At 40.5% G+C, this 72,089-nt stretch overlaps 1 protein-coding gene and 1 long non-coding RNA gene across 3 annotated transcripts; one reads left to right on the top strand and one right to left on the bottom strand.

Annotated features, from left to right (window-relative positions):
* Window positions 1–34,607: 34,607 nt before the first annotated feature.
* Window positions 34,608–44,439, top strand: LOC127536007 (uncharacterized). The gene is made up of 3 exons (XR_007944988.1): window positions 34,608–34,719; window positions 40,599–41,350; window positions 43,681–44,439. It is a non-coding gene; the product is annotated as an uncharacterized LOC127536007 (long non-coding RNA).
* On the bottom strand, window positions 37,217–40,462 carry LOC110946075 (E3 SUMO-protein ligase ZBED1-like). Of its 2 annotated transcripts, XM_022187650.2 has the most exons (3): window positions 40,035–40,462; window positions 39,559–39,817; window positions 37,217–39,150 (listed from the first exon to the last, which is right to left on the bottom strand). In XM_022187650.2, exons 1-3 carry the CDS (start codon window positions 40,220–40,222, stop codon window positions 37,732–37,734), a joined length of 1,866 nt encoding a protein of 621 aa, XP_022043342.1. In that variant the 5' UTR covers window positions 40,223–40,462; the 3' UTR covers window positions 37,217–37,731. The 2 variants fall into 2 exon arrangements, with proteins under 2 accessions (XP_022043342.1, XP_051811090.1); XM_051955130.1 differs by lacking the exon at window positions 40,035–40,462 and having other exon boundaries at window positions 39,559–39,851.
* Window positions 44,440–72,089: the final 27,650 nt, after the last annotated feature.

The raw sequence follows: 72,089 nt of genomic DNA on the forward strand, positions 1-72,089 counted from the left end.
GTGGTCTTAAATTGTCGGGTCTGTTTTTTCTTTACTCAGGGGAACTTTGAGTGACGTAAAAGTTGCGCCGAAAGTTTAATTTTAGTCGCGCGCAGACTCCTTCTTTCCTTTCTTCCTCGCGTCACCGGTCAGTCAGGATGGGTAAGTGCAAGTTTAAGAAGTGTTGGCTGGAGGACAGTCGGTTTCAAAGCTGGTTGAAACCTGTTGCCAATCTCAAGGAGGCCAGGTCAGGGCTTAAAGTTTTCCGGCGCCGCGCCGGAAGTGTACCATTTAAAAAATTTCATTCATCTCCATCCGGAAGGCTCCAAGCATGTGCGTCATTGTGCATTCAGTTGCTCCGCTTTAATCAACTCAATCAAACTCCAAATCCTACATTAAAAATATACACCTTCTGTCCAGGCATGCGACTTTCTGATAGAACTTTTATCCAATTACAGTTTTCTAACTGCGAGTGCGCATCGACTGCTGGGCAGCACGATATGCTGCGCCCTCTTGGTTCGGTATCATCAGTGCTGCTGAGCCACTGATAAGAAATAACAGTATCCCACAAACAAAAATCCAAATTTGCAATATTTGTTGGTGTTTTTTGTAATTATATTTAAAGGGAATTACTGGAAACACATTGATATATATTGCAAATTATTTTATTTCTGCTTGGACTGTATACCCATTCCACATGTGTCCCAGCCCTGTGGCTGCCTGGTCTCTCCAGAGCACACGGAGTTCCAATCTGTGAGTGGTGCGGTGAAGAATTGAGCAGCTGATCACTGGTCAGTAGCGTTGGAGCTTGTGTTTAGCCCAAAGACGCAGATACTAAAGTTTGCTCAGACTTTGTGTGACAGAGGAGAGAGGATGTGTCTCTGCTGATTAACAAAGAGAACAGCCGCTGCCGCGATCCCTGAGCCGCGGTGTGTTGACTCGCCCCATTGGCGTAAGTGCGTGCCGTGGAGAACTGCAGGTAGTGGCGATGCGTGTGCACGCCCACAGTCCCCATGGTTTCGTCACAAAATAAAAACAAACGGGCTTAGGTATTGAATTAAAAAAAAAGTAACAAAATCAGAAGGTGTTGATTTTGTTTGATTTCTTAATCTTTAAACATTTTCTATGTTTTACAACGGCAAAAGGAAAAAAGGAAACAGCTATTTAGTTTGCTGGATTTTATTTTGAAGGAAAAAAAATCAAAGATCAAGCCATACGATTTGTCCCATTATTCTACTCAGAACATCTGTTTAGTTAAATATGCACAAACTGAATATAGCTTAGGTGATATGAACTTTTTTATTTGAGGACATATAGGATGTTTGTAATAATGAGTTAAATAGCTCTCAGCAGATTTTGTGACCTTATGCATCTGAATGATGTCTAGCCACAAACAAAAAATCTCCAGTCTTCAGCAAATATTATTAGTAAGAACAGAACGAACGTATGGGTTGTGTGAAATGAATAATGGATAGATAGTTAAATAAGAATGTTCTTAGCCTGCTTTTCACCGTTTTTTCTTCCCAAATATAGACATTTAATATAGACATTTATATTGAATATATAAATTAAAATTAAAATATAGACATTTATATAAACATTTAAATTGAGTTAGTTTGTAGCAGTTTTGTTGTGGTTGGTGTTGTTTTGAGTTCTTGTTAAATCTACTGAAGAGATAAAAATTATTAAAAGGTATAATAATACATGTACTTGATTTTCATGATTTTTTCCCCTTTACACTAAAATAAATCTTTGCAATTATAGTGATGTGGTATTGAAACATCAGCACAAAAAAATCTGACTTGGGGCACTTTCTAAAATGCCTTAAGTTTTGGCCAAGTAAGGTTTTACATTGAGCAACAATAAAATAGTGGGATCATAATGGGCATTATTTTCACCAGATGACCTCATATTTGCTCTGAATTAATAGAATCTCAATATATATGCATTTTAGTGAGTTTTAAAACACATTTAAATACGTTTATTGACACTATAAATTGGATCTTAGAAGTTCAGGCTCAGGATTTTTTCTCACTTTAAGCCCCTGGGCCAGGTGCATTCTTTGCAAGAAGGATTTCAAACTCGGCACCATGGGAATTAAAGCGGTCGAATCGCACATGCAGGGTGCTAAGCATAAAATGGCGACAGAGAGCCAAAAACAACGCCAGGCATCTCTCATTTTGTGTGGGTCCAGCGCCCCAGCTAACAACAACCGCCGCTGCTACCGGTGCTGCTTCCGCCGGTGCTAGCAGCACTGACCTGACGGTTATCTTTGTGGGACAGCAAACACTCAAATCCGAGGTGTTATGGATCTTGAACACTGAGTGTGTGTTCAGTGTTTTGTCGTTGACATATAGTACTGTTATTGCACTTGTAATTTTATGTGTTTGACCAAATGCAATGTGCTTTTACTCACGCCAAGTCTCGTTGGCAAAGCAGTGTTTTGTATTGATCAGTATTGTATCAGTTTGTTTAATAAACTGACAATAAGTAAACTTGAATGATTGTCATTGAGGTTCTAGTACAGCGGGATCCCTAACCATCGCTTGTATTTATAGGATTTTTTTTTAAAATGCAGTCTTAAATTTCATTCAAGACGGCATTAAAAAGGTCTTAAAAAGTCTTAAATTTGACTTGCTGAAACCTGCAGATACCCTGCTAAATTTACCAATTTTCCCTGTGAAGGCTAGCTGCCACTTGGTATCTGTGGTGTGAGAGGATGTACGAGAGGGGTTTAATACCAGCACAGTCAAAGATGACCAAGAACCTGTCTTTTCCAAGAGTGGCCATTATCTTTGGAAAACAACAATTACAACAGCTTGGTTTATACACAAGCAGGGAAAGTACTACTTTTCTCCAATGTATTGTAGCTAAAAACAGTAGCTGCCCACATCAGTTAGAGCTACCACAATACATCTTTATGATTTACTTGCCTCAAATGCGCCCATTTGAAATTTTTTTTCAAACACATTTTATTGTTTCAAACATACAAAACACAGAAAACACAGAAATAAGACCCCACACAAACCCATCAGACAGCACGTATCAGAGTTACAGACTCATAAAAAATGAAGACAACAAAGAATAAATAAAAGAGAAAATAAATTAATAAAGAAAACAAAACTCCAGTTACCCACCTCCTACTATGCTCTATATCTTACAATTTAAGGGTTGCAAGCAGGGGAGCCACCAGGGAGTTTGGACCCCATGAAAAGAAATTTTTACTGGGCCCCTGTAGCGCCGGACATAGGCCGGCGAAAATATTTTGTGCTGTTTACATAAAACTGTGCATTTTAATGATTTTTTTTTGACTATTATTTCCCATATTTGTGAAAGGATATGTGACAGTTACTTGGTAAGGGAAGCATTGAACACTCTGAATACTCTGAATACAATGTTTCATTTATTTACTGCAAGATTGATTCTCATTCTTTAGCATAAAATTTCCCCAAATTAAATTACATGCCTGAATAATACAAAACTTGAACATAAAATAATCTCTTCCATTAAATAAATTGCAATTATTATCTGTGAAGAAACAGATAAAAAAAATAAAAAATAAAAATAAATAAATAAATAAAATACAAAAAGGCAACTGCCTTTTATGATTTCTCATCACCATATATAGAATCATACATCAAGCACAATAATAAAATCAGCTGGAGATGTTAAACTAAGTAAACAAAGTAGGTCCATTCATAAAGAAAAAACATAACAGGCCAGATACAACCTTGCTTAGCCAAGCTTCCTCTTGCGCACACATTTACAATACATATGTACAAACTGGCCCTTGCTCAACCTTTCTAACCAGAGCCCAACGCCGAGCCTTCTCAGTAGCAAAATCATTGATCAGGTCTTTGAAGTCTAGCTTTCTAGCCAACTGACTTTGATGGACAGCATGGCAAGAGGCTTTCCTGTGACATTTTGGACCTTAAGTAGTTTTTTTTAAAATCATTTTTAGCTTGCTGAAAGCTCTCTCACCACCTGCAAACACTAACTGGCAGTGTGCAAAAATATACGCAAAAGCAATACACACTTCTCCAAACATGCTTTGCAGCGCAGCTTACAAATAGCATCCAGGAGTTCAAGAGGGGACAAGTTAGGGAGGAAATTGGAAGGTATACACTGTTAAGGTGTCTTACTTCATTTTCAAATCAGGTGTAAGGATCACCAGAATACTTTGTGATCAATGGTTTGGCACAGAGAAGAGATTTTGTCCTCACTAATTCTGCCCAACTTTCAGAACAGCACTCCCTGTCTTTTTATGAAAATCCTTGAATCAAGGAACCTTTCAGTAATTTCCCAGTCGTCTGTTTCTTTGTCATATTTCACATATCGTAGAGCAGCACAACATTTTGCTCAGTATGAGAAATGTCCTGTTGTAGCATCACAGATGGACTCAAATAAATATATCGCATCCTCCCGTTCCTGCAGAATTCTTTTCAGAACTCGACTGCCCAACCCAGGTCTCACAAGGATTCGTGAAACTGTCACGTAAATTAATCTATGGTTTCGTGCGCACCAACACGGTTTCTCATGTTTTTCGTGTTGCTTCACAAACGACATTCAACCAATGTTTTTCGTGGTTGCTCACAACTAAATTTCACACCAATGTATTTCAAGCGGAGGACTTTTCGTGCCACTCAGAACGTATTTCAAACGAATATTTTTAATGTAAAAGTGTTGCGAATCCAACGCTATATTATTGCATTACATCGTCCCATATTTATAATGTAACGCATGGGGCCGGCAATTTAGATGTGGCTTCCGGCCAAAATTTGTGTAAACATTATTCGGCTGTTGACCGAAGGACCGGTGCGCTTGGTATTTATTAAATAATTTTGTTAAGTTGATACCAGATACCTATATAGCTCAGCAAGTTAAGCAGGTGACTCAGACGCGGGTTCAATTCCTGCCCGCTTTATATATTAGGGAAATTTTTCATACACAATGCAGATTTCTAAAATGTAAACTATTTTAATATGTTTCATAAAGAAATGTCTCTATTCTTCTCATCACTGAAACATATGAAAAAACGGACTGCTGTAAAACTGTTTAACATGATTGAAGATATCAAACTCATGGACAACCCCTAACCCAGTGGTCGGCAACTGGCGGCTCGCGGGCCAAAACTGGCCCGTCAGGAATAATATCTGGCCCGCCAGATGATTTTGAAAATTTGATTTGGCACGGAACCAAGCCAGTCCGTTCACGCAACACGAAACTTCTCGTGGTCGCTGCTGCCAGGCATTTCCGCGTTCGCGCTACACGGTTGTACCAGCCACATTTCACTGAGCAACAGTGTGTGCAAAACGTGTGGTGTCTCGGGAGTGTTTTCTAATGGCATCTGTGATCAGAATTGAGACGCGTTTCCCAAGCAGCAGCGATCAGCTGTAGAAGCTCCGCTGCTTCGCGGTATCGCCCCCCCCGCTCCCGGAATCGGAGCGCACCCCCCCGCAGGTTGGCCCCGCTGTTCGATTGTTTACAAACTTTTTGGCCCGAAGCCACATCGACTTGCCGACCCCCTGCCCTAACCCATTGGACATTCATGCGGACAGACTCCTGCTTCAATTTAACAAAACAAAACAAAACAAAACGTGCAGCACTTAGCACCTTTCTTCTTCGGTGGTGTCTGTGTAAAACAATGTCCAACATGCAAACAGCACACCAAGCGCCATGAAGCACAAAAATGCAGGTGTAAATCAATGGGTGCTGAACCATAGTAATTAATATTCATAGCGAAAATAATAGATAATAATAATAATAATACGTAATAGAAATATTCTGAAATTAAGCTCGACTGTAGACAGGTATTGCAAACACTGTAAACACACACACACTAATATATGTTAAAGAAGCAGATAATAGCGGTAAAGTCAATTATTTTAATAATTGAAGAGACAATATATGATATATATATATAAAACAATATATATATATATATATATAGATAGATAGATAGGATATAATATCATTTTCTGACATATCTTTTTTAATATATATGTCATGAATTATATTGATAGGCTAATGTGATTTATTATAATAATTTGATAATAATAATAATAATAAATGTTGATACTCCATCTATGATTTATATCACTTTTATCTATTGTTTTCTATAAAAATATGTGTTCATTAGTCAGTATTTCGTTTATATATGTGTATATAGCGTAATCATATATTGTCTCTTCAAATTATAAAAATAGATGGAGAGTATCAACATCATTCACACACATATATATATATAATAGATAAGTTATATATCAGAGAAAATTATTATATAAATCACATATAGACTATCAATATAATTCATACATATATATTAAAAAAGATATGTCAGAAAATGATATTATATCTATCTATCTATCTAATCTATCTATAAGTATATATATATATATATATATATATAATATATATATCATATATTGTCCTCTTCAAATTATTAAAATAATTGACTTTACCGCTATTATCTGCTTCTTTAACATATATTAGTGTGTGTGTGTGTTTACAGTGTTTGCAAAATACCTGTCTACAGTCGAGCTTAATTTCAGATATTTCCATTACCTACTATTATTATTATATATCTATTATTTTCGCTATGAATATTAATTACTATGTCAGCACCCCATTGATTTACACCTGCATTTTGTGGCTTCATGGCGCTAGGTGTGCTGTTTGGCATGTTGGACATTGTTTTACACAGACACCACCGAAGAAGAAAGGCTGCCGAAAGTGCTGCACGTTTTGTTTTGTTTTGTTAAATTGAAGCAGAAGTCTGTCCGCATTGAATGCTCCAATGCGGTTAGGGCCAAGGGGTCGGCAACGTCGAATGCTGGCTTCGGGCCAAAAAGCTTTGTAAACAATCGAACAGCCGGCCAACCTGCGGCGGGGGTGCGCCTCCGATTCCGGGAGCGGGGGGGCGCATACCCCGGAGCTAGCGGAGCTTTCTACTTGCTGATGCGCTGCTGCTTGGGGAAACGGCGTCTCCAAATTCATGATCCACAGATCCCTTAGAAAACACTCCCGAGACACACACGTTTTGCACAACTGTTTGCTCAGTGCAAATGTGGCTGGTACTAACCGGTAGCGCGACGCGGAAATGCCTAGGCAGCAGCCGCACCCACGAGAGTTTCGTGGTTGGCGTGTGGACGGACTTGGCTTGGTTCCGCTGCCAAATCAAATTTCAAAATTCATTGGCGGGCCAGATATTATTCCTGACGGGCCAGTTTTGGCCCGCGAGCGCCAGTTGCCGACCACTGGGTAGGGGTTGTCCATGAGTTTGATATCTTCAATCATGTTAAACAGTTTTACAGCAGTCCGTTTTTTCATATGTTTCAGTGATGAGAAGAATAGAGACATTTCTTTATGAAACATATTAAAATAGGTTTACATTTTAGAAATCTGCATTTGTGTATGAAAAATTTCCCTAATATAATAAAGCGGGCAGGAATCGAACCCGCGTCTGAGTCACCTGCTTAACTGCTGCGGCTATATAGGTATCTGGTATCAACTTAACAAAATTATTTAATAAAATACCAGCGCACCCGGTCCTTCGGTCAAACAGCCGAATAATGTTTACACAAATTTTGGCCGGAAGCCACATCTAATTGCCGGCCCCTGCGTTACATTTATAATATGGGACGATGTAATGCAAAAATATAGCGTTGGATTCACAACGCTTTTACATTAAAAATATTCGTTTGAAATACGTTCTGAGTGGCACGAAAAGTCCTCCGCTTGAAATACATTGGTGTGAATTTAGTTGTGAGCAACACGAAAAACATTGGTTTGAATGTCGTTGTGAGCAACACGAAAAACATGAGAAACCGTGTTGGTGCGCACGAAACCATAGATTAATTTACGTGACAGTTTCACGAATCCTTGTGAGACCGGGTTGGAACTGCCACATAATTCGATAAACTCATTTTGACTGTCAGAGCTAAGATAATGTGTCAGCCTGGTTCCTTTTCCTTCTTTTTGTTTTTGTTTGTTGTCCCTGATTTTTTTTTTAAACGTGCTCTTTCAACAGAGGACCATAATGAGACAAGAGCTCTAGTGTGTCTAGGAAATTGCCATTATGAATGTCATCTAGGTCTTTGCTTTTGCCCCTGAAAGGCAAGTTTCTTGATGCCAAGTGTAGGGTTACATCAAGAGTCTTTCCAAGATGGCCCTATTTTTCTCTATTTCTGTTTGGAACTGCTTGTTTAACAGAGAATCAACACCACTCTCTTCATTACAGATCCCTGCAGATTCTTCCATCTTAAATAGCAGTTCTCTATGGCCTAACTCCTCTCATGGATTGGGAATTTGTCATACATTCGAAGCCACTTCACATCACACATTTTATACCATTTGACTGGTCAGTGCACCAGTGTACATGGGAGAAAAGCACACATGGTATGCAATAAAGTGAATTATTACTTTGACTAAAAGTCAAACCAGTCTCTCTTTAGCTTTTCTCTTTTATTGGCTGTTTTGTATAATTCAAGTAGTCAAGGAATGGCTTTCCCCTCTGAATCACATGGCATTTCTACTTCTTTTTCTCTCCTGGCTAATTTCCTCACCACCATCTCCCTGTCCTGATCAGTAAAAATTGCTGGCCACAAACCAGGGTCATTTGTCAGAAGATTATTTTCTTCCCTTTCAAATACCTCAACATCATCTTGATTTCGATGTCCTCACTCTCTGTCGTCTCTCCGTGCCTTTCTGTGTCCTCACTTGCTGGATTCTCATCTTCTGAATCTGTACTGTACTCTTTCATCTCTTCCTGTTGCACTTCCACTCTCCTCCCAAACAAACTTGAAGAGGATCTCAGACCTTGCTCTGTAGAGTATACATTATTTCCTGTAATACTAATAACACTAATACCGCACAATTCCTCTTCAGGCTGTATGCTTTTTTAACCATTTAAATCATTCTCAAATAAATACAGACCACATGTTGTTTTATTTCAGAATGATCCTTAATTCATTCATTTCAATTAATCTTTTTCCATAATAAATTAATTCTACACACAGTTGCTCACCTCCTTCCTCAGTTGTGGGTACTGGGGCTTGTTCAGGGGTACCAGAGGAAAAGAAAGTTCAAAAAGAGATATAAAAAATGTCTCATTTACTTCTCCTAGACAACTTTGAGATCTGTGTGATACCAAACTGAGACTAAGGTTTATTTCTCCTGTGTCTCATTTTTTTCTCCTGAGCAATAAGATGCACTAAATCTCAGTTTAGTCTCCTTTAAAGTTTCAGAAGAGATCTCAACAAGCTCTCATATAATTCTCAGAGTTTCTCAATTTTTGTGTCTCTTTGTGATCTCAGGCAGAGAAATCAGAGAGCTCTCTCTAAGAACTCAATCTATTCTCATCCCAGCTTCAGTTCATGCATCTCATACTAAGCTCAGAGAGAACAAATGAAGAGATCTCCACAAGCGTTCACTAAATTCTCAGACTCAGATCAATGTTTTGGTTGTTTTTAATCATCTATCATGTTGACTTTATTGTAATCCACATGATATTTTTTAAAATTAATTAATAAAGATTCAGATCACTTTATTCATCCCAAAAGGGAAATTCATTTGTCTGTCAGCTCATCTGCTATTGCTATAGAATTATAAAGCCTGATCGCTGTGGGTAAAAAAGATCTTCTATATCTTTCCGTCCTGCAGTCAAGAGAGAGGCCCATCACGATATTATGAGTGGATGATCCATGTTGTTTAGAATGATAAATCCAGTCAAGTGGGAGGAGAGGGTGACATGATTGAAGTCACCATATATTATTATAAGTGCCTCAAGATGTTTAGGCTGTATCCTGGCAACTTCTTATTTGTTGCAGCTTTTGTAAGGTGTGTGTGTGCATGATGGTGTATGCATAGAGTGGCGTAGCTCAGTGGGTAGAGTGGCCATCTTGCACCCGGAAGGTTGGGGTTCAATCACAGGTGCTCATGTTGAGGAGTGAGTGAGTGAGTCTCACATAGGAGCTCCATGGTACCTATCATTGAGACATAAAACAGATTCTCAAATAGGTCTCACAGTCTGGTCTCATCTTGTTGCTCCTAAAGCATTTTAGGAGCAACAAGGGGAGACATAGGAACTATGTCTCATTGATGTCTCAACTGTAGTCTCACTCAGGTCTCAAGTATGTCTCTCTTATGTCTCAAACTGATCTCACCTTGTTGCTCCTAAAATGTTTTAGGAGCAACAAGGTGAGAATCACATTGTAGTCTCCTTAAGACATGATTGAGCAGTAAAATTTTCCTCTGGGTAGGGGGCTCACAGGCCTCATAAACAGCAGCTGCTGTTGCTGCACTTGACGTGTCTGTTCAAACATGCATCATTTTGACACGGGGGGAGGGGGGGCTGATTAAATATGGGCAGCTAATGTGAACAGTGAAATATAAAATTCCAGAGTTTTCTTCAAAAATATGAGCTAATATGGGGAGAAAAGTGAGCTAGCTTAAAAATCACAAAGTTAAGATAGAGTAGAAACAACAACAGGCTAATGTTCCAGAACTTTCCACCACATGAACCAAACCCACCTTGTTTTTTGAAAAACTGGGTAACATATTGCCGGCCCTTGGCCTCTCTCTCCAGCCCGATCTCACGAGGATTCGTGAAACTGTCACGTAAATTTTTGTTTCGGCTTCGTGCGCACCAACACGATTTCGTCATGTTTTTCGTGCCGCTCACCACGAAATGCACACCAATGTATTTTAAACGGCGGACTTTTCGTGCCACTCAGAACGTATTTCAAAAGAATGTGTATATTATATTTTAAATGTAAAACCGCGGCGAATCCAACGCTATATTTTGCATGACATCGTCCCTAAACATAACCCTAACCATAATCCTAACCATAACCTAACCATAACCTAACCATAAGCCGGTGGTACACTTACCAATTTGCATAGGAATTTCAAGAATGTCCGGCGGCCGGCGGCCGCAAACGCGATCACACAAGCAGTATACGCCGATGGACAGCTTAGATCGTCATGAATCCGCCGGTATAAACCACTTTCAGATGTGATTACCACAGCGAAAAACATTTCGTGGTGAGCGGCACGAAAAACATGACGAAATCGTGTTGGTGCGCACGAAACCGAAACTAAAACTTACGTGACAGTTTCACGAATCCCCGTGAGACCGGGTTGCTCTCTCCTGCCTTATCTTTTTTTCTTTTCATTTCTGATTACCTGACTTCTGAGGCATACTGTCGTCACCCTACTCAGTCTGACTGAAGCACCGCAGTGCGCAGCAGTTCAGTTGATTCAGTAGGACTGAACCATTTTAAGTAAAAGGGGGAGGGGGGCTTGAGAAATGTTTCCAAAACAAATAAACTTAGTGTTACCAGTGCATTGTAAATAATATTTATTTGTGATTATAAATTAACAAGATAGGGCCATATTCATTTTGTCAGTATTATAATTTTATCAGGGGCCTTTCTGGGCCCCTGTTAATGATGGGCCCCTAGAATCCCCCCCCCCCCCCCCCCCCTTTCGGCGCCCCTGGTTGCAAGGGGAAGCCCTATTCCAATCAGGAAACTGTCTGCCCTTCAACAAGAGATTTTTCAGATCGACCGGTATATAGTCAAAGAAGGGTGCCCAAATTTTTTAAAAATAACTCGTTCTTACCCTTAACAACAGCTTGTAACCTTTCATGAGGAAGGATATTAACCCTTTAAGCTTCAGTCAATTCCAGCCGTTTTCAGTACAAAAAATCGCTAATATTCTATTTTTAAATAAAAAAAATGACGAAAAATACAGGGAATATTGGACGCACATCGCGAGGTGCATTTCCTTGAAAACGACCGATTCGTGGATTTTATACCGACTTCAGGACATGTTTTGGACAAAATAGTTTACTGGCTTGTGTTGTCTGGATGTAAAAGGTTGGATTATGGCCGTTTTTTGTGGAATCTTTTTTTCTGTGTGTAATAATGAACCCGGAAATGTGAGTCGCGCTGTGTGCGTTGAAGCCGTGTATAGAGAACGGATGGATGAATATTTGTTTTTGTCGGACAAATGTGTTTTTCTCACCCGCTGTGGTAATCACATCTGAAAGTGGTTTATACCGGCGGATTCATGAGAATCTAAGCTTTCCATCGGCGTATAGTGTTTGTATAATCGGGTTTGCAGCCGTCGGACATTCTTGAAATTCCTATGCAAATTAGTAGGTGTACCGCCGGCGGTACACCTACGACGCACTGAAGCGTAAAGGGTTAAAGATCTACCTGTACCAAAGGGTAGAGCCAGAGTTTTAATCCAGTTTTTCAGTATACATTTCCGAGCAATTAGAAGAAGCTTTTCAAAGTGTTTGTATTGTAATGTGGTGAGATGTAGGTTTCTAGAGGGGAGGCCTAGGAGGAAAACACCAGGGTCTTTCCCAATTTTCCTTTTAAAAATTCCACTAATTACCTTTGAACTAAGTGTCCAAAATCTGGAAATGATGTTACATTCCCAAAAATAATGGTAATACGTCCCCCTTTCTAAGTTGCACTTGGTACATAGAGGAGAAATAGAGTGATCAATTTTATTTAAAATAACAGGGGTAATGTACAGTCTATGAAGTATTTTGTACTGAGTTTCTCTCAATCGGTTACAGGTAGATATAGAACTGATTAGGCATATAGCTGACAAGCAATCATCCACAATATATACATTATTCAAGTTTTTTTCCCATCTATGAGAGAGATCTGGTAAGTGATATGCAGCAGAAGAGACCAAAAGTGAGTAACATGCTGCTATAAAATGTTTTCTGTTTTTGCACTTTAAAAGAAATCTCTCAACCTCACTGTAGGATATGTTAACAAAAGAGAAGGACTGTGAGGACACACAATGCCTAATTTGTAAATACCCCAAAAAATGGTGCCTGGGGATTTTGAATGTCTCCTGCAGCTGCTGAAATGACAGTAGGGTATTATCTCTAAACAAATCACCGAATACATGAATCCCCATGTCTCTCCAAGAGAAGAATGTGGGTGAGCTGATCCCCACGGGAAAGTCAGGGTTTTGGGTTATGGGAGACAATAAAGACTTTACATTTTTCCCACCCAGGTATTTAGAAATATCTTGCCATATCCTAATACTGTTGTAAATAATAGGATTGCGTTTTATTTCCGGATTTAACTTCTTTGCCTCACATGTTATTATGCCTCATGGGGACTGAGGGTGGCAGGCCCCCGAATCGATACAGGTCTCTCTGTTAATATATGAATGTAACCAGAGCCAAAAGTGGCATGCATGGCAGGCCCATAATATATTAGGCATAGGAAGACCTCCCATGTCTGTTGGTAATTGTAGTATCTTGAGCCTCTGTCTAGGTTTTTTGCCTTGCCAAATAAATTTAGAAAACATCTTTTCTAAATCTAGATTGATTTTCTTTGACAGATATAAGGGAAGCATTTGCAAAGGGTATAAAAGTCGAGGAAGCACATTCATCTTAATTAGACTGATACGACCAAACAGAGAAAGGGGTAAGTTCTGCCATCGCTCCAGGTCCCTTTTGACTGAGGTCCAGACTGAGGCAAAATTTAATTTCCGCAGATCCTTTAAGTCTGAAGACACTTTTATCCCCAAATAAGTGAAGCCAGATTTTGACCATTTAAAAGGAAAGCTCTCCAGTATTAAGGGTTCCCAGGGGCATAGCTTCAGATTTATTGAAATTTATTTTATAACCTAATATATTACTAAAATTATTAAAAATATCCATAATTGCAGAAATAGACAGCTGAGAGGAGGACAGGAACACAAGGATATCATCTGCGTACAAAGCAATTTTATGTTCCTTGTGTCCTATTGTTATTCCCTTTACGTCAGTATGCAGGTGGATGGTTTCGGCTAGCGGTTCCAATGCTAAAGCAAAGAGGAGCAGACTGAGAGGGCACCCCTGGCGGACACCCCTTGCGACTGGGAAGGGCTCAGAACATCGGCCATTAGTTATGACAACAGCTGTAGGTGAATGATATATGGTTTGGATCCATTTAAGGAAGTCCCCACCTAGGCCAAATCTCCCCAGAACATCAAACAGATAGCTCCACTCGACCCTATCAAAGGCCTTTTCTGTGTCTAAGGAGACAGCCAGTGCCTTCTGTTTATATTGTGAAGCAAACTGTATAATATTCAGGAGCCTCCTTACATTACTGGATGAATAGTGTCCATAAACAAAGCCTGTCTGATCTGAATTGATGAGAGTGGGGAGTAGTTTCTCCAGCCGCCTGGCCAGGAGTTTTGACAGCAGTTTGGTGTCTACAGAGATTAGACTAATCGGTCTACAGGAACCACACATGTCAGGAGGATTATCCTTCTTCAGAATGACTGATGTATTTGCGGTGCTTAACGTAGGGGGAAGACAACCCCTATTAAAGGAATCTAAATACATATCTGTGAGGGGAGTGATTAGTTCCTGACTGAAAGTCTTGTAAAATTCAGGGCCAAAGCCATCCGGTCCAGGGGCCTTACCTCCCTTAAGAGTACGTATGGCTTGTAAGACTTCCTCTTTACTGATTGGCCTGGATAAATCTGCTTTCTGTACATCTGAAAGAGACGGTAGTTTTATCTTGTTTAGAAATTTTGTCCTGGTCTCGGAGGAGGCTGTAAGTTCAGAGCTATAGAGGTCTTTATAAAACAGTTTCATTACTTTATTTATATCAGATGAAGTAAGATGCCTTGCTCCACTTCTGTTCATCAGAGAAGGGATTACATTGGGCTCAGTTTTACCTCGAGCAAGGCGAGCTAGTAATCGACCTGGCTTATTGCCTGATTTAAATAATCTATGTTTAGCAAAAAAAATTGTGTCTCCGCTTTCCTCGTTAGGAGCTGATTTAATGCAGAGCGAGCTGCATCTAGCTGTTTTGCCAAAGAGCTGCTGTAAGATTTTTTAACTGAGCTTCCAAATCGTGTATTGTCTTTTCTAAGTCCAGCTGCCTTTTAATGGAATCTTTCCTTTGTGCTGATGTATAGGACATAATGGCTCCACATACAGTGGGTACGGAAAGTATTCAGACCCCTTGAAATTTTTCACTCTCTGTGTCATTGCAGGCATTTGCCAAAATCAAAAAAGTTCATTTTATTTCTCATTAATGTACACTCAGCACCCCATCTTGACAGAAAAAAACAGAAATGTAGAAATTTTTGCAAATTTATTAAAAAAGAAAAACTGAAATATCACAAGGACATAAGTATTCAGAACCTGTGCTCAGTATTGAGTAGAAGCACCCTTTTCAGCTAGTACAGCCATAAGTCTTCTTGGGAATGACGCAACAAGTTTTTCACACCTGGATTTGGGGATCCTCTGCCATTCTTCCTTGCAGAAGAACGGTCACAGAGTTGTTCTGAAGCCACTCCTTTGTTATTTTAGCTGTGTGTTTAGGGTCATTGTCCTGTTGAAAGGTGAACCTTCGGCCCAGTCTGAGGTCCTGAGCCCTCTGGAAGAGGTTTTCCTCCACGATATCTCTGTAGTTGGCCGCATTCATCCTTCCTTCAATTGCAACCAGTCGTCCTGTCCCTGCAGCTGAAAAACACCCCCACAACATGATGCTCCCACCACCATGTTTCACTGTAGGGATTGTATTGGGCAGGTGATGAGCAGTGCCTGGTTTTCTCCACACATAGCGCTTAGAATTAACACCAAAAAGTTCAATCTTGGTCTCATCAGACCAGAGAATCTTATTTCTTATAGTCTGGGAGTCCTTGATGTGTTTTTTTGGCAAACTCTATGCGGGCTTTCATGTGTCTTGCACTGAGGAGAGGCTTCCGTCGGGCCACTCTGCCATAAAGCCCCGACTGGTGGAGGGCTGCAGTGATAGTTGACTTTGTGGAACTTTCTCCTATCTCCCGACTGCATCTCTGGAGCTCAGCCACAGTGATCTTTGGGTTCTTCTTTACCTCTCTCACCAAGGCTCTTCTCCCATGATTGCTCAGTTTGGCTGGACGGCCAGGTCTAGGAAGAGTTGTGGTTGTCCCAAACTTCTTCCATTTGAGGATTATGGAGGCCACTGTGCTCTTAGGAACCTTGAGTGCTGCACAAATTCTTTTGTAACCTTGGCCAGATCTGTGCCTTGCCACAATTCTGTCTCTGAGCTCCTTGGGCAGTTCCTTCGACCTCATGATTCTCATTTGCTCTGACATGCACTGTGAGCTGTAAAGTCTTATATCAGTGTGCGCCAATGACGTCGGACCATCGGTCAAATCCGATTTGTGTACCAAAAGTCCGGTAAAACTTACTACATTACTGGTCTCATGTCCGGTGTAATTTTTTTCCTGTAACCCCGAAGTTCCACATAATGCGATCGCGCAGCGCCACGCAACGGAACGAAGCGCCACTGTCTTGCTCCGAAAGTCGAAGCACACAGCAAGCGCAGCACAGCGGCGCGCTGTCCGGATGGGGAGAGCTGCTACTCAGAGAGGCTCTCGTGTGAACAGCGATATCACGCAATAAAAACGCATGATATGAACACAAAATAAATAAACCACACCTCATTTCGCTTCTACAAGGTCGCTCTGCTTGACCCAGCCACATTGCTCTGTGATTTATAGTACTTCTAGCATGGTTGAGTACATGATTTATGTTTTGATCTCAAATGAGTGTTTTTCTTTATCCAATAGTTAATTTTGTATGGTTTATTCTATATAAAAACGGTAATTTCTCTTCGCCCATGGTGTCGTGTTGTATCTGGGACATAATTAATAAAGTAGTAAATTTGTATAACAATTATTAAAATTAAATTATACATCAACTTTTGGTACATTTGTGCATAAAATATTCGGTCCAGTAAAAACTGTTTCGGTCCACTAAAAAATTACTGTTTACTGGTCCACGGTCCAGTAATAAATTGTGCCCATACGCGCAGACTGTTATATAGACAGGTGTGTGCCTTTCCAAATCAAGTTCAATCAGTTTAATTAAACAAAGCTGGACTCCAACAAAAAAGCAGAACCATCTCGAGGAGGATCAGAAGAAATGGACAGCATGTGATAGGAATAGGAATGTCACTGCAAAGGGTCTGAATACTTATGACCATGTGATATTTCAGCTTTTCTTTTTTAATAAATTAGCAAAAAATTCTACATTTCTGTTTTTTTCTGTCAAGATGGGGTGCTGAGTGTACATTAATGAGAAATAAAATGAACTATTTTGATTTTGGCAAATGGCTGCAATGACACAGAGAGTGAAAAATTTCGAGGGGTATGAATATTTTCCGTACTCAGTGTATATATGCTTTGGCAGCTTTCCACAGTGGAGAGGGATTAATATCTGGGGTCTTATTTATAGAAATAAACTGCTGCCACTCAGATTTAATATACTCAGTAAAAGAATGGTTACTTAGTAGGGTAGGGTCAAGCCTCCAGTGCCTGCAGTCTGGGTCTCTGTATGGTGGAGAGACAGTCACACTGATAGCGGAATGATCAGAAAGAAACTTGGTCCCAATTGTACAATGCAGTATTCTGCCCAAGACTGTCCTTGAGGACTAAAAGTGGTCTATTCTGGAAAAAATCTGGTGGGGGATTGAGAAGAATGTATAGTTTTATCTAGTGGGTGTAGCACCCTCCAAGCATCATATGAATCTAAATCTTTACAAAATTCACCCATTTTTACACTTTCCCTGGAGAGAGTACATTGAGGGGGGTGAAGTATCAATATTCAGGTCAAATGCGCAGTTGAAGTCACCTCCTATAAGAAAATATGGAAAGGAAAATGTTGCCAAATCAGAAATAAGTTGTGGAATAAGAGAAGCCTCATAAATTGTTGGGGCATATATACATCCAAAAACCACATATTCCCCATAAAGGAAGCCACACAGAAGTACATAACGTCCCTCCTTATCCGATAGTGTTTTATCAAGAGTAAAAGGCAAGGAGCAATGTAGAAAATTACAACCCCTGTACTCTTCGAGTTATAAGAAGAGTAAAATACCTGGCCCACCCAGCTTCTTCTCAGTTTTATATGTTCCAGATCAGAGAGGTGGGTTTCTTGGAGGAAGGCAATTTGGCATTTCTCTTTTTTAAGGAAGAATTTTCTGGCGTTTTATAACATGGTTAATGCCCTTTACATTAAGTGAAGCAATCTTAAGGTCACTCATGAAAAACTAAGTCGTTCATTTGTATTCTATGCAGCCATTCATGAAGCACAGAAAATAAAGGGCAGTAACTGAACTGGTATACAATAAAGGACTGGAGCTATATACTGTAAAAATGAAAATAATACATTAAATAAGGCTGTCTGTGGAAACCCCTCCCCAAACAATGGCTCAGAACCCTGAACAGAACAGAGCCACCCAAATAAGAGAATAAGAACAAAAAACAACCTTGCAAAGGTACCAAAAGTCTAAGGGTAGGTGAAGCAGAGAGGCATCCTCCTACCTGTGAGAGACAAATTATAGGCCAATATCTTTATTGTCCCAATCTTCAAAAATTTTGGAGAAGCTGTTTGTTAAAAAACTTGATTATTTTATTGAAAAACATTTGTTGTTACATGAAAATCAGTTTGGCTTTCGAAGTCGTCACTCAACAGCTTTGGGATTACTGAAAATCACAGAGGACATTACCACACAATTAGGTAATAGGAATCACATAATTGGAATTTTTATTAATCTTAAAAAAAGCCTTTGATACGCTTGACCATGGAATAATGATATCGACACTACAGAAATATGGAATTAGAGGCATTGCATTAGATTGGGTCGCTAGTTATTTAAAAAATAGACAACAATATGTTGAGTTTGCAGGTTTTGTGTCTGGAAATAACTTAAAAACATTAATTAAAAACGATTGAGAAAGAAATGGTCCTGCTTCAGAAATGGTTTCATCAAAATAAATTATCATTAAATTTAGGCAAAACAAAGTTTATGTTGTTTTCAAATCAAAAAAGTCCAGAAATTGTAAACTTGAATTTAAATGGAAATTGTATAGAAAGAGTGTCTGAATTTAAGTTCTTAGGAGTATTCATCATCGACGAAAAGTTGAAATGGAAGTCGCATATTGGACACGTAAAGAAGAAAATTTGTAGAAATATAAGTGTGATGAGTAAAGTCAAGTATTTGTTAAATTATAATGCATTGAGAATATTATACTGTTCTTTAATTTTACCGTATTTGGTATACTGTTTAGAGGTTTGGGGTAATTCATATCCTACTCATCTATTACCCTCACTTATTATACAAAAGAGGGCTCTTAGAATAATTAATAAAGCCGCATCAAAAGAGCATACAACAAAACTGTTTCTGAAGTCAGGACTATTAAAATTGAAGGATTTAATTGTTTTACAAACATTAATAGTCATGCATAAAGCAAAAAGATGCCTGCTTCCTTGTGGTTTGCAAACACTTTTTACTTTGAATAGTGAAACAAGTAGAAGAAATCTTGACTTTAAATATAATTCTGCAAGAACAACTCTTAAAGGAATGTGTGTATCTGTCGCGAGTGTGGAAAAATGGAATTCTTTGGAAAAAGATGTGAAACAATGTTCAAACATTTTGCAGTTTAAATGTAAGTTTAAAGAAAAAATATTTAACATTTATGCAAAGGAGCAATAACAATGATGTAATTGATCTGTACATTGATTGTGGCCATCTGATGTTGTTTTTTTTTGTTTTTCTGTTTGAGTTTGGAAAAAAGACTGGGGTAGGAGTTAAAAAGACTTATTCTTCATCCTACTCCTGTTCTTGTACATGGGATGTGTGTATTCTGTGTTTTATAAATTGTATCCATTTGTTGATTTTTCATGCATTAACATGGAAAAGAATAAATGAAATGAGTTGAGTTGAACAATACCACACCAGCCGCAGGAACGACTACTCGCATCCCACCCCTGACGCTCGTTCCCCGCAACCCCCCGCCCCCCAGCCAGTATGTGCACTATGATTAAACCATAGACATTAAGCAATCAAAAGACATCAAGAAATAAAAATGCAGGTATATTACCTGAGCATGTGTCTATCACCTTTAAGAGTGTGGAGAAAAGAGAGAGAGATAAAAAAAAAGATTGCTGCGCTGACAGCTGTGACAGATGCCGCTCCCAGTCAGAATGTCAATAAGCATGTAAATTAAGAATATCTTAATTAAGAATAACACTGAGATCAGGAGTAAAATGAAAAATGTTAGCCTTAATACTAAACGACAGATACCTGTTGCAAATCAGGGGAGTGAACCTCACTTATATCTTGAAGCTCTGAGAGTAGAGGCGAAGTCCATTCACCGAGTGGTCCATAAGCATCCAGAGTATAAATCACATACACTATGAAAAATAATCGTCCAGTAATTATCTCTGAATGCTGACCCCGTGTCAATCCTCTATTCCTCATCTTCAGTCATGGTTTGCTGCACAGTGTGATGAAAAACAGAACACTTAAAGTTATCCTTGTTGCTTGTTCGGAATTATCCGTTTTTGCTGAGAAAGTCCTCCACCTCTCCTGGGCTTTTGAAAGAGCATTCCTCCCCGTTGAGGGTAAAGCATAAGCTGGCTGGGTAAGGCATCTGGAACCGAAGTCCTCTCTGAATGAGGCGTTCACATACCCCGTTGAACTGGCGTCGGACTTCCCTCACCTGGATTGATAGGTCCTGGCGGATGTGAATCTTGTCCCCCTGGTAGAAGATTTCGCCTTTCTCCCGGACAGTGGCAAGGATCCATTGCCTGTCGCTGAAGTTGTGCAACTTGATAATAACTGGTCGATTATAATTCTTCTTCGGCGTGCCTAAGGCTCTGTGTGCCCGGTCAATTTTGATCGAGCCCCACTTGGTCTCCAGGCCCAGCGTTTCGGCAAGCCCAGTCCCAAAAAACCTGACAGCCTGATTTCCCTCTGCACCTTCCTTCAGGCCGATGATTTGTATATTGTCTCTACGGCTCCTGTTCTCACCATCCTCAGCTCGGGCGGTTAGAATCTTCCCTCTCTGTTCAAGTTCAGGTAGCTTGTTTTCCAAGGTGGTTGTGCGGTCCTCGCCATCAGATATGCGGTTTTCAGTCTCAGTTATCCGTTTTGTGTTGTCTTCAACGCGGCTGCTTAATTTGTCCAGGGCAGAGTACAGGTCGGCAAACTTCTGCTCCATGAGAGCGCTAACCTTTTCAGTAACAGTCGTGGAAACCGTGTTAGCCACGCTCTCGTCAAACGACACGTTGTTGTCGTCCGCCATGTTAGTCACTGAGTTAGCCGGAAATGTTCTCTAACCGAAAGGGCCAAAATAACTGAGGTTCAGTCCATCAGAAATGAAATTTATTGGCTGGGAAAGCGGGAGGTCGGCAGAGGCGATCCTCTCAGTCCGAATGCATCATGTGACCCCCGCCCACTTGAAATTTAAACTCACATGCTCTCAAACATTTCATCACAGTCTTGAGCCCTGGGTGGCAATGTTGGTGTATTAAGCCCCTAGTTGTGAGGGACTGATAAGCTGATGATCAACTTTACTCTGCCACACTAATTTTAGTTTTATGTATAAGTTAGAAGCCACCTTAAACACAGTCAATGTCACTCTGGTGGTTAGAGACAGATTTGAAGCTGTACAGCAGGTAGTAGACACTGAGAAATCTTGATTTGGGTGCTTGCATTAGAGTTTATGGTTAGTAGAGAGACTGATGGATGCCTGGAGGAGACATAAAGAGGGATGGCTGAATCAGAGACCTTCTGGAGCTGGAGCAGGATTTAGATGGTCAGATCCAGATATTTCTGGAGGAGCTGGAGCCGGTGAAAGAGAAGTAAATCAAAAGTTTGTGTTGATTTGCGTTGCTTGGAGTTTGGATTTGATTGCCAGAAGCACTGGATTTTAAAATTGTCTGATGAGGATGAAGGGATTTTCCTAAGTGATAATTGAAATTGAGGACATGTCATCAACAACATCTGTAAGACAGCCCCGCTTTGAAAATGTTGTCATCTACTTTAAAGACAGGTCATCCTGCCTGACCATGATCACAGTTATACAGTAAGGACAAATGTCCAAACACAAAGTTTCAAAACCTGCACAATTGATATCTGACAAGGAGATGAACAGCAGCAAAGATTTGCAGATCCTTAGAGGCCTCCGTAGCAGCGATGGGGTGAACGTGGAGTGGGCAGAATAAATGTCCACTTCCTCAATTATAAAGCACACTAAGTGGGTGAGTTGGATGCAAGTAGAAAACAACTGGGCAGAAATGGGCCTTGTGACACCCTGACTCCATGCTAGTATGAAGTAGCGCAAAGCTCCATTTATTCACCATTGTTAAATGATGTTTTGAATTTAGTCTGTTTGCCCACATTTTACCTTTCTACCTCTGCTACTGCACTACCTCTGAAATTTGTGTCACATTTAGTCATGTCACATTTCAAGAGACCACGTAATGTAAACTTGACTTTGTAATTTTGAAAAGATTTAAGAAAATTCAATTTAGTTTATTATATGCATTAATGTATTTACCAAATGTCAAGGGAATCTGTCTAATTTGTTTGTACTGCTGGAAGTAGAGAAAAGTTAAAAGGATCACGAAAAGCAATTATACACTATATTGCCAAAAGTATTCGCTCACCCATCCAATTAATCAGAATCAGGTGCTCCAATCACTTCCATGGACACAGGTGTATAAAATCAAGCACCTAGGCATGCAGACTGCTTTTACAAACATTTGTGAAAGAATGGGTCGCTCTCAGGAGCTCAGTGAATTCCAACGTGGACCTGTGATATGATGCCACCTGTGCAACAAATCCAGTCGTGACATTTCCTCACTCCTAAATATTCCACAGCCAACTGTCAGCTATATTATAAGAAAATGGAATTGTGTGGGAACAACAGCAACTCAGCCACCAAGTGGTAGGCGACGTAAACTGACGGAGCAGGGTCAGCGGATGCTGAGGCGCATAGTGCCAAGAGGTCGCCAACTGTCTGTAGAGTCAATTGCTACAGACCTTCAAACTTCATGTGGCCTTCAGATTAGCTCAAGAACAGTGTGCAGAGAGCTTCATGGAATGGGTTTCCATGGCCGAGCAGCTGCATCCAAGCCATACATCACCAAGTGCAATGCAAAGCGTCGGATGTAGTGGTGTGAAGCACGCCGCAACTGGAGTCTAGAGCAGTGCAGACGCATTCTCTGGAGTGACGAATCGTACTTCTCCATTTGGCAATCTAATGGTCGAGTCTGGGTTTGGCAGTTGTCAGGAAAACAATACTTGTCGGACTGCATTGTGCCAAGTGTAAAGTTTGTTGGAAGGGGGATTATGGTGTGGGGTTGTTTTTCAGGAGCTGGGCTTGGCCCCTTAGTTCCAGTGAAAGGAACTCTGAATGCTTCAGCATACCAAGATATTTTGGACAATTCCATGCTCCCAACTTTGTGGGAACAGTTTGGAGCTGGCCCCTTCCTCTTCCAACATGACTGTGCACCAGTGCACAAAGCAAGGTCCATAAAGACATGGATGACAGAGTCTGGTATAGATCAACTTGACTTTCCTGCACAGAGTCCTGACCTCAACCTGATAGAACACCTTTGGGATGAATTAGAGCAGAGACTTAGAGCCAGGCCTTCTCGTCCAACATCGGTGTGTGACCTCACCATCTAATATATGATTAGTTGACTAGAAAGGGCCAATAATGAAAAACAACAATAAAAAGCAACGATGTATGTTGATTAGAAAAGAGTTGTGATACGTCACAGAGAAATGTAATCTGTGAGAAAATGTGTTTCTCTTATAATAAAACTGAGAATCCTGTTTGAGACAGAGTCACTTAAAGCATACAGTATGGCAATAACTGTAAAACTGAGAATCCTGTTTGAGACAGAGTCACTTAAAGCATACAGTATGGCAATATGACCTTTAGTTGTCAAAGTTTTGAACAAACAAGCAGGGAAGTAAAAACTCATTCAGAACTCCCTAAAAGAACTGACCATTTCTGTGGCTCTTAATACATCTGGTTCCATCAAAACATTTCTTTGAACTAAAGTTAACCAAATACATACATTTTCATACATGTAATTGGTTCAATGATCTTCCAAATATTGTGTAATGAGACCTTAGCCTGGGTAGAGAAAGAGTGATCAGTTGAAAGATACTCTTTTCAAGAGGTGAATGTTAAGATTTGTCTTGTTGCTTTTGTTACATTGCTACTTGAAAATCAGGTATGTGCAGTGAAGTTGCTTTCTAAGGGCATAGGAGATCAAGTACTTCAAGCAGAGCTACAAAGCATTGTAGGGGTTTGAACTCTTCTCAGGGGAGGATGGTTGATTTGAAATTATAAAAGTATCGAAGTCTGAAGCTTGAGCATATCAAGGAGAGCAAGGCTTGAACAGGAGTGTAAGTTCTGGGTCACAGCCCTGAACCTTTAAAAGAACAGACATGTCTGCTCTTTATACAAATTCAGTGCAGACATGCAGATTCTGCAGAACCCTACATTATGTGTTGAATAATCCTGAACTAGCCCTGAATGTATTTTGCTGTAAAGCCATTCGGTGCTGGGCTGTAAACAGGTGCTTAGTTTTTTTGTTTTTTTTTCTTAAAAATCACAATGTACACTGGGAAGTGGACTCTGACAGGCAGAATCTCAGTTTGAGTAATCATTTATAGTCATGGAAAAAAAATATTAGACCACCTTTGTTTTCTTAAATTTCTTGTTCATTTTAATACCTGATACCACTAAAGGTATATTACCTGAAGAATACAATGAACATGACAAAAAATGCAGCTGATTACAGAATAATTTATGTCCTGTTATTCCCAGGGTATATAAGAGGCCATTTCATGCCATAAGCAGCATTGCACATGCAAAGGCCTAGAGGGGTTTCCTGCTTACATTCAAGCTGTAGCAAAACTCAGAAGTTGTCAGTTCTCACAGAATGCGTAAAACAAAAATAATTACGTGAAGACACAAAGGCAGACATTTTGACATTTTGCTGGAAATTGGCATGCATGAGAGACAGGTAGCAAATAAACTGAAGATCTCCAAGACAGCCATTCATTACACCAAGAAAAAACAAGCAAAACATGGTACTACCAAATTGCTAGCTGGTCGTGGCAGGAAGCATCATTCTACCCCACCAGATGACCTTGCATTTATCTGTTCCTGTGTCAGGAATTGTTGTCAGACCTCCATGGAAATGTGACTTGTTCAGCAAGGACAGTTCAAAACCAATTTCTTGATGCTGGTCTGAAGTCACACACAGTACGGAGGAAGCCCTCCATTAATGAAAGGCAGAGGAAAACTGGGTTACTCTTTGCTGGGGATCACAAGGATTGGACTGTTAATGATTGGGCTAAGGTTTTCTTCAGTGATGAATCCAATTTTCAGTTGATGCCCTCTCCAGGCAATTTTTTGGCAAGGAGGAAGCCTCGAGAAGCCTACAAGCCAAACTGTCCTGCCCCTACAGTAAAACATGGGGGGGGGGGGGTCAATAACAGTCTGGGGTTGTTTCAGTATGGATGGAACAGGGCAAATGCGATTGTGTGAAGGGCAAATGAACCAGGTCATGTACAGGGCTACTCTTAAAAACAGTCTTCTTCCATCAGCTGGAAAACTCCTTCCTGCCTTGAATGACTGTTTTGATTTTTGAACAAGACAATGCCCCTTCCCACACGGCAAGGTCAGTAAAAGCCTGCATGGAGAACCAGAACATTGGAACCATGCCTTGACTTGCTCATTCACCAAATCTAAATCCAATTGAAAACCTGTGGAAAATCATCAAATGCAAAATGGAGAACCACAAGCCCAAAAACAAAGCTAATTTGTTTGAATTTGTGCAGCAGGAATTGGCTGCTGTAACAGCAGAACAATGTCAGATGCTGGCAGAGAGCATGCTAAGACACATGGCTGCAGTCATCAAAAACAATAGTTACTCGATCAAGTACTAACTCATGTGTGTATCATGTGACTAAAATAGACAGAAAAGAAAACATGGAATGCCTAAAAGCACTGTTTTTGGTAGCACAATGCCATAGCTGTTGACGTAAGAACTTAAGTGATTTAGGTTATTATCAAGAAAACCATGGAAAATGGCTACATGTCAGCTCTTAAATTAAACTTTTATGAGCTATCATTGTTCTTATCAGTATATTTTTCCAAACAAATGTACCTTTACCTTGTACCAGGCACTGGTAACTTTTTTCCATGACTGTATATTGATACTGATACTGAAAAACAATAGTTTGTGGTTGAAGCGAACATGCTTAGATTAAGCTAGATTTATTCAAAACTATGCTCAGCAACTATTTGTCTTGTAATTGCTGTAAGGTACCACAGTACCTCTGCTGATTTGGTTTCAGAGCGCAATTCTGTTCATTTTGTCTGTCTGTTGTTTGATATCTTCTTCTCTCTTTCACTTTCCATTTTCAGAACATTTAGTTATGAAGTTTTATATAAACATTTCTCAGTGTCTATTGGATGTAAAGTTCCAAATTCATCTATGAGCTACAATGGTAACCATGACAATGATGCAGCTTTTATCCTTTCAAATTGTTGATTCGCCTATGCTTACTGACCACTATCTAACAAGGTGTGCTGTAAGGCCAGTTCATGGTTTTCGCGCAATCAGTGTTGACGCTGAAAGAGGAGAGTGGACAACAGGTCATCATTGGTTTTCTGCAGTGATGATCATATTGCCCCGCATATCAAACACAGAAAAACACACGGGGCATTTTTTGAGACTATGGCAGCTAGTTACGGATATGGCTGGAGCACATTGACAATTAAGACCTTTAGACTTACTCTTTTTGGGCATGGCTGACGACAAACAAGTACAACTCCAAGTAAGAATCATTAATCAAAGTAGCAAGTACAATGGTGTGGATGATGAAGAATCTCTTTCTACAGTTTCTGCTCATAACAACAGTTTATTTTAAGCATCATTGTTTTCCTGGTACATATGCAGTTGGTGTGCTTGCAGTGTGGACAGTCTGCACAGTCACACTTCTGATCGACATAGACTTGGCTGGATTACAAAATCTACATCACAATTACACATGCAGACCCTTGGGGACACAGAGATGTAGAAAGCATAAATTGGCTTTTAGCCTTGATGTCCCTCACAGAAATGCATGACACAGGTATAAATACATCAACAAACCTCTCTAGTACATACAGCCATGGCCATAAGTTTGGACACAAGTACCATGACGCTTGTGAATCTTAGAAAATACCACAAAATTGTCACTTACAATACAGTACACAACTCCTGAGAACTATATTAAGTTTCATATTTGAAAAAAACATCAAAAGAGTTTGGTGTCATTTTGTTATTCTTACCAAATTTGGTTGTGAAAGTACTCCATTTTTTTGTTATTTTCTTCTAATATTATGTTTTGGGAACAAAGTTGTCCCAATTGTTGGAATCTATTGATAATATTATATCCCTTGTTGATTTGTTGACTAATTAAACTGGTGCTGTCAAAAAATATTAGTTATGTTCTGTCATAGACATCAAAACAGACATAGGAAGTCATGCTGTGTCCAAACTTATGGCCATGGCTGTATAGGCTACCAGTATTTTTTTTTACACTTAATAGGATAGTTTGTGAGATGATAATGGCCTGTCTCTGAAAGTAGTCTGCCTCTTAATGCTCTCTTGTGTTGAAGTAATCAAGGGCCTGAAAAATATGATACGATTTTACATTCTTTATATGTAATTACTGTCAAACAGTTACAGTATCTGTAGATTACATTATTATAACATCAATGGCAACAGTGTCATTCAGAAAGATAGGTGTCTATTCAAGGCCTTTTCAGTTTGTTGTCACTTGGCAGTGACTATTCAGTGAAGTCAATTTGGATTTACATAAACATATTTGGGATACTTTGATATAGATTCATAATTCCCTGCTGCTACATATTAATTTGACATCAGTGCTCAACAGAAACTCTTGACAAAGAAAACCGATGTTGCTGACATGACTTTTTCTTTACGTATTCTAATCATTATGCAGATTAATATCTGGAAACATGAACTTGAATTTGTTCTTTAGAAAAATTCCATTTGCACATTTACCCAAAATTTGTATGAACAGGATTAACACTAATATGACAATATCAAGAGAACACATGTAAGAGTGGTTTTAGGAGCAAAAAACTTTGTATGATAATGAGTAAAGTTACGAAACAGAAACATTAACATTACACTCCTGAAGAAATGCTGGATGTGAGGCTCCATTTAGCTTGCTGTATTTCTTCTTTCCTTGGTACTGTCCTTTGAGAAGTATCTCTGTAGTTCTCCAATATTACTAACAACCAGTTTCAGCTGGCCAACAGAGCCCCCCCCCCCCCCCCCCCCCCCCCAGTGTTTTTCATTTTTCATTTTTAAAATAAATATTTTTTAAAATGAACAATAATCAGTTATTTTTAGCACCATGCGTGTTTAAATTCGCAATTACATGTACAAAATATTAAATAGAATTTTCGGGGGAAATAGTTTCGTGCTCATCTCTGCTGTACGGAGCCCCCTCCTTCGTGTTTGTGTTTTATTCCTCCGTGTTCTATTTTCTCTCCTTCGTGTTTGTGTTTTTTTCCTCCGCATTCTATTTTCTCTCCTTTGTGTTTGTGTTTTATTCCTCCGCGTTTATTTTTCAAACATGTACTTCGAGTTTAAAGACGGACTTCGCGTTTAAAGACGCACTTTGTCTTTGGCCGGAGCAGTCTTACTTGGCAGACCGGCTGATCATCACCCTGGATCATTACACGGCAAACGGTAAATAATTATTTTAATGAATACCGCAGTGCTTCGTCTATTGTTCTGAACTCTGCTTATCTCAAGTCACATTAGACCTTTCTGTATTTATAGCAGTTGGACTGCTTCAGTTTGCACTGCTGCAGTTTGCATGAAGCTAAAAGGAGCGCTCATTTTTGTTCACCATTTCTGACCAAACCGCGACTGTTTCTCTGAATGTATAAAAAGCGCACTGCCCCGCGCGTGGTCCCACTGAACAAAAACGGGCACTCCTTTTAGCTTCAACCGAAGCACACCAACTACTATAAATACAGAAAGGGCTAATGTGACTTGAGATAAGCAGAGCTCAGAACTGCTAACTGGCTAATCGTAAATACTAACGAGTTTCTACCTAATGTTTCTAGGTCAACCATTCTCAGAGGTCTAATGAGACACCTTTGAAAACGTGGGTCGTGGCGAAAGAAAATGGAGAAATTGTTACAGCACATTGTGATTGCATGGCTGGGTAAGTCGTTATAAATGAACATCTCATCAACATGTAAACATTCAAAATTAGGCCACCGTTCCCCTTGCTTTAGGTAAACGTTCAGTCGTGAACATGAAAATGTGACAGAACTATCGTGAGTCGTCTGACCTGAAGATCACTAGTTTGTTTCCAGTGAGGTATTAGCTTATAGTGGCTTTAGTTTATGTGGTAAACAGTCAGTGTGTGTTATATATCATATCATGGAGAACTGGTGTTTAAGAGAAAGTTCAGAAAGCAGAGAAGCACAGCTTTTGTATGTGAAATTAGGTTCTCCCCGTAAACCCCATAAACAAGGCAGCCTGTTAGCTCTCTGTGTTACTTATTCGTATCATTGTGCATGTCACTATGAACAGATCTTATCTGTAAATGCATACTAATTCCTTTTCTCTGTCCTTTTTACTAACAGATTGTCAGAATCCTGCTGCCATTGAAGCAGGTGTTAAAATTAAAGCGAGTGAATCTTGTACTATGGGAAAGTGCAAGTGGTTAATGCCGTCAAATGTCAAAAAGGTAATCAAATGCATATGATGTAGTTTTTTTCTCAATGTGAACTGATTTCAAAGATACATTTAGAGCATTTCTATTCTTCTTGCCTCTCAAACTTTCAGATTCATGCTGCTCCAGTTGTGAAGATAGACTTTTCATCAGCAAAATCAAAAAAACATAAACTAGATGATGCCATTGCAGGGAAGACAGCTGAGCCGAGGTGTAGATTACTGAATGAGCTGGTCAGTATGAAAGATAAGACAGTTAAAGGTAGGAGATAGCTTAGCTAACATGTGCTGGATGTGTGAAATGTAATCAGGATACATAATTATAAAAACATTATTGAAGTAGGACAAATGCACTTTTAATTGAGTACTCGAGCCTGACAACGCCTGATGATGACAGTGTTTCCAGCTATGCCTGGTCTCTCTCTCTCTCTCCCCCTCTTCTCCTCCCTCTCTCCCTCCCCCCCTCTTCTGTAATGTCTCTGAAGTGCGTTGAGGTGATGTATATTGTGATTTGGCGCTATGCAAATAAAGATTGATTGATTGATACTTTAAATTGACTACTTTAAAAACAAACTACAGATAATGGAGATATAGAGTAATTTCCTTAAGTAGTAATTTTACTTGTACTTTAAATAATTTTCACTTAAGTAGTGACATTTTTCTGTAGTCTTTCCACATTTGCAGGTGAGCAACAAACAGAGAGACCTTTAGTCCAGTGTCCAAGAGTGGAGCGAGGATCTGAGACTTACAATCAGTTTTTCAAAGAATTATACACAAACTCCCCAAGAAGTGCAGCGCTGATGTCCAGGGCCCCATATTACAAAGAATTTGTCCCAAAGTCTGTTTGCAAGCTACCTAAACCACTAACTGCATATAAGACCCCCGAGACACTTGTCGGTCAGTATAGCCTTCTTTAACCCTTTCCCCAGTTAATTCAGTTAAAACTGTGGCACTTGTTGATATTCCTAGGTTCGTTTTAGAGGTTTGGATAACTAACCTCAGGGGTAATGTTTAAATAACTAGTTGGATTAAAGTAACCTTTAAGAACCATTAGATTTAATGCACACAATCAACTTAACTTTTTACCACTATGCAGAATAGGTGAATCATAATAATCTCATTAGACTTCTCTTTAAATGCAATATAGCGTTTTATTAAGCAATTATTAGCAGGGGCACAGCATTAATTCATGATTAAACAATTTAATTATTTCTGATTATTTCAAACTAAACTAAACTAAGCTGAGCGTACCTAAGAATCTTCTCTAATTAGTAAATTTAGGAGAGAGAGCGGACAGCGCGGCCAAGTTGTCACGCCCGGTCTTGACCTGCATCTAGTTGAACTCCTCCGTGGACCAGCAGACTCGGTACGAAGTCTTCTTTGTGGGCGGAGGGTGTTCTTCCTAGGCAGGGGGAGTGGAGAGGTCCCGAAAGCCAATCGTTGGTCTGGCAGCTATCTTTTGTAGCAGCTGGAACACAAGTGCGGGCATCTCAGCTGTCTTCTCAGTCGGATGGTGGTGGTGGAAAGCCCCCGTCTCATCAGGCTGTGGTGGGTCACTGGGTCCTCCAGCCCCTGGAGTGGAGCAGCCCTCTGCTGCTTCCTCCTTTGCCTCTCTGGATGTCGTAGGTGCTTGCCTCTCTTCATCTCTTTGGATAACTGCAGACCTCTCAGGACTCTCCTTTCAGCAGAGTGTGGTCTTCTTCTTTTGAACAAAGTTAGAACAACTTTGCTTCCAACGACGTCCTCAAAGAACTCTGCAGCCTAAGTCCAGCGTTGTCTTCACGTCTCTAGGGCAATAGACGCGGTGAAGAATCTTCAGAGCTCTGGCGATGCTCCCCGGCAGCTCCGGAGAGCAGCATCTCTCCCCTCCGGGGAGAACTCCGAATTCAGTGTCTTTGACTCTCTCTTTTATAGTGTCATCCTCTAATACACACATCTCAGGCTAGGTACGCCCCTGACACCGTCTAACTCATGCATTCAACTTGTTATCACATACATCAGTAATACAGAAGTCTTGGTTTTACAGCAAATACACAGCATCCACCTTCCGTTGTTAACACACACACACATTGCTTGAGACATGTTGCCAAGACCATATTTGGCCACAGAACTTCCTCAATGTCCTCCTTTCTGCAGTGCCATGGTGACTTCTGCTTTTTGCCCTGCACACAGCTCAGAACAGCACAGATTACTTCAATTCAAAACTCACTTAGTTACACAGAATCACTTTTTAAATCATTCTTCTTAGTCTAAACATAATAAATCATCTGAATCATCAATCAACAATTTTGAGTATATATTTTAGCAAGCATAATCATATGGTTAACATAATGTTTCCCATTTTAACTTTTCATTGGTCTGCTTAAAGCCTTTATTTAGGTAGTTGTTGCTCCTGGGATCTCAGATAACTAGGCCCCACTTGACACACTGCAGCTATCTCCAACAGAGTTGCAGAAAGCATGCATGGATTTCAGACTCGAAGAGCTTACTCAGGCCCAGGTCCAGGCAGTAGAGGAAGAGACCAGAAACCAAAGCTCATCAAAACTCTGGTTCAGCCAAAGAGCAGGAAGAATAACAGCCTCTAAACTGAAGCAGGTTCTACAGACTAGTCTCTCACAACCACCAAAGTCCTTGGTCAAGTCCATATGCTACCCAGAGGCACACAGGTTCTCTACAGCTTCAACAAGGTATTTATTAGGGAAATGTGAGGGTTAGGTAAGGACATCCACAACTCGCAGTATGATGCAAATGTTAGGGCTGGCTAGAAGTATGTTCAAACTTTGAGATCAGGAATACAGTGATGTAAACCAGTGCAGTGGAATTAAAAGAAAAACATTAACTAATTCTCTCTCTTTCTGTTATAACTGTTGTGCATTGCAGGTATGGATGCCAATATGAGGCAGCAGCGAGAAAACAATATGAAAGATTGATAAGTGTGGACCATGAGGATTTCTCTTGTATGGATACTGGACTTAGGCTGAATCCAACGTGGCCATACATGGGAGCCTCACCAGATAGAATTGCAACATGCGCATGTCATTATTATGGACCTGGGATTTGTGTGAAAAAGGTATAATTTATTTCTTCAGTATGGACATGTACTACACATTTATACACTGGCATATTAGGGCCAGGCATGAGGGAAAAAAATAAATCATGAAAGCTCATCATGATAAAAAAAAAAAAAGATTTTCTTCATGCCTGCCCCTAATACACCATTGTACATTTATCATTCATGCTGTGACCACTCAATAACACAGTAAAGCAGTTATATTTGCTTTGAGATCTATGACTAATGGAATTGGGATTTGTGAGAAAAGTGACTTTAATTCGGTTGTCAAAGTTGAAGTTCTCATACATGTTGTAAAAACATAAAATTTTTGGTGCATGTGCATAAGAGAAACTAATATATCTTGGAACTGGAAATTTGAACAAGGAATGCCATGCAGCTGACTGACGTTTTTCTTTTGTGAATTTTTAGTGCCCACACAGCAGACAGGATGAGGCCGATCTACGCCTGTGTGCTGGATCTCAGGGTTTCTGTCTCATCAAAAATGAGGATGATGTAATTCTGGACAAGAACCACGCATACTACGACTAAGTACGGGCTCAGCTTCACATTGCAGGTGCTGATTATTGTGACTTTGTCATGTGGAACAAAAATGACATCTTTGTGGAGAGAATTTTGCCTGATGCAGAACTCTGGGACAGCATCATTCCCAAAGTTGAAGAGTTCTTCAGGTACTATGTCCTTGCTGAAGTGTTGGGAAAGCAATTTACAAAGTGAAAAATCAGGTAATTGTTTGTGTGTGTGTGTGTGTGTGTGTGTGTGTGTGTGTGTGTGTGTGTGTGTGTGTGTAAATTTTCCCTATTGTGACACTAGTGAATTTTAAATCTTAAATTTATTACTGTATTATTTTTTTCAGTCTGGTTTAACTATATTACCTCCAGTGTTGTTAAAAGTGTCTATACATGTATTTCCATAGGTATTCATAGTATGTAACTGTAATAGGTGAAGTTCTTGCCTATCACAAATAAAATTAAAGCTGCAAGCAGCGATGGACGGGTCCTCGCATCCACGCTGGTCGGCGAATCCATGCACGTCCACCAGGTGGCGCTGTGACTGAGAGTGTGTGCTGGCCTCTGAATCACATCTGGACCAGAGTTTAATCACACGTAAAATTTCAGCCAGATTGGAGCATGTTCAGACTAGTTATACAGCATTTCCTGCCCATCCACCACCAGGTGGCGCTGTAACTCAGAGTGTATTTCAAACAGTGGATGTGATGAGGGCTGGACTCTGATCACTCATGAAAAGTTTCAGGCTGATTTGATCATGTAGAGGCCAGTTATACAGCATTTATTGTCCCTCCAACAGGTGGCGCTGCAACTGAGAGTGTCTGTTGGCCTGTAGATGTGATCAGGATTGGATTGTGATCACACATGGAAAGTTTGAGGCAGATTGGTGCATGCAGAGGAGAGTTATACAGCAGTTGTTGTTTCATGGCGAAGCATCAAAACTGTAATGGTCGCCATGGCCACGCCATTTGGCTTCTGGTTAAACTTTTGATAACTTTTCCAAACCAAGTCCTGCTGTGTGGACTGACAAAATTTCAGGTCTCCTGGAATTATCCCCTAGGAGGTATTAACTCTCAAAAATGAGAAAAATCATCAAAAATCTCACAATTAATCCAAGATGGCCGACTTCCTGTTGGGTTTAGGACATGGCTCCAAGAGGCTTTTTGTGCGTCCTGATGTGCTCTATAAGCCTCCCAAATTTCATGGATGTAGGTGAAACGTGCTGGGGGGGCTGTTTGTTAAAAATACTGTAGGGGGCGCTATAGCATGTGCAGTGCCGAGATGCATACAGTGTTGTTCCTTGGGTCAATGGTGATGTGTGTGGTAATTTTAGTGAGCATTGGAGTATTCCTAAGCTGTCAGAAAGGGCTTTGTTTTTCATGGCGATATTTGGTTGCTACGGCAACAGCGTTGCATGAAATGTCACACCCTTCACAGTGTGGGATTGTCAAGAGGTGAAGACTCGACTGACCAATTTCCAGCATGATATCACCAAGTTTGGGGCCATTGTACCTGAAAATATAAGGCCTTAAACTTACTATTACCAACAGGTGGCGCTATGACTTTTTCAAAATTTATGAGTGTGGATGTGTTCAGACTGGACCTGGTATCCAGCATGTGAAGTCTGAGGCAGATAGGATGTTGTTCAGCTGAGATATGAATCGTTAAATTTTCATGGCGAAACATCGAAATTGGTTTGGCCGCCACAGACACGCCCTTTGATGACAAGTCACCATTTTCACTGGGATGAATCATCAATGTGTTTAGGCTGTTGTCACTGCATTTGAAGTGAATATGATCAACCGGGTAACAATAGGGCATGAAAGTGTAAAAGATGTCTATTTCCTGAAACCACAAGGTGGCGCTATGACTGTCAATGAATATCCCTATGTGGATGACATCAGGACAGGACTGTCATCATACATGTAAAGTTTCAGGCAGATTGGAGCATGTTGAGAAGAATTAGACACCAATTCCTGTTTCATGGCGAAGGATCAGTTGTTTGAGGCTCCGCCATGGCCACACCTTTTGGCTTCTGGTTGAGTTTTTGATAACTTTTCATCAGAAAGGTCTGGTGCATGTACTGGCCAAATTTCAGTTCTCTCAGACTTATCCACTAGGAGCTATAAATTTTGACAAATGTACAGCAAATTCAAGATGGCCGACTTCCTGTTGGGTTTAGGGTGTGGCTGTGATTGACTTTTTGGTGTGTCCTGATGTGGTGCATATGCCCACCAAATATTGTAGCTGTAAATAAAACATTGTGGAAGTTGGCCTAATGACCACTTTTTCAATTTTGCAGGTGGCGCTATAGAGCCATTTTTCCACACATATGCGCAACTCCCATAAAATATCAAATTTTTCGCCAGTCCTGATGTGCACGCCAAATTTCACGCATTTTGGTTCATGATAAGGCCGCCAAAAAGGCAATTCATTTCCCGAGGAGCGATTAAGTTTGAAAAATTTACAGCAAATTGAAGATGGCCGACTTCCTGTTGGGTTTAGGGCGTGGCTGTAATTGACTTTTTGGTGTGTCCTGATGTTGTGCATATGCCCACCAAATATTGTAGCTGTACATGAAACATTGTGGCAGTTGGCCTAATGACTACTTTTTCAACTTTGCAGGTGGCGCTATAGAGCCATTTTGCCACGCACATGCGCAACTCCCATAAAATATCAAATTTTCGCCAGTCCTGATGTGCATGCCAAATTTCACGCGTTTTGGAGTATGATAAGGCCGCCAAAAAGCCAATTTACTTTACGGGAGAAAAAAAAAAAATAAAAAAAAAAAAATAATAATAATAATAAACCCTAGGGTTTCAATAGGGTCCTTGGCACCGCTGGTGCCTTGGACAGTCGGTGCCCTGACACCGCCTGTCCTTCGCACCCTCGGTGCTCGGACCCTAATAATAATAATAATAAACCCTAGGGTTTCAATAGGGTCCTTGGCACCGCTGGTGCTTTGGACAGTCGGTGCCCTGGCACCGCCTAAACCCTAGGGTTTCAATAGGGTCCTTGGCACCGCTGGTGCCTTGGACAGTCGGTGCCCTGGCACCGCCTGTCCTTCGCACCCTCGGTGCTCGGACCCTAATAATAATAATAATAATAATAATAAACCCTCGGGTCCACGCTGGTCGGTGAATCCACGCACGTCCACCAGGTGGCGCTGTGACTGAGAGTGTATGTCGGCCTCTGAATCGCATCTGGACCAGAGTCCAATCATACATGTAAAATTTCAGCCAGACTGTAGCATGTTCAGAGCAGTTATAGAGCATTTCCTGTCTATCCACCAGGTGGCGCTGTAACTCAGAGTGTATTTCACACAGTGGATGTGATGAGGGTTGGACTCTGATCACTCATGAAAAGTTTCAGGCTGATTTGATCATGTAGAGGCCAGTTATACAGCATTTACTGTCCCTCCAACAGGTGGCGCCGCGACTGAGAGTGTCTGTTGGCCTGTAGATGTGATCAGGATTGGATTGTGATCACACTTGGAAAGTTTGAGGCAGATTGGAGCATGCAGAGGAGAGTTATACAGCAGTTGATGTTTCATCTCGAAGCATCAAAACGCTGATGGTCGCCATGGCCACGCCATTTGGCTTCTGGTTAAACTTTTGATAACTTTTCATCACCAAGTCCTGCTGTGTGGACTGACAAAATTTCAGGTCTCCTGGAATTATCCCCTAGGAGGTATTAACTCTCAAAAATGAGAAAAATCATCAAAAATCTCACAATTAATCCAAGATGGCCGACTTCCTGTTGGGTTTAGGACATGGCTCCAAGAGGCTTTTTTGTGCGTCCTGATGTGCTCTATAAGCCTCCCAAACTTCATGGATGTAGGTGAAATGTGCTGGGGGGGCTGTTTGTTAAAAATACTGTAGGGGGCGCTATAGCATGTGCAGTGCCGAGATGCATACGGTGTCGTTCCTTGGGTCGATGGTGATGTGTGTGGTAATTTTAGTGAGCATTGGAGTATTTCTGACCTGTCAAACAGCACTTTGTTTTGCATGGCGATATTTGGTTGCTACGGCAACAGCGTTGCATGTAGGGCTGCCACAAACGATTATTTTGATAGTCGACTAGTCACCGATTATCTTATCGATTAGTCGACTAATCGGATGATACGTAAATTCAAAGTAAAACATACAACTTATCGCACCAGCATGAAGCTGCTCTTATATAACCATAATTAGCTTTCAGCTTGAAGTGTTTAAGATACATGCCAACTAAAAATAAAGACAATTAAGATAACAGTTCAATAAACCTTTAATAAAATATGCTTGTAGCAACAAACAGTTGTTTAACTGTGTAGCATAAAGTGCAAACACCTGAGTAAAATAAGGAAAAGGCACTTGCCTAAACAACACAAAAAAAAAACTTTATATTTATTTTTTAGGCCTTTTCTTTCCTTAATTTGTCTTTGGCATCAAACATAGCAACAATGAGGTAGGCACTTGTAACTAAGGAATTATTAAAGTTTTGGTCTCACTGACTCAAATGTAACAAAAGTGCGTTTTGTGCTCAGTGCTCACAACAGTATTCAACTTTACTATACTGTTACTCTATATAATGCCAAACTGCACAAGGGTCTTGTTCATAGCCAGGAAAGTTAGCATTTCTACATGTCCTGAAGAAAGGCTTGCTCTCTTTTGAGAGCAGATGTTCCCTGCTGCAGAGAAAATCCGCTCCGATGGGGTGGAGGTTGCAGGGATGCACAGAAATGATTTGGCAAGCTTTGACATTGTGGGGAAACGCCCCTCATTTGCACTCCACCATTCCAGTGGATCCTCGTTTTTAGGAAGTGAAGCCTCTCCGAAGTACAGCCGAACTTCATTTATCACAACTTGGATCTTTCTGTCCTCCTCAGATTCTCCATCCTCATTTTCACTCAAACTGTCTGTGTCAGACTGAAGAAGGGTTTCCAGAGCACTCTTTCTACCTGAACCATGGGCCCTCTGCATTGGCCCTTTTGCATCCTGTGTCCCAGTCGTTTTTGCTTCTTTGACAGCAAGCACTTCAATACTCCCCTGCAGTCTGATGCCATCTTCAGGAGTCAAAAACTTCAGCTTTCTGTATCTCGGGTCCAGGGCAGCTGCAAGAAGAACTGGATTTTCTTTGTCTCCTGAGATAGTGCAAATACTCCCCCACCTCTGTGTTATCCCCTTTTCTGCACTGGAAATGAAGGATTTTCCTGAGTTTGTCTCAAATTGGCTTTGGTGTACAGCCCGTGTCAGCCCTTTGACCACCTGTGGAAGACCTGAAATGGTTGTGTACTGCTGTGCACTAAGGTAAACAGTAGCAGTCTCAAAAGGTGCCAACCCCTGCTTCAATTCTTCAAGCAGCTCCCACTGCTCTGGCTTCAGGTCGAAGTAGTGTTTCCCCCTTGGAGTTACTTCGGGATCTGACAGAGTGGCAGTGAGAGGCCAGCGCTGTTCAAGGAGTCTTTCAATCATGTGGAATGTACTGTTCCATCTTGTACTGACATCCTGGATCAGTGCATTTTGCTTAACATTCATTTGCTCCTGCTTCATCTTTAACTTTGTACTAGCCAGCTCGCTTCTCTTAAAGTGCTCCACAAGCTGCCTGGCAGCACCGAGTGCTCTGCTAATGGTGGTTTCTTTGAGAGCAGTGTTGACTACGAGCTGGAGTGTGTGTCCAGCACAGCGGATGGAGGCCCATCCATGTTTTTCTTCAAGCAGTCGCATTGCTGCCACCATATTGGAACCACTATCATGAACTACTGCTTTTATTTTGGTGGGCAAGATGTCAAACTTTGCTAAAACCTGTTCCATCCATGTCAATATATTTGCACCAGTATGCCTCTCCTCAAGAGGCATGGTGGAAAGGTTGAACATCTTCATTTTCCAGTCTTCACTCAGGAAATGGCAAGACACTCCAAGGTAAGCCTCTGTTGCACGACTGGTCCACACATCAGCAGTCAGCGTGAGGAAACTGTTGACGCCCCTGAGGGTCTCCTTTACCTTAAAGACATGATTTGAAAGAATAGTAAGCATTATGAAGAAAATTATACACAGTATTTGTTTTCATTATTAACAATATTTGTCAGCTTATGCATTAAGCTTTAAATTTATTTGCCAGTTCAATAATTCAGTTATCATATACAGTTAAGTAGGTTAAATAATAAATATTAAACATATAAGTCAAAGAAAACAAAAACAAAAAATTACATTGCATGCTTTAACCATTATGAATTCTTAAATTGCTATTGTGAGTGAGTGAGTGATCTAAGAGCTTTTAATTCTTATGTATTTGAATGGTGCTTGTTTATTAAATCATTTCTTTATTTTACTGTGCTATTATTGCAATATTGTTTTAATACATTCATGCTAATCAATCAAATTGAAACTGAGAGAGAAAGAGAGACTGACCTTCTCAAAGGTTGCATGATATTTCTTCTCCATCAATGCGGTGAAGTGGGATCTGCCTGGTAGGTAGTTGTTGTGATAATCCGGGTTGAATTGTTTAATCATCTCCTTAAACCCTTCATCCTCCACCATCGACAGGGGTCTCATGTCCGTCACCAACATGTTCAGTATGGACTCAGTCAGAACATTTGCTTGCTGAGGTGTGCATGTAGCTAGCTTTGTAACAAATCCGTCCATTGAAGAAGAACGTACTTTTTTAGCACTGAAACATAACGTTAGAAAACATTAGCGTTACTACATTTCCTATTCAAACACATCACTGTCATAACGTTAGAGAAAGCACATGAAATATGTGTGCTAAGGGCGGCTAATGAAACAAATCGTCATCGCTACTGTTAACGTTTACAGCTTTATCAGTAAGTAGTAAGCTAGCTCTGTGTTTACGCTAATATTAGCAGCTAACTAGCCAGTTAACTTACCGAGACGACGGTCCCTCTTCATCGTTGTCACAAGCCAAAACGTGCTTCCTTTTCAGGTGCTCGTGCATCGCACTTGTGCTGCCGTGAAAGGAAAGCTCTGTCTTGCAGATATTGCATTGCACACTTTTGTCTTGTGTTTGCTTAAAATGCTCCCACACTTTAGAGTTCCGTTGCCGCCGGGTTGCCATGATACCATAGCCAGTCAGGTATAAATTTCCGGTGACATCGCGGCTGATCCCGATTACCCCTAGTGCGCATGTGTGTCAAGGACAGAAAGGCAGACGCGGCAGTGGAAGATGCCGCAGCAGTTTTGAGAGAAAAACAGTGATTTAAAAAAAGACGAAGCGTCGACTATTAAATTAGTTGTCGACGATTTTAATAGTCGACATAATCGTGACTAGTCGACTAATCGTGGCAGCCCTAGTTGCATGAAATGTCACACCCTTGACAATGTGGGATTGTCAAGAGGTGAAGACTGGACTGACCAATTTCCAGCATGATATCACCACGTTTGGGGCCATTGTACCCGAAAATATAAGGCCTTAAACTTACTATTACCAACAGGTGGCGCTATGACTTTTTCAGAATTTATGAGTGTGGATGTGTTCAGACTGGACCTGGTGTCCATCATGTGAAGTTTGGGGCAGATAGGATCTTGTTCAGCTGAGATATGAATCGTTAAATTTTCATGGCGAAACATCGAAATTGGTTTGGCCGCCACAGACACGCCCTTTGATGACAAGTCACCATTTTCACTGGGATGCATCATCAATGTGTTTAGGCTGTTGTCACTGCATTTGAAGTGAATATGATCAACCAGGTAACAATAGGGCATGAAAGTGTAAAAGATGTCTATTTCCTGAAACCACAAGGTGGCGCTATGACTGTCAATGAATATCCCTATGTGGATGACATCAGGACAGGACTGTCATCATACATGTAAAGTTTCAGGCAGATTGGAGCATGTTGAGAAGAATTAGACACCACTTCCTGTTTCATGGCGAAGGATCAGTTGTTTGAGGCTCCGCCATGGCCACACCTTTTGGCTTCTGGTTGAGTTTTTGATAACTTTTCATCAGAAAGGTCTGGTGCATGTACTGGCCAAATTTCAGTTCTCTCAGACTTATCCACTAGGAGCTATAAATTTTGACAGATGTACAGCAAATTCAAGATGGCCGACTTCCTGTTGGGTTTAGGGTGTGGCTGTGATTGACTTTTTGGTGTGTCCTGATGTGGTGCATATGCCCACCAAATATTGTAGCTGTAAATAAAACATTGTGGAAGTTGGCCTAATGACCACTTTTTCAATTTTGCAGGTGGCACTATAGAGCCATTTTTCCACACATATGCGCAACTCCCATAAAATATCAAATTTTTCACCAGTCCTGATGTGCACGCCAAATTTCACGCGTTTTGGTTCATGATAAGGCCCCCAAAAAGGCAACTCATTTACCGGGAGAAATTAATTTTGACAAATTTACAGCAAATTCAAGATGGCCGACTTCCTGTTGGGTTTAGGGCGTGGCTGTCATTGACTTTTTGGTGTGTCCTGATGTGGTGCATATGCCCACCAAATATTGTAGCTGTAAATGAAACATTGTGGAAGTTAGCCTAATGACCACTTTTCAATTTTGCAGGTGGCGCTATAGAGCCATTTTGCCACACACATGCGCAACTCCCATAAAATATCAAATTTTTCGCCAGTCCTGATGTGCATGCCAAATTTCACGCGTTTTGGAGTATGATAAGGCCGCCAAAAAGCCAATTTACTTTACGGGAGAAAAAAAAAAAAAAATAATAATAATTAAAGCTGCAAGCAGCGATGGACGGGTCCTCGCATCCACGCTGGTCGGTGAATCCACGCACGACCACCAGGTGGCGCTGCGACTGAGAGTGTATGTCGGCCTCTGAATCGCATCTGGACCAGAGTCCAATCATACATGTAAAATTTCAGCCAGACTGTAGCATGTTCAGAGCAGTTATAGAGCATTTCCTGTCTATCCACCAGGTGGCGCTGTAACTCAGAGTGTATTTCACACAGTGGATGTGATGAGGGTTGGACTCTGATCACTCATGAAAAGTTTCAGGCTGATTTGATCATGTAGAGGCCCGTTATACAGCATTTACTGTCCGTCCAACAGGTGGCGCTGCGACTGAGAGTGTCTGTTGGCCTGTAGATGTGATCAGGATTTGATTTTGATCACACATGGAAAGTTTGAGGCAGATTGGAGCATGCAGAGGAGAGTTATACAGCAGTTGTTGTTTCATGGCGAAGCATCAAAACTCTAATGGTCGCCATGGCCACGCCATTTGGCTTCTGGTTGAACTTTTGATAACTTTTCATCACCAAGTCCTGCTGTGTGGACTGACAAAATTTCAGGTGTCCTGGAATTATCCCCTAGGAGGTATTAACTCTCAAAAATGAGAAAAATCATCAAAAATCTCACAATTAATCCAAGATGGCCGACTTCCTGTTGGGTTTAGGACATGGCTCCAAGAGGCTTTTTTGTGCGTCCTGATGTGCTCTATAAGCCTCCCAAATTTCATGGATGTAGGTGAAACGTGCTGGGGGGGCTGTTTGTTAAAAATACTGTAGGGGGCGCTATAGCATGTGCAGTGCCGAGATGCATACAGTGTTGTTCCTTGGGTCAATGGTGATGTGTGTGGTAATTTTTGTGAGCATTGGAGTATTCCTAACCTGTCAGAAAGGGCTTTGTTTTTCATGGCGATATTTGGTTGCTACGGCAACAGCGTTGCATGAAATGTCACACCCCTTCACAGTGTGTGATTGTCAAGAGGTGAAGACTCGACTGACCAATTTCCAGCATGATATCATCAAGTTTGGGGCCATTGTACCTGAAAATATAAGGCCTTAAACTTACTATTACCAACAGGTGGCGCTATGACTTTTCCAAAATTTATGAGTGTGGATGTGTTCAGACTGGACCTGGTATCCAGCATGTGAAGTCTGAGGCAGATAGGATGTTGTTCAGCTGAGATATGAATCGTTAAATTTTCATGGCGAAACATCGAAATTGGTTTGGCCGCCACAGACACGCCCTTTGATGACAAGTCACCATTTTCACTGGGATGCATCATCAATGTGTTTAGGCTGTTGTCACTGCATTTGAAGTGAATATGATCAACCGGGTAACAATAGGGCATGAAAGTGTAAAAGATGTCTATTTCCTGAAACCACAAGGTGGCGCTATGACTGTCAATGAATATCCCTATGTGGATGACATCAGGACAGGACTGTCATCATACATGTAAAGTTTCAGGCAGATTGGAGCATGTTGAGAAGAATTAGACACCACTTCCTGTTTCATGGCGAAGGATCAGTTGTTTGAGGCTCCGCCATGGCCACACCTTTTGGCTTCTGGTTGAGTTTTTGATAACTTTTCATCAGAAAGGTCTGGTGCATGTACTGGCCAAATTTCAGTTCTCTCAGACTTATCCACTAGGAGCTATAAATTTTGACAAATGTACAGCAAATTCAAGATGGCCGACTTCCTGTTGGGTTTAGGGTGTGGCTGTGATTGACTTTTTGGTGTGTCCTGATGTGGTGCATATGCCCACCAAATATTGTAGCTGTAAATAAAACATTGTGGAAGTTGGCCTAATGACCACTGTTTCAATTTTGCAGGTGGCGCTATAGAGCCATTTTTCCACACATATGCGCAACTCCCATAAAATATCAAATTTTTCGCCAGTCCTGATGTGCACGCCAAATTTCACGCGTTTTGGTTCATGATAAGGCCGCCAAAAAGGCAAGTCATTTCCCGAGGAGCGATTAAGTTTGAAAAATTTACAGCAAATTGAAGATGGCCGACTTCCTGTTGGGTTTAGGGCGTGGCTGTAATTGACTTTTTGGTGTGTCCAGATGTTCTGCATATGCCCACCAAATATTGTAGCTGTACATGAAACATTGTGGCAGTTGGCCTAATGACTACTTTTTCAACTTTGCAGGTGGCGCTATAGAGCCATTTTGCCACGCACATGCGCAACTCCCATAAAATATCAAATTTTTCGCCAGTCCTGATGTGCATGCCAAATTTCACGCGTTTTGGAGTATGATAAGGCCGCCAAAAAGCCAATTTACTTTACGGGAGAAAAAAAAAAATAATAATAATAATAATAATAATAATAAACCCTAGGGTTTCAATAGGGTCCTTGGCACCGCTGGTGCCTTGGACAGTCGGTGCCCTGGCACCGCCTGTCCTTCGCACCCTCGGTGCTCGGACCCTAATAATAAACCCTAGGGTTTCAATAGGGTCCTTGGCACCGCTGGTGCCTTGGACAGTCGGTGCCCTGGCACCGCCTGTCCTTCGCACCCTCGGTGCTCGGACCCTAATAATCATAATAATAATAATAATAATAAACCCTAGGGTTTCAATAGGGTCCTTGGCACCGCTGGTGCCTTGGACAGTCGGTGCCCTGGCACCGCCTGTCCTTCGCACCCTCGGTGCTCGGACCCTAATAAATGAGTATCTGAAATATACCAAGGTCACCTTGTGATGTCAGTTTAAATAACTGTTCCGAATTACAAATATTGCAGGGTGGTAATTCAATATTGTCTATCACCTTTCCCTGGAAGCATATCGGGATGTTTTAGGGATATTATGACAGTCTTCAAAGTATGAAAAATTTTTAATGCCTATATATAAGTAAACATAAATATAAAAACACATGTACAATATACAAAGGTGCCAAAAGTACACACATTCTTTAATAGAAGAGATACTTGTGTAAAAAGAACTAAGTAAAACTCAACTTTTACTCAAGTAAAAGTATAAAGTGAAACACTGAAAATCTTTTTTGGAATTTCATAGTAAGAGACAGAAAATGCTTCTTTCCTCCATCCTTCCTAGCTTCTTTACCTCTGTCCTTTCCTTGATGTGAGGACAACAGGAGGGTTAAAACATAACTACAGCATATTCATTAACAGAATATATACAGAATCACTCAACATTAACCAACCTACAAAAACAAGCTTCATATAAGCACTCCTGTCTTTGTTGTTGACAAATACATATATACATACTTCATTTATTTTTTTATGAAAGAGTGAAACCCACCTTTGACAACATCAGAATTAGACTGATATTTGTACTTCTACACTTTAAAAAAAGACCGTGAAATTTACATAAAAGCTATGTAAAACCCCTACAGAAAAGTACTGTGAACCCCAAAACATATATATGTTGTTAAAATCACAGTGAACTTTTGTAAACTATTAAACTGAATGTTTTTGTTATATTTACAAGAACAATTTGTAATAATAATCAAAATTATTTGTGAAAACTACAAATATTGGTATAAAAAACTGAAAAATACTGTCATATAAGAAAATGATTTTGTTAATTTGACATGCAAATTTTGTAAAGCCTATAGTTTTTGTCTGTTTTTTTAAAAAATCCAAAAACAATATGTAAGTCACTTTACAAGTTTTAGCTGTACTTTGAACATGATTGATGTAACAATGCAAACTGAGGGAATAAAAATGTTTTCACATGATTTGGACCAAAACTGTTTTCAATATTGAAAATGATGGTCCATTTTGTTCAGTGTATCTTACTTCAATGTGTTTACATTGCAAATTAAGTTTGTCTATCTATTAAATATGGAAGCGAATGTGACTCAAAACTCAAATTCAAAAGCATTAGCAGAAATGCTTTTGCATTTCAAAGTCATGGCTGCACTTTTTGACTCAAAACTAAAATGAAAAAGCAATATTCCAAAATGCAATTTCATTTTCTTCTTCAGCACTGCTCATTCTGTGACTAAATGAAAAAGCAAAAGCAAACTCAGAAATGCTTTTTCATTTTCAAAACATTCACCAGCAAAAAGGTAACAAAATTCAATTTGAAATGTCAAATTCGAAAATGCAAAAGCATTAGCAGAAATGCTTTTGCATTTCAAAGTCATTCCTGCACTATTTGACTCAAAAATGAAATGAAAAAGCAATATTCCAAAATGCAATTTCATTTTCTTCTTCAACACTGCTCATTCTGTGGCTAAATGAAAAAGCAAAAGCAAACTCAGAAATGCTTTTGCATTTTCGTGTTCCCCCGCAAAAAGTGTCTCAAAATTCAAATGCAAATGCATTCTCAAGTGGCGCAGGAAAGTGACGTCACGGACCCCCCCCTCGTTCTGGCCCCTTCTGCAGTTTACGGCATTTTAAACAATGCCGGCTCATTGCGCTGCATTTAATTGCACACTGCGTCGAACGTTGGAGACAAGGAAACTTGGAATAACTTTCCATAGGTAAGAATTTTTCTTGGTTCTTTTTTCATTGTTAAATCTTGTTCAGAGTCTATGAGAGCTAACCAGTTAGCCGCTAGCAAAACACTAACGCAAGCTAACAGCTGGACAACCAAACACCAGACGATTATTAGTAGCTGTAGTATAGCTGTACAAGCAGCAGTAGTAGTAATACTAAAAGTACACGCAGCAGTAATAGTAATACCAAAAGTTCAAGCAGCAGTAGTAGTATAAATAGCCGTTAGAGTAGTAGAAGTGTCAGCATTTGTAATAGTATTACAAGTTGTAGTAGCAGTGACAGTATCAGCAGCAGTAGTTGGTGTATTACTACTACTACTACTAGCAGTCGCATTACTATTAATACCACCAATACTACCAATAGTAGTTATAAAGCCTAACTCATATATATCCAGATTAGCATCTATGTTCTTCCTCCAAACCCATTTTATGATTGGGATTTCAGGCAATTCTTTAGGACTGCTCTCACATAATTGAAATGTTACTAAACAATGTTATACTGATCAAATTAAATAACTTTGGTCTCCAGAATATTGGCTACTTCTGTTCTTTGTGTACACTGATTCCGTCAATTTCAAAGTACGCGGCTGAAGCTTGTCTCTGATTGGATAATAATGAGATGGCGGGACGAACAGGAGAAGCACGAGCTCCTGCGGGTGACGTCATTAATGAGCGAGCACCGAGCAGAGGTTGCTGCTGGAGAGCACGGAGCAGAGCAGAAATCGTCGGACCACGTCATCATTTTCAAAGATTTTAGGACAAGTCTTTGATTTCAGCACGTTTTGTGGAGGGTCGGCTGCTGTTCAGTCAGCAAAGTGAAAGTTTGCAAGGTAAGCTTCACATTTACCTTACTTTTTTTCAAGGCCAAGGACATGGTGCAAGCGAGCACCAATTGATATTTCAGAGCAGTAGCTGCTGATATAACTTACTTTAGCTGAAGGCAAACACTTGAAATCCTAAAAATGATCACCTGTGTCTTCTGTAAGAAGAAACTGGATACATTAAAGGGCTATGTACTACACTGCAGAGTGCATAGGAATGAGCCCCGGTGTCTTTTCAAATGTGGTGGCGCCAACTGTAGTCAAACATTTACTACTTACTCTGCCTTCAAGGGCCATTTTTATCGTGTGCACAAAGCACCTGCACCACAAACTGTTACAGCTCTTGTTTCAGATTTTAAATGTGCAGTTTCATTATGTGCCTGCCATTTTCACACTGTGAAAGAGCTCGTGTCTCACTTGAATGATCATTTTGCAGAGGGCAGGTCTGTGTCATGTCCAGTAAGTGGTTGTAAGCAAGTGTTTTCAAAAAAGTCATCATTTACTTCTCGCACGTGTTGGAAGCTTAAAGCATGCTCTCCTGATAGTATTGATGACATGTACAGGGCAACTCGCGCTCAGCCCTCAGATGTCAATGCCAGTGCAGATGATTCAAAAAACACTCATGAAGCCATGCCAACAACTAGTCCAGCCAGTGATATGGCAGAGAATGATTGTCAGTCATATCTCAGAAACATGTGTCTCTTTCACCTTAAACTGCAAGGACAGCTGCTTATTCCTGCCTCTGTTATACAGACTATTGTTGAGGAGATGCAGAATCTGCATGAGTTAGGTCAAGCCTATACCATTACAAAACTAAGTTCACTATTAAAAAAGGACATGAGCCTATCAGATGAAGCAGTTGCTAAAATCTGTGACTGCATTAAAGAGTCAGATTTATTCTCTGCCTGTCATCAGGGACAGTTAAGATCAACATATTCCAGAAATCAGACATTCACAAAAATGGTAAATACACCGAACCCCAAAAACTAGCACTGGGAATGGATGAAAACAGGACACAAAAATATGCATTCTACATACTAGTGGCAGAAACTCTGAAGAGCTTTTTACAGTCACATTTAGGGAGGAATACACAGTCACGACAGTTTAGAGATCCAGACGAAGAGGTTTTTAAGAATATATATGATGGAAAAATTTTCAAATTTCACCAGTTCTTTCATGAAAATCCTGAAAGCCTCAAACTGATTCTGTACCAAGACTCATTTAAAATTGTGAATCCCCTGGGCTCTGCTAAAAAGAGGTACAAAGTTCTTGCAGTGTATCTATCATTAGCAAATTTACCCATTCATTTGCGCTCTAATACTGATTATATATTTTTGGTCTTGTTGTGTGCTGGGAATGACCTTAAGCGTTTTGGAGTAAACAAAGTTTTCTCAAAGTTGCTGACAGACCTGAAATCCTTGGAGACAGATGGAATCAATGTAGATGGAGAAACAGTTAAAGCAGGTCTTTACTGCATTGCAGGTGATAACTTGGGTTCTCATTGCATAGGTGGGTTTACGGAGAACTTCAGCCACTCTGAATATTTTTGCAGATACTGTGAAATCACAAGAAGTGAGTTTGAGGCTGATCCGAATGCCTGTGGTCCTCCACGCACCCCAGAGAAGTATGACACGGCTGTTGCTGATCTCCAGGCTGACAACCCCCAAGGTGTCAAAGGAATAAAGGTAAATTCCATCTTTAATACCCGAGACTCTTTTCATGTTTCCCAGCCTGGTCTCCCGCCTTATTTAGGTCATGACCTCTTTGAAGGAGTCTTGTCTTATGATCTAGCACTGTACCTGAAGAACATGATAAAAAAGAAAAAATGGTTCACATACTCACTCTTAAACAGGCGCATCAAACAGTTTAAATACAAAGGATCTGAAGCACTCACAAAGCCCTGTGCGGTCAACCCTGATGGAGCCAAGTTATCAGGGCAAGCCATTCAAAACTGGAACCTTTTGAGATTACTACTAGTTTTGATTGGTGATAAAGTGCAAAACCATGAGGATGAAGTATGGCAGTTAGCTCTCCAGCTCAAAGACATTGTGGATCTTATTTGTGCTCAGAACATTTCCTTGTCCCAGATAGCATATCCTGACATGCTGATCCAAGAATATTTGGAGTTGAGAAAGATGCTGTTTCCTGAAATCCAACTAAGACCCAAGCACCACTATTTGCGCCATTATTCAATTCAATTCAATTCAATTTTATTTATATAGCGTCAATTACAGTCAACTCGTCTCAAGACGCTTTACAGAACCCAAATGCCTGACCCCCAGAGCAAGCCCAAAGGCGACAGTGGCAAGGAAAAACACCCTTTTAACAGGGAAGAAACCTCGAGCAGAACCCGGCTCTATATAGGGGGGACCCATCTGCCTGCTGGCCGGGCGGGTTGAGAAGGACAGAAGAGGGCAAGGGGGAGGGATGGGAGAAGAGGGAGGGGTGGGAAAGCAAGGAAAACACAACACACATTTGGATACATGCATGACAGGATATGTGACACAGACAAAGTATAAGCTAACATTGAAAACTGACTCATAATTTACTCTTATGATGTACGGCTCTGACATTAAACATACTCCATATATAGCTAGCAGTAAAATTCAAACAGTATGTAAGTTAGCATAACAGTATAGTGAAGGCAATGCAGAGTTGACTGGTGGAAAAAGGGAGTTGGAAGCAGAGGGCTGGAGGAAGGTCAGCAGCAGCATCCCACAGTGGACATGGTGGAGACTGGACCAGCTGGTGGAACATCAACCGCAGATCTGAAGCATCCAGCTCTGGGACCAGGGACACTCGGAGAAATAGCACAGGGGCAAACAGAGTGAATGTACTGCAATAACGGTATACATATTAAATGTAAAGGTAGATAGAGAAGGGCTCAGTGCATCAAGAGAAGTCCCCCAGCAGCCTCGGCCTATAGCAGCATGACTAGAGGCAGAACGAAGGGACGTCCAAAAGGGAGTCAGCTGTGCAAATGAAGACACAAGCCGAACCCCTCTGGGTCACCCAGTCAGCCCCAACTATAAGATTTGTCAAAAAGGAACGTTTTAAGCCTGGTCTTAAAAATAGAGAGGGTGTCTGCCTCCCGAACCCAAACTGGGAGCAGGTTCCACAGGAGAGGCGCCTGATAACTGAAGGCTCTGCCTCCCATTCTACTTTTAGAAATTCTAGGAACAACAAGTAAGCCTGCAGCTTGAGAGCGAAGAGTTCTACTAGGATAATAAGGTACTATCAGATCTTTAAGATATGATGGAGATTGGTTATTAAGAGCTTTATATGTCAGAAGAAGGATTTTAAATTCTATTCTGGATTTAACAGGAAGCCAGTGAAGAGAAGCAAGTACAGGGGAAATATGATCTCTTTTGCTAACTCCTGTCAGTACTATATTATTCAGCACTGTTCTTAAAATTTGGTCCATTGATTAGGTTATGGACACTTAGGTTTGAAAGTAAGCACAGTTATTTTAAAAGATGCGCAAGAGACCTGAAAAACTTCAAAAACATTTGTCAAACATTGGCAGAGCGTCATCAAATGTATCGGGCATATCTTTTAGCTGGGCAAGAGTGCAGTAAAGTACTGCAAGTGAAGGACAGCTGTGCGTTTCATCCCAACCTCTACAGTGACGCCATTAAACGTGCTGTCAGGGAGTTAGACTTTTCAGAAAGCAATACCACAGTTACCACAGACATTCAGTACAAGGGCACTGCAAATAAAAAAGGACAGTTTCTTGTGTACAGAAATGATGAGGAGATGGAATTTGGTGAACTTCTACTCATCTTGATTCAAAATGACACATCTGTGTATGTTTTGATGGATGTCCACAAAGGGATCCTCCTCTCAGAATACCATCTGTATGCTGTGACAAAGGACAGTCTTGGGTTACAGTGTATCAACATTAACAGCCTGCCCGATTTTTATCCTTTGGTATCATTCATTCTTGATGGATACCAAGTCATTCCACTAAAGCACAGTATTGTGGCAAAATAAATTATTGTGGCAGACTAAAGTCAAATTAAAGTTCACTAACTTCTCCCTGTAAATAGTTAACCATTATTAGAAGTGTTAAATGATATGCGTCCCTGCTCTGTTAAGTGTATGCACTGTATATTTTTTCTCTTTTGTTTTAAGGTGGCATTTTGTCTTCACTTCAAATATGAGTGACTCAGAGCAAACCTTCCTAGATGTTGCCATCATGGAAGTCCTACCAGGGGCCTGTTTCATGAAGCAGGTTCACTGAAAATTCTGAGTTTCTTAACCCTGAAATGAGGGAAACTCAGAGTTTTCCGTTTCACGAAGCGAGGTAACTTAACCCTGAGACAGAGGGGTAACTTGAGCCTGTTTCACAAAGAAGGGTAATTTAAACTCTCGGTCAGTTACCGCAGTAACAGACTCTATGACTTGAACCTGGTCAGCAGCAGGTTTATCTGAGAAAACCTCGAGTTTCTCTATGTCTCCGCCCAGTTTCAGCCACACACGCTGTTTCATTTCCTCATTCACTCAGTCAGTAAGCGAGCGAGTTTTGGCGTAGAACAGCTTTTATTAACGATCCAGTGGATAAAGGAGCAGCATTACTGCACAGATAATTACATATTCGTCGGTAGATTGTTATCAGACCGAGCATAAATGTTCTCGCATTTCCGGACAATTATCTGTTTGAGCGGTACCGTTTCGTAATCATTTCAAGTCCAAAATCTACATAAACAACCTAATCCGTCCTTACATTTACATTACCAACCGTAGTCATGCTCTCACATACAGCAGATATTGTGTGTTGCGCTGCGGTTATTTGCAAATGAAAGTTTTTATATAATGTTGGAGATGCAGAGTAAGGCAACTGTATGGAGGACATTCAGAAAAGTGTTCCTGGCCCTGAAATGACTTTTACCATCATTGTGGTTTTCCTGGACATAAACCTGTCAGAGCATCAAGGAGGAGTTCCACAGGATTGCAGGTGAATGATGTAGAGATCTGTTAAATTCATTTTAAATCATATTCTGTTAATGACATTGTGCTGCAACCTCAGACTGGGATTAGTCATTTTAATTTCTTTCAGGATTTCCCAGTGTGATTGGCTGCATAGATGCACACACATCCCCATCACAGCTCCCTCACATCATGAACAGGAAGTCCATTCACAGCATAAATGTGCAGGTAGGCTACAGGTAGACTGACTACTGTTTCTAAATGTTAACGACTGCATCATAGTTCAACATCTGTCATTCTCTGCACTGTCCAGATCATATGTGATGCAGCATACATCATTTCTAATGTGGAGGCCACGTGACCTGGGTCTGTTCATGACTCCAGGATTTATGGACAGTCTAACCTGAGCAACAGACTGCAGCATGGTCAGCAGCCTAAAGCTTTTCACAATAGAATTATCTTGTCTCTCTCCTTTAATATACTCTAATGTATCCACTATACATTACAGGAGAGTTTGATGGCCTTCTGCTGGGTGACAGGGGTTACCATGCCAACCCAGGCTGATGACCTCATACCCTGACCCTGAACCAGGCCCCCAACAGAACTTCAACCGGGCTCACTGCAGGACCAGAGCCCGGGTGGAGATGACCATAGGCCTGCTGAAAGCCCGTTTCCAGTGCCTACACTCAAAAAAGTGAACTCTGTGAGATGTTGAGTTAAATAAATGCACCTATGTTTAATTTAATTGACATTTCTATGTTTCATTTTAAAACCTGATGTGCTTTTGTAAGTTTAACTTAAAATCAAAACGTGTTAAAGTAAAATCAGCCAGCTAAGTAAAATCAAACTAACACTGTTGAGTGAATCGCACAACCAATCCCAACACACTTAAAATCGTCCTAAATGGTTTTCCGTAGACCGACGCTAATTTGACCCTTCACTAAGCCCTTCCCACAATCCAATCCTACCTTAGCAACAGAAACTAGGCACGAGAGGTCTGTCAAGCTTTCAGCAGAAGACTTGCAAGTCCGACACTCGTTATCCGCAAAGCTTGGAGGGTGGTGTTGATTTTTTTGCATTCCCCAAGCCAAAGACACAAGAAGAAAGGTGCCGCGTCTGGATTAAGCAGTGTGAGAGACCGCATGATCAGCTGAATCCCTCCAAAATCAATAAGAACACCTACGTCTGTTCTAAGGTAAGTTGCTAGCTAACATTAGCTAACCATAGCTCTCTGTGATAGGTAACATTAGCAAAGAAATACGTCTCAGTGGAAGGTTACTTGTCTTAAAACTTGAGCTACTGTGTATTATTTGAGCAAAATAAATACTGGTGATATATAGAGACAACTTCTGACATACTGGTATCTTTAAGCATTTTGTCTCCGCCTACGCTCACGTCTGGCTTTGGCGACAACAACAGATGAGATCGGTACTGCATTAATGTTGTAACCCCTTGGTTTGTGCCACTGTTGTAGCAAACTTGTGCAAGATATTGCTAGGCTTTGCTGTACCTTAATGAGATCAAGTGTATAGATCAGCCCCACTATATGTGAGCAATATCTTGGCGCGCTGTAAACAAACACAAATTTAGCTAAGCAAGAAATGGGCAGACACATGATAATGGCAGTTGACATAACATTAATTTAAATGTATATAATACATATCGGCTTACCCTTGTGATTATTTTTGACGTGAAGTGACAATAGATGGGGTGTTTGGCACTTACAGTCAGATCTGTGCGCTTTTTCCTCTATTTTAACGTCCTCTTCATTTGCACTCCGCCAACATTTAATTTGGTGAATGTAGTTCTCAAAAGCATATTGGAGACCCTTCTGTCTGCTTCTCTCTGATATCGCTGTAGAATATGTCCAGAAATTTGCACATATCTCCTGAGAAATATCACTCACAGGTACCGCTAAAAACTCCATATTTCATGCCAGGAGGGAAAGCTTGACAGGCGTAGCAACAGTAACCAAGGGGGGCGGGGCTTAGCAAAAAAAAACTGTAAGAGTGAGTAGAAAATTAAGGCTTATCATTCTGAGAGGATAGTATTTTTTATTTTTTTTAAAAAGGTGCTTTTCTGATGTGAATATTGTAACTAATTTTTTTTTTCTCTTTCTGAGGATGTTGAAGACAACCAGAAGGCTATGGACAAGACAGTCCTGGGAATTTATGCCATCACTGTTGAAGGTGCAGAGCCCACAGATTCCCTGGCAGATGTTGGTATAATCATTGAAGGAGTGAATGTGCTTGATGAACTTGGCAACATCGCAAATGCTGTCACCATTTTGCTTGGCCTCATGTACTCACTTGACTTGAGCTATCCAACAAATCTCAAGCATACATTTGAAGTTCTGCAGAAGCTTGTCATGGAACTAGATGCCAACAAACTGTCAATAAAGGTGCAAGTGCTAAAGAACAAACTCTTTGAAGGAACACCTTAGACAGGTGTTGTGTTGCTTTTGATCTGCATGTTAAACTGTGAGGAATGGACTCAATGTTGCAGATTGGATGCCTAACTGTTTAATGGACTTTCACAAAAAGAGCAGAACATAACCTCAACAAAGACAAATTAGAAGTTGCAGAAGGGATCAACATTGATGAGTAATGGACAATGAGAAATTGAGTGATAACATAACATCAACAAAAAAATTCCAAGTTCTCCATCAAAAGATTTGGCAATGTTTGTGGAAAATGCCTTCTCCTCACAGACTGTTGTGGACTAGATGTTTTTTTAGTTCATATTTGAATTCTGGACACCTTTTTTGTTTCATTCAGTGCTGAAGTTAGGAAGTTATTGGATGCCTAACTGTTGAACAGACTTTCACAAAAGGAGCAAAACATAACCTCAAAAAAGACAATGACAAGAGGAGAACAGTGAGAAATGGATAGCGATGGGTGAATATTGATAGTGGTAGCACTGAGGAGAAACAAAACAGTTGAAGTTCTCTGTCACAAGATTTGGCAATGTTTGTGGAAAATGCCTTCTCACAGACTGTTGTGGACTATTTTTTTTTAGTTCAAATGTGAATGCCTTCCTACAGTGCTGAAGTGGCATGAAGCAAAAATATTATTTTGAGTGTTTTTACTTTACACAAATGTGTGTTCACAATTCCTAAGGTCTCGCTGTTCAGTATTGTGAGCAATTCAGATTTAGATGCTTTTAAGCAATTTAGATGTAATTGTTTTCATTGGGCAGTTTCTAACAACCATATTAGAAATTCTCTAAAAAAGGGGGCAATAACATATTGAAAAAATATCTGCCTTTTAATTTTGGATTTCTGTGTAATAAATGTTTTCAGAACATAGTATTGTTATTTGAGTTTTATTTAACTACATTGTGTGGAAATTTGTTGACATAACCAGGTCTAGTAAGTCCAACATACAGCCATGGCCATAAGTTTGGACACAAGTACCACAACGCTTGTGAATCTTAGAAAATACCACAAAATTGTCACTTACAATATAAATACCAGTCATAGCCATCAACCAAAATGAAATATATTTCATTTAGGCTATCTGTGGATAAAGCAACTGCACAGTCAAACAGCCACTTAATATTTTTGGCTACTTCACAATATAAAACATGATCAACATGAAGTACCTCCACGAGATAATGCCGAGGTCTGACCTGTTTGAACAATGTTTTTTATATTTCATCTTAAGCTGCTGCCTTGTGCGCTTCTCCCTCGCGAGATTTCACCAAAATGATTCAGACAGTTTTTCCCTGTAATATTATTACGATTACAAAGGACTACATTTAAACTTACGCATTGATCCGGGCAGCAGTGTTCTCCACGCCGTCTCCCTCTCTTTGCAGCTGCAGCAGTGTTGCACTACTTTTTAAATACGTGTTCAAACTCGCCATATGAGCGCGTTAAAAACTTCCAGTTCAAAAACGCAGCCTTTCACTTCCCCGTTTCCATGGTGACTCATTGAATCGGGGTTCCATTGATGCTGTCTTTTCAGAGTTGCGGTGCACGCGCTTAACTCTGGGTCAAACTACTCCAAGTTAATTAATCCAACTCAAATCAGCCGTTGTGAAACCGAAAACTGAGAGTTTTCTATCTCAGAGTAGATCAACTCAGAGTTGAGGATGAAACTCAGAGTTTCTTGAACCTGCTTCGTGAAACAGGCCCCAGAACTTCAAGCAGTAAACAAAGACATCCTGGTAGAGCACTTGCAGTCCATTGGAGTCGAGACGTATGATGATCTACACTTCATAATGGAGGCTGATCTGTTGACAGCATTAAGACCCGTACAAGCTAGAAAGCTTCTTTCTGTTTGGAAACAGAAATGTAAGTAAAAACACCACAACACAGAGCTATTCAAAATCAAAAGCAGGCATGGACACTGTGTAATATTGTACTGTGTGGATCAAATATGTATATATATGTTTTTGTCATTTCAAGACCAAACTCCTGAGAACAGCTCACCATCATCTGTGGAAGCCTTCCTACCCAATCGCTGTCATCGCTCTCTGTTTCACCCCTACGTTCATCATCAACCTCCTCCAGCAGCGACGAACGACATTATGTAACCAAATTGGTTAAAAAAAAAATCAAATATTTATTATTTTTAATTAGGACTGAAGTTGATTGAATGATTTGAGAAAAAAAGTATACTTTTTCTATCTGTTATGTTTTTATAAGCACCGACTGATATTGTTTTTTTAAGGCAGATGCCAAAAAATGTCAGAAAATACTGATTTAATTTTTTAAAAAATAGAATGAATTTTTAAATATATTGGTCCTTTAACACTTAGAACAATGAATATATGAATTACAGGCAGAACATTTTACTGTTTGCAATATTTTGTCCTTATGTATTTGTTTAACTTTACAACAGAGAGCAGCACTTTTCTGCAGAAAACATGCAGGGAAAGCGCTCAACCTCTGGGAAAGTAATAATATAACCTTATAAAACTGTCCCTCTATAAATGAGTTATGAAATATGTCTTATCTTGTACTACTTGTTGATGAAAATTAGATGTAGATTATAGTACAGGTAGAACAACTTTAAAAAAAAAGTTATGAACAGGTAATTGTGAGAGAAATGCAACAAAAACACAAGTTAACCTTCTTTTCACAAGCCTCTTATTTTTCTACTCTGCTGCTTTCAAGAACAAAGAACTTTCAAGTACAAAATAAAATAGTGTGCAAAACTGCAGTAAATTTCAGCTTTCTTTAAAATGTAAATATATAGATGAATTATGAACTCTGTTTTGTCACATCTGCCTTTTAGTCCCAGAGTCCTCATTAGTACATCAGAAGAAGGATTTAGTTGAACCCTTTTTTAATTGTAAACACGAGGTAATATGTGTGAGGACATCAAAATATTTGTGGGACACTGCAAATATTTCACAAACTTGGGCAGTAGTCTTTAAACAGGCCTGATTAAAGTCCCCAGTTACAATGAAGGCTCCCTCTGGATGAGTCTGACTGAGCTGCTATCTGTTATATAGCAATTTTTGGGCGAGGACATTTTTGTCCTCTTTGACCTCAAAGTTCATAAATTATAAATCGGACATTGCAAAAAAAAAAAAAAAAAACATAACTAACAATACGCCACAATTAGTTTTGTTACTATTCTATGTATATTTAAGCCTCATCTTTAAAAAAAAAAAACCAGCTCTCCAACATTCATTATCTTGAAAAAAAAACCATGATAAAAACAGTGACCAAATGTAACCAAATTGACATTTAAAGGGTTATAATTAAAGAAATAATTAAATAATAGTTATTTTTAGTAGGACTTAAGTTAATTGAATGATTTGAGCAAAAAAAGGACAATATAATAATGTGTTGTGTTTTTATATCAGTTTTTGGGCAGGGACATTTTTGTCCTCTGGTGACCTTAAAGGATCATAAATTAAAGAAACCCTTGTGGGTTAATATGCTTTAATATTATTTTATTCTACAGGTGTTTCTTCTCAATAAACCCTAACAAAGGAACCAAAGTCGAGAATAAGAACTCCCGGTGTCGTCTCAGCGTGAACTCACGAGTCCTCACCCTGATGCAGGAACACTCTGATCACGAGTGGCGGTAAGCCAACATATGGATTCTTTCTGTGGACTCTGGCTGATGTTTGAGAAGTTTGTGTTTTCACTTTGTTTAATCCACAGTGTGTGTTATGGTTATTAAGGCACAATATGTAATTAGTTTAAAGTCTCAATGTAACTTTTTTATGGTATTCTTACTGTTAGGGGGCTTGTAGAACCCTATAATGTAGTAACTTACTGATAATGCAATAACGCCTGATAGTGTAACAAAGTTTACACTTAAATCAATTGAAAATGTAATAAATGTTAATGCAATAGCTTAACCAATAATGTAATAAAATATCCTAACTGATACTGCAATACCTTTTTGCATTATTGGGATTTTTTTAAAGCAAATTTTGAGATTAACCTGTAAATGACAGTCAGCTCTTTGACAGTCTGAAAGAAAGTTTAGCAATAAATTTCCAATAATGTCAAAAGGTATTACAATACCAGTTAGAATGTTAATACAATACCAGTCAGAATATTTTTATTACGTAATTGGTTAAGTTATTACATTATCAGGTTTTATTATGTGTTTCAGTGATTACAGTGCAGATTTGATAGCATTATCATGCATTATTACATTTTCAGTAATGTATTACATTATAGGGTGCTACAGGGCTCACCTCTGAACAGATCTGATTTGTAACTTGGCCTGTTGGCATCACCTGCATGTCTCCGTGGAGATAGATAAGTTTTATGCCGTACTGTGGAATATTCCAGGCCGGGAGAGTGGGACAGTTATGGTTGTTGTTAATGAAGTGTTGCTGTGTGGCTGTCACTTGAACTTTGAGACAAAAATGTTCAGATTTAAAGAGGGCAATGTTCTCAAATATATTTTTTAAGTTGGAATAACTATTGCATATAGCTTATTTTCGTGTTCTATATGTTGATAAAAATGCATCCAGTTGTTTCATGCCATATATTGTAGAACATTCCAGACAGGGAGCGTGATGTTCTTGTGGGCCTGGCACTTAAACAGATGTCCAAATCTAAAAAGACTAATCTTCAGGAGTATTTCAACTTCAATTCAGTCGTTGGTAAAATAACTTTCTCGTGGATGCTTTGCATGTTGTATACATTAAGAAATGCATACAGTTGTTTACAACTATCAATGTCTGTTAAATAAATGTTCCAGAATGGATATTTTCTTCTCGTCTTTTTTCAAGATGTGTTATGTTTGGTGTGGACGTAGTAGAAATTTTTCAGGTTATCAGTAAATTTTAAGTAAAAACTTGATTATTGAAACAGAAATAGAGCATATTATGTATAGATTTTATTTACAATATACAGAATAGCTCCAGTTAAAATGTGAAGTTTTACTGATATTCTAACAGTAGTTAGTTTTTTGTTCGAGTTTTCCTGTTAATTTTACCATGTATTGATGCACAATAAGCAACTATTTGATGTAAAAAAAAATAAATACAGGAAATGGTTTATTCATTTACAACACCATGATGTAAAATTAACATTTACTTGGTGGACTTTACAGTTATATAATGTAATTCAAAATACTTTAATTCACTGTAAATTAATTTACATATTTTACCAGTAATGTTCTCTACTGTGCTGCTGTATTTTTTTACAGGAATTCTCTGGTAACCCCAGCTGCCAGCGTTTCCTGTAAAACAACAGTTGTTTTTTTTACAGTGTAGTCTAATGTTTCCAATTTTAAAAGGAGGGAGAAACCTTCCTTTACAAATAGGCTAGTTTTTACACTTAAAAAGAGAGAGAAACTCTCCTTTGAAACAATCATGGGGTAGACAAATTTTTGCACTTATTAAGCACTTTTGAAAGTTCTGAGGTTGTCGAAGGCTGAGGAGATGGTATTCCTCAAAGATTGCACAGTGATGGTGGGACTGTGGTTTTCTGCCATTCTGTCAATACATACATGTGTGTTTTTTTTCTGTTTTACTTTGGATGAATATAATGTCTATTGCTTGCTCCAGTGGGACAACAGAGACAGAAAGGTTAGCTAATGCACAGCGAATAACCCCAATCTTATCAATCAGTGCCAGTGAATCTCTTGCTTTTGCAGCCATATGTTCAATGGGCATTGCCCTACTCTGCAGAATTTGGTACTTTCTTCGCACTAATCCTATTACTCTTTCCACATGAATGCGCACATGAGCAAGTTTCTTGTTGTTCAACCTCATATGCAGATAGCTGGCACTTCCCTTTCGTGAATGCAGGCATATGCAATGAAAAATCCAACACTTTCCCCTATGTTAAAGCTGCGATCTGCCAGAACAATGTCACTGGGCAAACAAATTCTTCAGTAGACCACTCTCTTCAGTTAACTGCTTGTCACTTACTCTCCCTCCCCAAGCACGAGAGATGTATGTGACATATCCTTGAGGTGCAATGCCAATGAGAAATTTGACAGTGTTGTGGTGTTAATAATTGGACCAGGTATGTGCTCTTGCTAGTAAATTAGAAGGCCTTTCTATGAACACTTCGAAACCAGTCCACAATTACTGCAACCTTGCATCCAAATGCTTGCCTAAATGACATTGGTCATGGCAGCTTGCAACACCTCTCGCTCCGGCCACTCAATTAGAAACTCTGTTTTTGCATGAAGTATGTCAATCATCTGTGCAAATTCGAGAAGCAGTGGAACATGAATCTTGAATCTAAAAGCCAAATCCTGCAGTGGGAAGATTAAGTCTCAACCGAATTAAGACCAAAATGAGCTGTTCAAATTTGGAAAGTGCAGAACAAAACCACTTGAGGTGATGTATGGCTCACATAACCTAAACACCGCATTAAAACGAAGACACTGGGCAATCCTGTGTAAATTTTGGCTTTTCATTGTTCTGAAAACATCTGTGACAGCACTTGGGCAGCCTGAATAAAATAAATGTGATAAACCACCCTAATACCAAGAGTAAAGAGGGATAACTGTAGTTACATATGTTGTTACTGTCTATGACAACAATTCTCAATCGTTTCATATTAAGTCAAAAACAGGCAATCTCAATCAGAATCTGACAATATTGACAATATGATTCCATTCACACACCCAACCGCTTAGCATGAAGCAAAAGGAAGCGCTCGTTTTGTTCAGTCGGATCGCGGGGCGGTGCGCTTTTTATACATTTAGAGAAACAGTCGCGGTTTGGTCAGTAGAAACGGTGAACAAAAACGAGCGCTCCTTTAGCTTCATGCTAACGTGCAAAACCGAAGACAGTATAAATACAGAGAAAGCTAATGTGACTTGAGATAAGCAAGTCAGAACAATAGATTGAAGCACTGCGGTATTCATTAAAATCATTATTACCGTTTGGCGTGTAATGATCCAGGGTGATGATCAGCGGTCTGCCAAGTAAGACTGCTCCGGCAAAGGACGAAGTCCGTCTTTTTAAACGCGAAGTCCGTCTTTAAAACTCGAAGTCCGTGTTTGAAAAAATAAACGCGGGGAATAAAACACAAACATGAAAGGAGAGAAATAGAATGCAGGGAAAAAAACAACTAACACGAAGGAGAGAAATAGAACACGGAGGAATAAACACAAACACGAGGATGTCCCCTAGGGCGCTCTGTACTGCTGAGCTGCTGGGCGCTAGAGGAAATTGCCCTTCTAGTGCGGCAGGCAGCCAATTCCCGACAAGAGATTTGACACAGCAACAGAAATTTATCCAATCAGCGTCATCGAATCTGATACTCAGAGGGGCAAAATCGATTTCGCCCCAAGCCAAGTGAGCATGCGTGAGTGCGGTGGATAACTGTGATACTGTCACAGTCACAATGACAAGACGAAGGCTTGGCTAGCTGGATCTAGTCATGCAAATGCTTTATATTGCTTCCCGTGTTTGCTCTATAAAACGGCTGGGACAGACACGGCATGGACTGTTTCAGGAGTAAGAGATATGAAACATTTATCCGAGAAAATAAAGAAACACGAGAGTAGGAGGGCACATATGGAGAACACCTTTAAGCTAACGATGCTAGGCAAGGCTAACATTGCGACGCAGCTGGATGAAGAGATGAAGAGTGACACAAAGTTACACATTGAACTGTGTCTTTTATTTGACTAAATATTCTCGAATCCTCTTCTATGGTTGAGCAAACCAACAGGCCTGGGGCCTCATTTATAAAGCTTGCGTACGCACAAAACATGGCTAGAAAGTGGCGTACGCCACTTTCTACGCAAAGGTTGTGATTTATAAAAACAAACTTGGCGTGAGAATGTGCGCACCAGTGCGCCAACCTTGATTCTTGATGCTTGCTTACGCACAAAACAGGGCGTAAATCACAACCTTTGCGTAGAAAGTGGCGTACGCTGTGTTCGTTGTGATTTCTAAAACAAACTTGGTGTGAGAATGTGCACACCGGTGTGCCAACTTTGATGCTTGCTTAAGCACATTTTGGAGACAGAGGGAACGGCAGTGCCGGAGGGTGAAGTGGCGAATTGAAACCAGATTGATCTCAAACCTTTATTGTTATCACATATTAGACTTGTAGAGCCAGATAATCATAAACCCTCATTGTTGTAGATGTTCATATAGTGTGTCATTCGGCCGACGACTGTATTTGCAGAACTATGTTCATATATTAACAGGGGCAGATTGAACGTTATTTCATTCGGTCGTTTGACCGAAGGGCCGGTCCACATCTGGGGCCGGTGCGGTGATCTTTATTAAATAATTTTGTTTATTGATCACCCGGCACCCGTATGGCTCATCAGGGAAAGCAGAAGACCGATTTGCAGGGGTAGTCTCCGACGCAGTGGCCCGGCTTCGATTCCTGCCCGCGGCCCTTTTATGCATGTCTTCCCCCTACTCTTCTCCCCATTTCCTGTCACTCTTCACTGCAACTATCACAGTAAAAAGGCCAAAAAAAAGTAAAGAATTTTGTTTATTTATCCATATGCGGCCGAATGGGATGAGCGTCCAACCATTAATCAGCCCTGTACAGGCACGCAGGCCCACATGCTTCACACCACAACCCCCGAGTGAAAATGAATTTGTCTATGTGAACCGAAAAAATGTACATTCAATCAGTTTACAAATTATTTGTGCATCGGACATGATCATAACAAATTTAGTGGCAGGGTGGCCTGGGTCAACACATGATTCATTCATCCTGATGCACAGCAGTGAAAAGACTGCAGACCGGCGTTGTGTGAAATGCCGTGGATCCCGCAGCTTATTTATATACAGATACATTCATGAGTTACTTTGCATTGACCATTCATGGTAAAATGTGGGTGTGTTGTAGGTGGAATGTGAGGTGGATCCACCTGTGCAATCTTCCAGCTGGTGTCTGATTTATCAAGAAATTGCATGCAGCTGTGCTTACGCACAGTTTTATAAATCAGGGGCGAAGGGCATACGCCCATTTCGTATTTTCGGCGTACGCAAACTTTAGTATGGATCCTACGCAATGTTTTATAAATGAGGCCCCTGGGGGATACTCTGTCCCACAACAAATGATCCAAGAAGTCAACTTCACAGTCCAAGTCAACCTGCAGTTCTTCTGCAATCAATTCACCATTTGGCATGTCACTGAGTGGAACAATGTCTACTAGTCCAAAGTTAATACTTTTAAATGGCATTGATTCCCATGCTATTGCCACCTGATGTTTTTGGGCTAATGCCTTTGTTATATTTTTGAAAAAAAATTGATTGTGCTCTTCAGAAACCTATGTTTGTCTTTAAATCTCATTGTCCAAACATGAAGAACTGGATCTATTTTTCAAATGGATCTGGGATAGTGAGTCATAAAGTGATGCTTTGGGATCATTTTGCAATGTGAGTAAAGCTCTTCGAAAAGTTTAGAATGTTCAACAATGAGATGCTTCAGACATACTTTTATGCCTTCAGTGATGACTGGTGAAAACATTATGTTCAGAATTTGCAATAGAACCAGCAAGAGTCTCCAGTGTGCATTTCCTTCTCCAAATATGAAGCCTATATTCTGGACTAAACAAAATGTTTAAATAGCATTGAGACTAATTCCATTTCCGATTGCTCCAAGTTGATTTTGGTTGATTGTTTTTTTTCACTCAACAAAGCCATAATTGTATGAGTATATTGGGTTACAAACATCTATATTGAATATGATGTTGAGAGGTAACCAAAAAGCAACTTTAGTCCAAATTGCCCCACTCCTTCTAATATGTCATACGTAATGTCTATAGCATAGTTGTCAAAAATGCGAAAGTAGTGCAGATCAGTAAACATCTTTGCTTAACTCCAAATGTCCTGTTGGAAAACACTGAAACAGTGTCAGAAGGTACAAGTTCAAGACAACATTTGTAATCCATAAGTGTTCAAATGTAATTCTATGTTTGGAGTATATAGTTTACTCTTTTGATGTTGTTCAGTGAACACTGAAATTTTGAACTTATATATGCACCGGAATTGGTATTAAATGTACACCTATAGAGTACAGTATACAGTGTGATTTTTGCTTTGTGAACTTATCGTATTGATGTCTGGTTGCCTGAGGGTTGCAATGCAAAGTTTGTCTTCCTTTCTGTAATGTGGATGCCTTCAAGTGTGTGTAACAACACACTATTTGTCAGGGCCCCCTCCTCCATCCTGGCTTCAGCCACCACCTGATCTCCCTCATCCTCCCTCTCTCCCTCCTTTCTGTTGCCTGGCGGAGTGGTTCGTCACAGCTGCCGCCCATCACTGACAACCTTCATCTCCTAAATTCCGGCAGCTGTGGTGCAGCACATCTGTTGTTCATCCTCACCATAAAAGCCGGTCTCACACTCCACACCTGCCAGATCGTAAACTCTGCTTACACAGTCAGTTTGCCTTGCCTTCTTTTGCACGTCTTTGGTACTAAGAAATTCGTGAACTATCTTGTCTTCCTGTTTAGATCGCCGAGCCAGCTGCCCGCTTTCTCCAGTCCTGCTTCATGTTCTGAACTCTCTGGATTCCCTGTCTTCCCTGACCTCCTCTGTCCCCTCCTGGCTCACTCTCACCTCTATCTGGACCCCTGTTACCTTGGAGGATCCCTGCCCTGCCCTGCCCAGCCCAGCCCGAGCTCACCCCACCTGCTGTGTCCCACTCGTCCCCGTCCACCCAGCCCATCGCCCCCTTGGAACAACACCCTCTTGCGCACTCTCTGCCACCAACCAAACCACTCTGGATGTCGGCCGGTCCGCTGGTTCCCGGTGCCGTCGCCCCCTGCCGTCACTCCCCATTTAGCTTAAGTAATTAGTTTCCTTAGAACTCCCTAGTTCTCTCCCTCTTTCTTTTTTTTTTACACTCAGTGTTTGCTCAGGGGGTTCTCCACGCTGGGGGCTGTGTTTGGTCTGCTGCTGGGGGGTACTGTTGCATTGGTCCCTTCGACCCGACTGGTTGGGATCCCCCTGTCTGTTGGGGTCGGAGGGTCCGGGTGCCGGCGCCGCCCGGCAGTTCATGGGTCTGCGACTCCTTCATTGTTGACGGCCCCAATGGAGGCGTTTTCCCCACAATCATCAGTGCCCATGCCATGTCTCCCTACAATCGGTGGGTGAGAGCGTGTGTGTGTGGGCGTGTGTGTCTATGTATGTATGGGTGTGAGTGTATGGGTGTGTATGTGTGTGTGTTTGTGCAGTTGTGTGCATACAGTATTTGTATATATGGAGGGAGGGAGGGAGGATGGTTTTCTTGTTTTTTAATGTTATAAAGCACTTTGTGTTGCATTTTAAACTGTATGAAAAGTGCTCTATACATAAAGTTTGATTAATTGATCTTGGTTTATTTTCTGTTTAATAAATCCACTTTCACTCCAGTCTTGCTTCCTCGTCTGTGTGCTCTCTGCTCGGGTTCCCCTTGACACTATTATGTCAAGCTTTTTTATGGCTGCTGTTTTGCCCTAGTTTTGTCTTGTTAACCTTTGTTTTTATTTTAATATTCAGTAACTACTCACTGCTGGCCTTCCCCCTCCCATAAATCAACCAGCATCCATCGATTATGCAATAAATTTACTTTTATTTTTCTATTTTGAACCATGTCTCGGTCTCATTTAAGTTAACAACGTGTGTGACCTGTTTATGATCCAAGGTGGTAGTCTGTCTATGATATTCTTATGATGAAACTCCCCAGGTGGCGTTGACACGTTTTGCGAGATTCATGTCCTCTTCCCCTTTGGTTTTACCACAACAGCATCAGGAAATTGCCAAACACAACATGTATTGACGTTCAGGTTACAAGGTCTACATATATATCAGCTGTATTCATCACTCTTACTCATCAGGGAGCAAGGGTGGCAATAGTACAACATTGTTAGAGTTACAAAGTCCACAACTGGTGGAGGTCAGGGCAGGTGGCTGGGTCAATGTGATTTTTTTTTTTCAACAGAACACTTATAATGATGGTCAATAAATGTACACATAGATTGTAAAGATGATGGTGTTCTAACTTTGACAAAGTAGAAAAAATAAACCTACAGTAAGTCTTGATTTCTCCTTAAAGCTAGCTAATTTGTTTTATGCCTAAACTTAAACCAAATCCTGAACTAGAGCATTGTCATACTATAAAATAAAGTGCTACAGTTTTGGAAAGTACAATATAATGTGTTTGTCTTGTCAGCATTCACCTAGAAGGCAAGGGCAACAATGTTTTTCTGTGTTTCGTAGAGTTGGTGCAATCACTATGTTGACTGCTGTAAGTTAGAGGGCAGACTAATATAATTATGGGATTTTTTTATTTTTCTGTGTTCCATTTCCCACTTTCTCAAAAACAAATGCTTCGTCTATTGCTTCCATTTGAGAACTGCTTTATCCTCCCCGACACAAAATGCACAGCTGTTTACTTTATCCATAGCCATAATGACTGCTTGGAATGAGCAATAAAAATGTAGCTGGAAGGTAAAATAGTAATATCCCAACAAAGTGTTCGACTGGTACACATGTGGCATTAAGTTAGTCCTTTATGTCCAGAGTGCTACGATGATATATAAAGTTCAAGTAGGGATCAGTTCAATTGGCCCTGGAAGCAAAATGCTGTGCTCTGTTCTCTCTGCTGGTGTGCTGCTGGTAATTGATCTGGCAGCACTACTAACCATCTGGGCTCCAGTCTCTTCAAACACAGTGGAAAAGAGTTATCCAGCACTCACTTGGATCGGTTTGAACGGGCTGGGCGGATCTGCGCAGCCAAGCAGGTTAAAGGCTGGAATTCTCAGAAGTGTCTTGTCTGCCTCTGTAAAGACTGTACTAACTATAGAACCAGCATGTTATACACAATGGCCTCTAGAAAAAGTTTGTTACATCTATTGAAGGCAAATAACTTATTGGGAATTGCTATCTATTTGGTCATTAGTGTTCACTTGAAAGCCCAGAAAATGTACTTTCTTGATCATTTCTTCACTACAAGTCATATAGTTAGTCCTAGATAAAAACAAAAAAACAGCCTCAGGTCAAAATTGGAAAAAAAAAAAAAAAGTTTTAGCATTTTTCTTGCTGACTACTTGGAGGCAGTGCTTAGTTGGAAAAAAAAATCTGAAGTCACCAAGGAACTGAGAATCTGAGAATGACTTTTAGATTGTGATTTTGTGTGTGTGTTAAATTGTCACACAGGAAACAGATTAGATAAGTTGTTGACAGAACTCTAGTAAAAAGAGACTAGAAACTACAAAATGGACTTTGAGCTAAGAATATTTTGTCAAACAAGTACTTACTGTTAGCTCATAATAATCACCACGATGACGACTGAAAGTTACACACGACTTTACTCGCACACAGGCAACACACAACTCCAACATGCACACCAGGGTACAAAACACTCACAAAGAACATGCGCAGTAGGGTACATAACAAACTCCCCTTTTCTCTTTAAAGAAAACAGTGTAAATATCCTTTTTCCTTTTTTAGTCAATTTAACATGTACTGTAACCAGACTAAGTTTCAACCTTGATAATTGATGCCGAACAGTAAGGAAAGTCTTTGTTGTTCAGTCCATTTAGTTTTTAAGCTGCCATACACCTTCGCTGAGGGCCCTCAGCAAAACTAGGGCAGATGTCCCCTTCTTGGTCAAGCAGTCAGCGAGTTGCTCCTTCGTTGTTGACCACATGACCTGCTGAATAGTCCAGAGTTGATGAGTTCCTTGATACTGCTGATCTCTAGCCTGAGTCTTTTCTCTGTGACTGATTTGGTGGATTTGATAGCATCAAAAAGAGAGTGGTTGTCGGTTACACACACAATAGGCAACTTGTTGCATGCACAGTCACCTGTGGTGAGCTCTGAATAGAGTGTAGCTAAGAAGACTGCACTGTCCACGCCATCTCCAAGTGCCAAGGTCTCTCCAGCTAAAGTGCTTCGAACAACTCTTTGATCCTTTTTGACTGCCAACATATAGGTGAGAATTTTCCTTCCTCTCCCATAAGCATGATTAGGTGCCCACCTTGTGTCCCGCCATCTGTAAGGTTTCCCATGGATGAGTCACTGAATACTACCAGTTTCAGGGAGCTGTCCTCTCCCAAGTGCTGAAACCTCAAAGTCACCTCCTCTGACTTCAATTTTCTGACAAGTTTGTTTGTACAATGCAGAGTCTGAATAGTAGCATGCTTGGTACTGGATGCCAGAACGGATATGTCATACATTATGTCTGGTCTGCTCTGCCTTGCCACCCACAATATTTGGCCAATCTTTCACTTAAGCATACCACGTTCAGTGTCTGTTAGGGGAGCTTCTCGCTGTGTAGCTCTGGTGGGGTCCACAGGAATGGGTTGAAGATTTTTTATGTACATCCGCTGTTGCACCTGTATTTCATTCTCCACAGAGAGAACCTCCATTCCAATGTAGTTGAAGCTGTTGTGCTCTTCACGGCCAACTTGAAAAGCAGCTTTCAAGTAAGGGATGATTGTCATGGAGAATGTCTCTGAACCTCCCCAGATAGTCATCCACATGACAAGCAAGGACTCCCATCACATTGCAACAGTCATCCAACCAGTAGAACACTGCTGGGTCAACTTTCGAGACAGTACCTCCTGACTGCTGCATAATGTCCTTCACCCTATTGTACCAGTACAGGGAAGCATCTGCCAGGCCATAAACACATTTCTTCAATTTCCACACAGTTCCTTTACTCTGAGCTTCTTGGGGAGGACGAATATAGACATTTCGGGTTAACTCTTTACCTTGCAAAAAGGCTGCTTTAATGTCCATAGAGTTTAGCTGCCATTTCTTTTGACATATAACAGCCATTATCATTTTCAGAGACTCTGAGGCACATGTAGGTGAATCTTTTGGAAGTTCCTCAGTGTTCATTTCCTCAAAGCCTCTTGCAACTAGTCTGGCTTTAGGTACGACAACCATCTGGTGTCTCCTTGAGTGTGCACACCCACCTTGTAGAGATGCATTTCTGACCTTCATCTTTCACCTCTTCAAACACATCGTTCTGTTTCCAGTTGCTGAGTTCAGCGTGTTTGGCAGGCATAAAGGCATCATCAGTCACAACCAGTACATCATCTTCATGGCAGTCTGCATATAACTCAGCATGCTCAGATGGACCTGGTTGAAGATTGTGTACTTGTCCTAAATCCACTGATCCAGTTGTGCCAGCAATTTCTTCAGGCTCCATGTACTGGAAATCGTACCAGTTTCTGTACGTTCCAGTGGCCTTTCCTGCCCGACTGAGGATTTTTGCAGTGTGTGCTTGGCCACTTCCACTATCTATGTATCTAACCACTTGTCCAATTTTCAGCTTAAGTCCTTCACAGGTAGTGTTTGAGTGTGCTGAGTTGTGAGTGGGCTCATTGTTATCCTCAGCATCTTTATCATCAGAGGGTGTCTCTTCATCACTTTCATTTAAAGCATCATTCTGTGGTCTTGAGTCTGGTAATTTGGCATTTCCAGCTCCCACCAACTGATTATCTTTTTCTTTCAGCATAACTTGAGAGCCATCAACCTTCTGAAGTCTAGATTGATGAACACGAACATAGGTGCCCCCATGACGAACAAATATCACCACACCGTCTTGGCCGATGACGACACCTGGGCCTTTCCATTCTGTAGAATCCACCCGTTTATAGTAGACCTTATCCCCCGTTTCATAGCGGTCATCAGTGGGTCGCAGTTGTTTACGAAGGGCTCTTCGGATCCTCTCAGAGCATTCTGCTTCTGTGAACGCTCTTCTTGTGGCATGTAATGCTGAGATGTGTTGAGCTATCCAAGTAGCCATGCTAGTCCCTTCTAGAGCTGGTGGTTTATCAGTGAGAACTGACGGCAGATTTGGATTCTGCCCGAACACTAGCTGGTAGGGACTGTACCCATGCACATTGTGCATAGAATTTTTTGCCATCAGTGCCCAATCTAGGGCTGTCTTCCAGTCACATCCGTTGTCTCTCTTTATCTTCAGCAAGATTTCAGTGAGGGTTTGATTATGTCTTTCTAAGAGGCCGTTACTCCATGGACTATAAGCTGCAGTTGTTTTCACTTCAATGTTGAAGTTTTCAGCCAAGTCTCTCATTTCATCATTATTGAACTCACCCCCATTGTCAGTGAACAGTCTGTGTGGAGGGCCATGAACTCTAATCCAACAGTGAATGAAGTGCTTCACTATTTCCTTGGGTTTCTTGGTGGTAACAATGCTTCCTGCACTGAATCTGGTGAAGTGGTCAATGGCATGCAGATACCACACTCCTGGTTCTAGTTCATGTAAGTCCATAGCTACAGTCTCATTGTAGGCCGAGGCCAGGGGTAAACCGACTGCTGGCTTGTGCTTTGGTTTACTGTATCGGATGCATGTCTCACAGTTTTTTACAATATCCTTCAGAATTGTGATGCATTCCTGGTCATTATTAGCTGAGCAGGTCAGTAGCTTCTGCAGTTTGTCAACAGAGGCATGTCCAAACTGCTTGTGCAGCTTCAATAGCACTTTTTGCTTTTCCTGTTTTGTCATGGTTTCTGTCACAATGAGTATGTCGTCTTCATTTTGGATGTCATTTCCATCTAGAATGTCATTATTCCTCAAGTTCACACAATAATGTCCTGACGATGTCAATTCAAGCTTCACAGGTTTCTTGAACAATATAGCTTTGTCATTTTCAATGTCCAAGACTGCACCGGCTCTTTTCAGCGAAGTTTTGCTTAAAAGCAGAGGGATATCAGTTGGAACAACTTCAGTTTCAATGTGACATTTAGTCTGTGCGATCACAGCTGGAATTTTTACTTTCTTTGTGGAATGTACAGTCCTGCCATCGCCAAACTTGAATGGTCTTGCACTTTTCACATCTGTCATTTTCAGTAACTCATCAGGTGTGAGTTGACCAATATAATGATCAAGCCATTTTTACCACATACAGTTCTAGTGCAGGCCATGTCAACCACTGCAGATCCCAAAGACTCCACCATGAACACCTCAGTGTCAGACAATATTTCTTTTGACAACAAAGTAATATTGCATTCTTCAAGCTCTGTGCTTTCATCTATTGTCATTTTAGCATGTTCATTCTTGTGGGGACAATCCTTCACCCAATGATACAAGCTCTGACAAATGGCACATCTTTTTCTTCTGCCATGTCTGTCGAGTGGATTTGTACCTGGAGCAGCTGCTTGGTGTTGCAGTCTTGACCTCCTGTCTCCTCTGCCGGCAAACTTTGTGTAGTAAGCAGCTTCACTTGTATCTCCGCTCACCTGCATTGCATCAGCGCCGCCCCGCGGCGTACTGTCGCCAAAGATCCTCTTTAGGGCGGACTTCATGTTATCAAAAATAAGGGTCGGACAAGCAGTAAGGGCCAACTGTTTCTCTTTCATGGTAAGTCCTGCAGTGTCTAACAACTTAAATGCTAACACCGTGTCGGGAAGCTCCATTCGAAACTGCCGGATCCTGTTGTACCTTCGGTCAAACTCAATAATGTAATCCGCCATTGAAACGTGATCGTTCTTACTTATTCGGTCAAACTCCGTGTACGCTTCGTATTGACGGTCCTTTTCTTCTTTTAAAAACACGGAGTCCAACTTTTTCATAAGCGTAGTCATTCCATCATCTTTGTTCAAATCCGCTGCGGCTATTTCCAGTGCACTTTCCCTCGCTTTTCCTG

This window comes from Acanthochromis polyacanthus, chromosome 11, assembly GCF_021347895.1.
Source record: "Acanthochromis polyacanthus isolate Apoly-LR-REF ecotype Palm Island chromosome 11, KAUST_Apoly_ChrSc, whole genome shotgun sequence".
NCBI lineage: Eukaryota > Metazoa > Chordata > Actinopteri > Pomacentridae > Acanthochromis > Acanthochromis polyacanthus.

Coding starts and splice junctions, on each gene's coding strand:
- LOC110946075 (XM_022187650.2), bottom strand. CDS start 40,222: ATGGCAACCCGGCGGCAACGGAACTCTAAAGTGTGGGAGCATTTTAAG. Junction 39,818..40,034: donor GAAGAGGGACCGTCGTCTCG/GTAAGTTAACTG, acceptor GTTATGTTTCAG/TGCTAAAAAAGTACGTTCTT. Junction 39,151..39,558: donor ATCATGCAACCTTTGAGAAG/GTCAGTCTCTCT, acceptor CATGTCTTTAAG/GTAAAGGAGACCCTCAGGGG.